The sequence below is a fragment of the Macrobrachium rosenbergii genome, chromosome 7 (assembly GCF_040412425.1).
Source record: "Macrobrachium rosenbergii isolate ZJJX-2024 chromosome 7, ASM4041242v1, whole genome shotgun sequence".
In the NCBI taxonomy this organism is placed as follows: Eukaryota; Metazoa; Arthropoda; class Malacostraca; order Decapoda; family Palaemonidae; genus Macrobrachium; species Macrobrachium rosenbergii.
Genome location: NC_089747.1, coordinates 8,325,340 through 8,397,428, shown reverse-complemented (window position 1 = coordinate 8,397,428; position 72,089 = coordinate 8,325,340). Strand labels below are relative to the sequence as shown.

General features: G+C 36.0%; 6 protein-coding genes and 2 long non-coding RNA genes across 8 annotated transcripts; 2 read left to right on the top strand and 6 right to left on the bottom strand.

The window, feature by feature from the left end:
* Positions 1 to 4,992: 4,992 nt before the first annotated feature.
* LOC136840080 (molt-inhibiting hormone-like) lies at positions 4,993 to 10,043 on the top strand. Its single transcript, XM_067106464.1, has 3 exons — positions 4,993 to 5,129; positions 7,236 to 7,546; positions 8,758 to 10,043. The coding sequence occupies exons 1-3, from the start codon at positions 5,112 to 5,114 to the stop codon at positions 8,861 to 8,863; spliced, it is 435 nt and encodes a 144-aa protein (XP_066962565.1). The 5' UTR covers positions 4,993 to 5,111; the 3' UTR covers positions 8,864 to 10,043.
* Positions 10,044 to 10,980: 937 nt separating this feature from the next.
* On the bottom strand, positions 10,981 to 15,675 carry LOC136840496 (crustacean hyperglycemic hormone B-like). The gene is made up of 3 exons (XM_067107157.1): positions 15,541 to 15,675; positions 12,470 to 12,759; positions 10,981 to 11,728 (listed from the first exon to the last, which is right to left on the bottom strand). The coding sequence occupies exons 1-3, from the start codon at positions 15,556 to 15,558 to the stop codon at positions 11,623 to 11,625; spliced, it is 414 nt and encodes a 137-aa protein (XP_066963258.1). The 5' UTR covers positions 15,559 to 15,675; the 3' UTR covers positions 10,981 to 11,622.
* Positions 15,676 to 19,096: 3,421 nt separating this feature from the next.
* On the bottom strand, positions 19,097 to 20,075 carry LOC136840495 (uncharacterized). The gene is made up of 3 exons (XR_010853621.1): positions 19,827 to 20,075; positions 19,560 to 19,682; positions 19,097 to 19,271 (listed from the first exon to the last, which is right to left on the bottom strand). It is a non-coding gene; the product is annotated as an uncharacterized lncRNA (long non-coding RNA).
* Positions 20,076 to 25,100: 5,025 nt separating this feature from the next.
* LOC136840494 (crustacean hyperglycemic hormone-like) lies at positions 25,101 to 26,543 on the bottom strand. Its single transcript, XM_067107156.1, has 3 exons — positions 26,475 to 26,543; positions 25,342 to 25,598; positions 25,101 to 25,224 (listed from the first exon to the last, which is right to left on the bottom strand). The coding sequence occupies exons 1-3, from the start codon at positions 26,490 to 26,492 to the stop codon at positions 25,122 to 25,124; spliced, it is 378 nt and encodes a 125-aa protein (XP_066963257.1). The 5' UTR covers positions 26,493 to 26,543; the 3' UTR covers positions 25,101 to 25,121.
* Positions 26,544 to 41,302: 14,759 nt separating this feature from the next.
* On the bottom strand, positions 41,303 to 43,207 carry LOC136840493 (crustacean hyperglycemic hormone-like). The gene is made up of 4 exons (XM_067107155.1): positions 43,128 to 43,207; positions 42,003 to 42,259; positions 41,763 to 41,885; positions 41,303 to 41,475 (listed from the first exon to the last, which is right to left on the bottom strand). Exons 1-3 carry the CDS (start codon positions 43,143 to 43,145, stop codon positions 41,783 to 41,785), a joined length of 378 nt encoding a protein of 125 aa, XP_066963256.1. The 5' UTR covers positions 43,146 to 43,207; the 3' UTR covers positions 41,303 to 41,475; positions 41,763 to 41,782.
* Positions 43,208 to 47,701: 4,494 nt separating this feature from the next.
* On the bottom strand, positions 47,702 to 48,821 carry LOC136839948 (molt-inhibiting hormone-like). The gene is made up of 2 exons (XM_067106221.1): positions 48,804 to 48,821; positions 47,702 to 47,947 (listed from the first exon to the last, which is right to left on the bottom strand). The coding sequence occupies exons 1-2, from the start codon at positions 48,819 to 48,821 to the stop codon at positions 47,702 to 47,704; spliced, it is 264 nt and encodes an 87-aa protein (XP_066962322.1).
* Positions 48,822 to 52,580: 3,759 nt separating this feature from the next.
* Positions 52,581 to 54,536, bottom strand: LOC136840492 (crustacean hyperglycemic hormone-like). The gene is made up of 4 exons (XM_067107154.1): positions 54,354 to 54,536; positions 53,306 to 53,550; positions 53,063 to 53,185; positions 52,581 to 52,774 (listed from the first exon to the last, which is right to left on the bottom strand). The coding sequence occupies exons 1-3, from the start codon at positions 54,369 to 54,371 to the stop codon at positions 53,083 to 53,085; spliced, it is 366 nt and encodes a 121-aa protein (XP_066963255.1). The 5' UTR covers positions 54,372 to 54,536; the 3' UTR covers positions 52,581 to 52,774; positions 53,063 to 53,082.
* Positions 54,537 to 66,206: 11,670 nt separating this feature from the next.
* On the top strand, positions 66,207 to 71,342 carry LOC136840079 (uncharacterized). Its single transcript, XR_010853527.1, has 2 exons — positions 66,207 to 66,446; positions 67,970 to 71,342. It is a non-coding gene; the product is annotated as an uncharacterized lncRNA (long non-coding RNA).
* Positions 71,343 to 72,089: the final 747 nt, after the last annotated feature.

The following is a 72,089-nucleotide window of genomic DNA, read 5'->3' as shown; positions in this document are numbered from 1 at the left end:
TTCATTCCATACGTTTCTGTTCGGAAACAACTGATAGAGTTGTGGAGGAAATTTCTGGAAGAGACCCAGAGTTAGTACTTTGTACTCAGGCCTAAACGTAACATGTTAACTGGGTGGGCGGCTACCCACCTACAGAAATATATTGCTCACCCGCAAAATTAATTTCGCCCAAAAGGTACCGTGAACCCTGTACTACCCACACACATATATTACACACACACACACACAAATATATATATATATATATATATATATATATATATATATATATATATATATATATATATATACATACATACATACATATCTTATTCATATAAAGCATTGAGAAGCATAATCTATCTGTGAGATACATCAAGCTGAAATAAGTGTACAGTATACACGTATGATATTTCATATGCGATGACAAACTCAGTAAAAAAAAAAAAAAAAAGTCGTGCCCACCCACTAAAAAATTCTTAGGGTTAGTTCTGTCTGATATTTTTGATGTAAGATATTAATGTCACACTTGTGTCATATGGGACTACCTAGTTCATAAGCCTAAATCTAAAGTATAACTTAAATTTTGGCGAACAAATTCAGGGGCCACCTGGAATCATCGAAGAAGTTTTTCTCTTTACTGTTTATTATACAAAGTTTTCCCAACCCCACCACAGAACTTATCCTACATACAACATACACGTACAGGCACTTGGTACACGCCTGTAAAAGTTACGTTTTTGTTGTTACCTCTTACATTCAAGTGGCGGGAAAATTCAGATTGGAGGATTAATTTCTTTTAAGTTTTTAAATTTTTTCTTAAAACGAAATAACACTATCGAATGCTCATCAAGATTTACAATTAATTTGCAAATTCTGAAATCATTGATAACTTAGAATTCTTACGATTTTTGTCAAAAGATTGTAACTTCATTTACTGGTCCCTCTAAGATAGAGTTCTCAGCTGAACCCTGAATACTGGAGACCATAAAAAATCAGCTAATTCAGTGCAGGCCTTCAAGGCATTATAAGATTAGAATACCGTGTAATAATGAATTACAGAACAGAAGAATATTTCAAATTAGCAGGACAGAATAAATAAATGGGAAGTAATTCTTTGCCTTTATTTACTTCTATATACGTAATTTGTTCTAATTATTTTTACAACAGCATGCCAGACCTATCAAGGAGTAATTTAAAAGTGAAATATCTAAGAAAGCTGCAAAAATATTTTAAATAACTTGGTGCGTTTCACTATTTTAACGTGAAGTCCATATTGTCTTGACATAGCTTTGATGACTTTGTGCGTGTTCGGTCACTGATAAAGATCATTGCTAATACCGGCCACTTTTATGGGGGAAGCTACTGGTCCAGACATGTCCCTTCCTTGTCCTTGAAGTAGGACTCCAGTGAGGCTTCTTAGGCTGATGTAATGAACTTAGGTAAGTTGCAAATTTTAATGGGAATCTGGCGTAACCTCTCACCAGTTTTTATATGCGCACGCAGGACAGGGCCTCAGGCCTCAGTACTGCTATCTTTGATTATGAAGCTACGCTTGTTTTTCGTTCACCTGAAACTTGTCTTGCCTGAGGCTGGGAATTTTATTCCCCTCTCCTGTGCCCTTTCTCCCGGCACCATCTTTTATGCTGGCGACATTTCAGCTAGTCTCAGCCCTTTTGGCATCATCCCATCTCTTAATGACCTAGAAGAGTTTCCTCTCACGCCCACCTCTGCCCTTTGCCATTGACTTCAATTTAAAGCCGAAATTGTATTGATAATGAGGCTTCCTATATATATTCATAATAATATTTGAACATTATTTCAGCACTGTCAAAACTGCGGGTTTCTAGATGCAAATGAGTTCTCTCGTCATTGTCGCCTCTCAAGTTTAATGAAACAGGTAGGTGTCGTAATTCCTGGTACTTTACCCGACACAAGGCCTAGGCCTGGACTTGAGCTTCAGGACTGGCCATGCTGTTCACCTGCTCTAGAAGACCACTGTTTGCTTCCCGAAAACTGTTCCTTGCCATTTTCTGTCTGACATTTTCGGTCAACTTTCAAAATTGATAATTTTCTAAGATTATTTTACAAAGGAAGACCATTTGCTGGTTCTACCTATTAAGTGCCAACCGGGTAGCCATGACATTAAGTGTGTAGGTGTGTATATATGAGTATTAATTCGTGTCCATTTATGATCATATTAGGGTGTGGCCACACTACAGTAAAACCTGTCATTAAAACACGTCGTCAGCCTGTCGCATCCATATCACAAACAGGTTGTAAACATGTCATTGATCGTAAGTGGAGAACGAACGTTAAATGAGTTTGACAAATACGGGCTAATTATATGAAGCACCGGTCGAAATACTATCAATAATTCGTTGACTTATATTCAGCCTGTTTATGACGTGTCGGCAACGTGTGTTTTTTACGTGTTTTACTAGTGTGGACGCACCCTTAGCTTATTCATACACTGAGCAAATACACCCAAAACAAAAGTATTTTGTAGACATCAATCGTAATTCCAACCAGACTTGAAACACCCATTGCAGTAGCCAGAAGAATATCACTAGCGGACCTAGGGGAGGGGGCCACCTGGGCACGTGCCTCCCCATGAATGATAATGACAAAATAATATGTATATATACATATACATACATATACATATATATACTGTATACATATATATATATATATATATATACTGTACATACTGTGTGTATATATATATATATATATATATATATATATATATATGTGTGTATATATATATATATATATATATATATATGTATAATATGAACATTTGTGTCCCACGCCCATGAACTTTTTCTGGATCCGCTAGTGCAGAAGATTGAACTTATAAATCACCTTTCCCTATGATGGGCAAGATGGTTTGCATGGCGACAAATCTACCTTGAGTCAATCGCCTAAAAAAAAAAAAAAAAAAGTATGGAGTGGTACTCTGAATAAATTTCATAACTGTCAGAAATATTCGAAAACCATAATACCACCTTTCTTCCGGAGTAAAGATATTCACAGATCTCTAGAGAAAATGAATATACTGAGTGAAGAGGTCATACATTCACGATGAAATGAAGATCTAATATCGATTAGCTTCATGAAGTTACAAATATTTCTCCCAGTAAAATGAGTGCTACTATAGTAGGCGGTCCACCTACTGTAGGGGATCAAATGTGTTTCGCCGTGTTTAGTACTAGCCGCTCGGAGATCAAAAGTGGTCAAGGGCACTTAGGAAACATTTGATCCCTGACGGGCTAGTACTAAACACGGCGAAACAGTGTAGAAACACGCGGGTAGACCGCCTACTATAGTAGCAATATGAAATGTTTATGATTATAAAGTAAATCATTTGAAATGTCCTCAAATCAATTTAGGGGTGCTGGAAACGCAGAACAATTGAAAAAAAATGAAAAATAAAAACTGCCTCAATATCAAAATATAATAATAATGTTATTATTATTATTATTATTATTATTATTATTATTATTATTATTATTATTATTATATATATGATCCCAGTAACCAGATATAAAGGGGTCCTGGACTGTGAAGCCTTATTACAGATAAGGTTAAGAAACACTGATATATACCTTAGGAAACGTGGAACACTAAAACAGCCAAATTAGGCCAATAGCTTGCACACGCGTGATAAGTGGCCTCTTAGGATGGAAATTTTATTTATCATTTCTTACAGCCAGAAATCATTTTCAGGTTTTTCTTTGGGCCCCAGCCACTTAACACTCAATCGGGACTGAAATGTGATCGCAAATATAGATACCGTATTTCTTATGTATTCACACGGAATTTCGTCTACCGGGAACATTCCCATTCCTGCGCTTTATTCATCCCTCTAAGCGTGTGATGATGCAGCTCTTTCTAATAAAAGACAGTTCCTTCAGAGTTACTGACGGTGATTAGATCATAAATTACTTTTTTTTTATTTTTCACTTTTGGGGGCATTTATTTGATTATAGATACCGAAGTACAGACTAGCAGTACCTTATTGAACATATAAATTTATTTTGTTGGTCATCTCTTCCTTCTTCCTACAGACATGACAACTGGCTAAAGGATCTAAAGATTCTAGTTATTATACTCTTTTCGGCAGAAGCCAAAATAGGCCTAGGACTAGTAAATGCAGAAGACTAGGCACTCGGCCGAACCTAAACCAAATAGGCCGAACCTAAACGAAAAAGGCCTAGTCTAGTAAATGCAGAAGACAGGACACTCCGCCGAACTTAAACCAAGAGTGATAAAACTGTTTCATTCATATCGCTACAAAACAGTTGACGTATTTCGCCTAAAAGGGCTTCAGCCTACATTTTGGTTCTCGGTAGGAGGCTAACACCATTAGTGTATCTTGCGCGTCATACTGAGGAGATTGTACAGTTGGTTCCTTGAAGCGACCCTTCTGAGGGCCCTGGAGGAATTTTAGCTCTCTGCCTCTGACTTTTCATCTTTCCCTCTGTTCTCTTCCTGCTAGCTATCCCGCTTCTTGAATTTCAACGTGATACGAATTTCACCCCTCATTCAAAAGAGAAAAACTCTTTCGAGCAAGCCCCGTGAGTCTAAAAATATGGTTCCTTAAACTAACCTTTATTATTAATTCTACAGGGAGGGAGGTTCACAATTGTTATCTATTAAATCAGATTGCATAAAAGACTCGGTTCATGTAATAAAAACGAAGCTTATTTCATCACAACCCAGCTAATTACAAATCGCTTATATAGCAATTTAGGCCAAAACTACCGAGCGACGTCAGCAAAGTCAGCGAAGCCAGCAAGCCAGCCCTTCATATCCAGGACACACACCCAAACAGCATCCACCTATTATTAGCGGGAGATCGTCATTATTATCACGGATCATTACACCTGTGACGTATCGCTTATGGCGATTTCTCAGACGAAGGGATCCTCGAATCTGAGACATACATCAAGAGGTATTTAAGCTCGGCTACTCGAGACGTCCATATCAAAACCTCGACTTCCTTTGAAGAAAGAGCATCGCCAGCGGCCATTGCCAGTCGGGCTTCTTCTTCTCTCGGCTTTGAAATCCTTGGACAAAGGGGATTTTTTCTTTTCGAGTACTACTTGATAAAAACATCTACCATGGTTTGCAGCAGCTTGGTAAGTAAAAGCATTATATTTGTCGTGTGTAAGGCGCCTGTTTTGAAATGCGCAATTGTCAGGTCTTGAGTTTTTAATCCATCGTGAAAGAAAAGTCGAAAACGGAGTCTTGTCAGAACATACGTCCAGATTAATTAAGAAAAATTTTGTATTGTTTCTTTGGCTCGCCAAGACGTTCATGAATTTGATACATTTCTACAGAAAAATATTTAGTATTGATAGTCTATCTAATTCAAAATGAGTGAACGTTCATTTGGAATATACCTAAAAATATAGTTTTTTTTGCAGACAAGCTAGAACGTTCTGAAAATGTTCGGATTTTCTTCCACTAACAATTTCGACCAGTGAAAATAATATCATTCACTCAAGGAATTCCGTCCACTTTGCCCCAGGAAATTTCCTATAGTGTTCACACGGAATTTCGTCCACTGGGAACATTCCATTCCTGCGCTTTATTCATCCCCCTAAGTGTGTGATGATGCAGCTCTTTCTAATGAATGATAGTCCCTTCAGAGTTACTGACGGTGATTAATTCATAAATTGTTGTTTTTATATTTTCACTTTTTGGGGCCATTTATTTGATAATACGTTTTGTTATATCTTATGATTGATAAATTGTAATAGCATTCATTTTTCACATTCATTTGAGATTTTTTGCATTCCTTAAATTCAAACACACGTTGTGAAAGCTTTTTTAAGATTTTTTTTTTCATTATACAAAGTAGGGCTAAGGAAAATGCATAAATTACCATAAGAAAAAGTTATTACTCTTCCTAAAACACAGATCAGAAAACATTCACGCAAACAGATACCAAAATTGTGCTCTTCCTTCTTACCTCGATGCCAATAATAGATTTGTTTAGATTTAAAAATCGTACTGTTCGGTGAAAAATGCACGCATTTGACCTTCGACCTCTGAGTGTGACCTCGACTTCGACCTCACTCTGAAAATTGGAGTAGTTACTGTAGTCCCCATGGCAAATATAAATTTTTCATCTCATATAGTTCAGTAATTATGATCAAGATTAAATTCACATTTGACCTTTGACCTCTGAATATGACCTTGATCACGACCTTCCTCTGAAAATTGGTTTCATTAGCGGAGTCTTCATGGTAAATATGAATTCTCTATCTCTTAAAATCGAAAGGTTTTTGCCTAAGTAAAACCGTCTAAACCTAAGTGTTCCCGTCAGGTATCTCAATCCCATAGCTACCGTGTGGGAATTGTCAAACCGAGTGTCAGTTCTTCAGGTCATTTATTTCCTAAATGTGGAACTCTCTGTCACCCTCCGTGTTTCCGGAGTCATTTAATCCACCTTTCTTTAAGAGGCGGCCAAGTTTCCGTTTAAGCGTTAAAGCGGCTGAGTTTTTTTGGGGGGGAGGGGGCGCAAAGGTTTAACTATCTGATAAAAAAGTAACAGTTAAAAGACATAGGAGTAAGAATATTTTCTTTCATATGATTTCCATTATTTTCAGGAAAGATTTTTTCTTTTTTATTCTTCATCTACAAAGAATTTTCTTTCTTTTTTCTTGCTCTTTACCAATCATTTTTACATCACTTAGACTTACCAGATGTACCGGAATTTTAGTGCCATTATATAACATCTTTTTTTATTTAAAAAACTTTTATCCTATTCTGTACATAATCTTAGTTTTTGTTTAACCTAACCGACCATGGTAGTGGCCGCCACACCTTTACAATAACAATTTTTAAAAGGTTCTTTTTCTTACTGGTTATTAAGAATGGAATCCTGTTTATAGGGACCACTATGTTATTGATCGTCATACTTTTTTACAAGAAAGCTCTCTTCTTCTTCTTTTTTATCTTACATTACTGATCATTTCTCTTTACTTAGAATAACCAAAAGTGGTCCACATTCTAGTGCCAATTCTTAAAAAATAAATCTTGCTCTTCATTTATTATTAGTGGTTATTCTCCTAACCTAACCAGGTGCATCCGACCACGGTAGTGACCTTTTTTTATTACTACTCAAACTGGCGTCACAACACCAAGGTTACTGACGCCATAGTGACCTTCATATCTTTAAAATATAAATTTTTTTCCTTACTTGTTATTAAGAATGGGTTCCTGTTTAAACTAATCAGGTATGGACCACTATGCTAGTGACCATCATCTCGGCCACCACCACCGTTAGCAACCAGGCCGAGGCCTTATCCGCCGACGGCGACCTCTCCGAACTGGAGATCTTCGCGTCGTCCGCCCTGGCCCTTCCATCGTCGGATCCCCAACCACCCGTGGCCCTCGTGCCCCTGGGAGACCACAACGCCGCCAAGAGAGGCATCTTCGACATGTCGTGCAAGGGCGTCTTCGACCGGAAGATCTTCGTCGAGCTGGAGAGGATTTGCGATGACTGCTACAACCTCTACAGGAAGCCCTACGTCTCCATCAACTGCAGGTATGGAGGCGGGTGATGGACAGCGCCGGCAGGAGAAAGGCGCCCCTCGCTGTTCTGTATTTACTTCTTTACTTTTCATTCAGTAGACGAAACCTATTCATATGGAACAAGCCCACGGGGCCATTGACTTGAAAGTCAAGCTCCCAAAGAATATGTTGGTTTCAACATCCCACCTACCCCACACTGCGGCAGTAACTGATCAGGATACAGAGCCAGTGATTTTTTCAACGCCCTTCGGGAGGCGCGAACTCATGACATCTCAGTGGCACGCCAGGACACTAACCACTATACCAGCGACCAGCATATCTCTATTTTCTTTTCTCCACCTTCATTCATCGTTACCAGTATTTGCCTTTATCATTTTCTCATTTGTTTTTTTTTTCCATCATTATTCCTCTTTCTTTTCAGCTTTATCATTTTCTTATCTGTTTTTCTCTATCATTATTTTTCTTCATTTTCATCCTTATCATTTTCTCATTTGTTTGTCTCCGTCATTATCCTTGTTTCTTTTCAGCTTTGTCATTTTACCATTTGTTTTTCGCCATCATTATTCTTCTTTCTTTTCAGCTTTGTAATTTTCTCAGTTTTTCTCGTCAAGTCGTCTTCTTTAGCATTTATCAATTCGTAACTTTTTTATTTATCAAATGCCAGATGATTTTTATCTCAAATTATCACTTTCACTGACTATTATTCCCTTGCCTTTTGTTACATTTTGATCTTTATATTAATGTCTGTGATACGGTGTTCGCCTCGACAGGTTTAATTTTAGGTTACTGAGAAGAAATAAATGTTTAGTCGCAAATTTTTCAAAGCTTTATATTGATATAATCATCATACTTTATACTTCCAGCTTAAAAGTAATATATATATGTGTGTGTGTATGTTATAGATATATATATATGTATATATATATGTGTGTGTGTCTATATAAATATATATATACAGTATATATACATATGTATACATGTATATATATATATATATATATATATATATATATATATATATATATATATACACGTACTTTAATGTTGAAATTTTTCATTTTCTTCCATTTTGCGCCCCTTAATCTTTCGTCAAGATATGATTTACTCTGATGAATCCATCCAGTCCCAGATGATAAATGCTTATACAATATTTGTTCCGGTGGACTAACCAAAGCATTGTTTAATCATCTTTATTTATTCTTTATCGAAACAAACAAACAACAGGAGGAAATGCTACAGGAACATGGTCTTCCGAAAATGCATCCTGGACCTTCAGATGGAGGAGAAACTCCCCTACATCGCCAGAATCGTCCAGATGTACGGGAAGTAGGTCTATGGAAGAATCGCGCTGCCGTTCATTCGTCATCTGTCATCACCTTGACCAGCGTATCGTCGTAGCTATTATAAACCTAAGGATGTCCCGGACAACTTCGAAAATTATCGAGTGCTTCAGTGGTCTTCGAAAACCTCGAAAATTATCGAGTGCTTCAGTGGTTTCCGGAAACTTCGAAAATTATCGAGTTCCTCGGTGGTTTCTGGAGACTCCTGTCTTCTTATTCTTCTTTCGGATTTTTGCAGAGCTGCGACTTCGGGACCTACTTAATTTCTGCTTCCACTTCAGTCTCGTTGTGACGACTTCTCAAATGACCCAAACAACCGAAGGACTAAAGATGCCTAAATCGCAACACGTTCCTGAATAAGAACATTTCTATAGAGTTTTAGAATTCTTTGTAACTCTGGAAGACTGTCAATTTAGAGAGAAGTTTCTTTTGACACTTTCTTTTACGTTACGTGGAATACTAAGTCTACTTTCAAGTTTAAGTTAGCATTAACTGCATTTGTTAAATACTTGGTTTTAGTTAAGTTTTTTTGTTTGCTTATTTTTTACCTAAAGGAGCTTTGCGACTGAAAGCGATGTATTACTGACACGGGAGAGCATCGATCCTTTCAAAAACAGTGATTTCCCTTATCAAGACATTTCAATCTATCTTTGTTATATTATGTCCCATGTTCTAAACAGTCTGTTTAGCAAACGGTCCACAGAGAATTACGAAAACCTTTCTTCTCTAGTCTTGACCAGATTCAAAGCAGCAATAGTTAAACCTCTTTTAGTTAAATGTAAGTTTTCCTTTCTGACAAATTTTGACTGCCCTGTTTCTCTGCTCAGAGGAAAGATGCCTCGTTGATCCTACAGTCGGTCTCCAATTGATCAGTCTTACATCTGCCAAGAGTCGCACAAAAGATGCTATCACTTGTTGCTATAGAGGTCCAAAATATACCTTCGCGTTCATCAGTCGTTTTATTATCTTAACGATTAAGAGATTAGGACAATTTCGTAGGTTCCTTGGTCGCTTTTTTGTTTGCCGCCGTTAGAAAAGGAGTCACAATTTTGCCACTACAATAACAGATGAGATGAAGAAAACAATTCTGCCAAAATATACTTGTACTAGATCTGAAGCCAAAGAATATTTATTGTGATATTTATAATACAGAGCAAAGCATAATTTTAACCTTTGTCATTATTTTCCTCAAAATAACACATGCTTATGATTTATTGGCTGGGGCATAAGTCGGTTGTGCCCTGGGTCTAACTGCTCTGTCTGCCAGACAGATAATGTCTGGGTACTTAGATGTGCGTTAGCTGCATATCTTGAGAATGGGTGAACGGAATTTAATGAAACTTGGCCTCTGAAAAATTACCTTTTTTTTTTTTCAAACGCAAAAGCCAATTGGAAAGGCAACCTGTTGCCCTGTTTCTAACCCAGAACAAAAAAAAAATGGAAAGGAAGAGAGAAGGTTAGGACTTAACCAAGAAAAATGTCAAAATAAATGAAGATCTGGAAATATACTTGACTATTCAATTTCAGTTCCGTTACTGTTTAGCAATCTTTGATGCAATGCAGAAAAGTTAAGTCGTCCTGAGACCTGCAACACGCCACAGATATCTGATCCAAGCGTCAGTGAGTCAGAATGAGAAGTAGCCAAGCAGTATTTTCTGCAACAAATATTACACAGAATAGAAACCTTTAGTATTTTTATACTTATTGTTTTTTTATGGGGAAGGAGAGAGAGTTTGAATAAATAAATGACTTTGAAATAAAGAAAAATTTATTAAAGCTCCGTCAGTATCATTTATCCAGTCTAAAATTACATACAGAAAGACCAAATGCAAATGACAACATCGCGGAAGACTAGAATACAGAATATTTCAACAGAAATATCTCAAGAAACTGTAAAAGTTTTATATCAAGATACCAACGAATTCTAAAAAAAACAGAGACCTCAAACCTCCGCCAAGGCTGAACAATCCGGGCCCCTTTCCCTAAGAGAAAACATCCCTTTCCCCGAAGATTTCCATTCCTATCTTTCCCAAATTCCAATCACTTACTGAGAGTTACCAGGCTCACATTTTGGTCAAATATTCGTAAAAGTTCACTCATTACAAACCGACATACAAATAAACACATACACTATAGATCCAGAACATAAACATGTTGGCAGAGATAATGAGACTATCAAAAGATCCGCTCTATTTACTGTGTTTCCAATAGATGCGGAAAATATACTCAAAATGCGAACAATTTAAGCGAATTCAACTATAGTATAAACACAAATCTGAGAAAACACAATAATGATAAAAAAAAAAGGCAATTCATTTTTTTATGAATTTATTTACATAGGCTTCCAAATGTAACTGCATGGTTATAGACATAAATAAGGAGATGACGACGAAATTCTTTTTATTAATGTTCTATACATTTTGATTATAACATTTAGCTGAAAATCATTTTAAAATGTTTACATTTCCTGAGTGCCTGACAAGATTGCCTATTTCACTTTGCTTAACAGCAGGACTTCGCGAGACCATGAAATGACCCTTTCAGCAGAATATGTAACTCATTTATTCATTCATCATTCATGAACGCTTGAAGAATCCTATCAAGAAACGCAACTATATTGCGCCCATTCAAGAATCCTTCACCCTAATGCTAGAAGTAACCGAGATAGAAAACGGGCGTTTTGCCATTGGTCTATAGAAAACGGGAAATAAATATATAAATAAATAATCGTGGCTTTCAATAAAAACGATCATTTTCCGACCACCTGCACCATGTTGACGTATTCATCGACCACGTCCATCATCAGGAGATCGTCCAAGCACTGGCGGAAGATCAGGTTACCGTAGCAGTTGCTCCTGCAATGAGGGGATTTATTAATTGATTTTATGAGATTCAGGCTGTCAAACCAAGCACTGGGGTCACCTTCGGCCATTCAGCGCTTAGGGCAGTGTAAAGGTGGAGCTGAGGTGTTTAACAGCTAGATAAAAAGATCCAGAGAATCATTGAGTTGAAGTACAGGGATCTGCAGGTGGAAGTGTGAGAAACCCTCACAGTTGCTCCAAGAAGTAATAGTCAGAGAGGCTGGACAGCAAGACTGAAGAAAGGAAGCAGAAATGGAGGTAAAGTAAAAGGCTAAAAAGTTGGTGCAGCTAGGGGCAGAAGGGACGCTGCAAACACACCCCTTTAGGAAGCCTACTGAGTTACAGTAAATAAGGAAAAATGCTCTCTTTCTTCTGACATCACAGGGTAATTGTCAGGGAATATTTACCCTTGAACATTCAGTTCACGTGGAGCTCCATTTATTAAAGCCTGTTTCTTAAATGTGAATTATTACTATTATTATTATTATTATTCAGAAGATAAACGCCTGTTCATATGGAACAAGCCTACAGGGGCCTTTAACTTGAAATTCAAGCTTCCAAAGAATAGGCATTCATTTGAAAGAAGTCATTATTCGAAGTTGGGAAACCTATCCTGTTGTGTAACACTGATATGCCTTTAATCTTGTCATCCAGGACTTCAATGTTTGTACAGACCGTGAAAACCAGACATTTTCTATTCATCTCAGAGAGAAAAAGCGCCATTATCTCATTTACCTGCATTCCACCCCAACGTAGGGTTTGCGATAGACGTTGTAGCAATCCTCGCACACTTTCTCCAGCTTCTTCAGGAGCCCCCTGTCGAAGATGCCCTTGCAAGTCGGGTCGAAGATGGCCCTCTTATTGACGGCGAGGTCATCGGTGGCCGCCAGGTCAGACGAGGTCAGGGAAGACGAAGAGGAAGCCAGAAGCTTCTCTATCCGGGCTAGACCGTCTGCTGACCGCGAAGCCACTAGGCCGATGCTGCCCAGTTGCAAGAGAGCGCCCAGGAAGATGGCTGTCCAGATCTAATAACAAAAAATGGCAAATAATTAAGAATGATTATATCAGGTTTTGTCAGTGGATTGATTGATAGATAATTTAGCAGGGTGGCATAAGGCGGAATTTGTTTACCAGATTTATGACAATGATGAAGATGATTACAAACATTGAAATTCGCCCCTTAAATTTTTCTAGATAACTACATGAATAAAAAATTAATATAACAAATAGATATTAGAAAGGACTTATTCGCCACCATTATAGCGAAGATGATAGTGATGTTGAAGCTGTGATGACTAAAGAAGTTAATTCATCATAATCGTCAATAATGATCAATGTTGATGGAGTTAATAAATACTTTATTATTCCATCTATAAATACTTTATTATATAATTCCATCTATATATATATATATATATATATATATATATATATATATATATATATATATATATATATATATATATATATATATATTTATATATTTATATATATATATATATATATGCTTATTTATACACACATATATATATACAGTATATATATATATATATATATATATATATATATATATATATATATATATATATATATATACAGTATATATATATATATATATATATATATATATATATATATATATATATATATATATATATATATATATATATATATATATATATATATATATATATATATATATAGTTTTCACAATGCCGCTCATCATAAAAGGCTGAGAGAATGTTATTCTTTCACAAAAAAAAAATTAATCATTATTGCATATGACTTTGAGGCATGTTTTGCTAACCAACTATCAAACAATACTAGCCTAAAATTATCAAGATTAAGCTTAAGAAAAAAATCTTACAAAATTTAGCAATATACCACTTGAGTATTACCCAATTTGTTTTATTATTATTATTATTATTATTATTATTATTATTATTATTATTATTATTATTATTATTATTACTGGTCCAACCATTCAGGCCTAACAGCGTCAAGATTTGTGAGAAATAAGAGTCTTGTTAAAACTAATGATATTCGTTTTTGACTGTCCAACCATTCAGGCCGTAACAGCGTCAAGATTTGTGAGAAATAAGAACCTTGTCAAAACTAATAATAATCGTTTTCGACAAGTGCAGTTTTTAATGATACTTTTACTAACTCACATCAACCACTGGTCTAGCAAAACAGCCACAAAGTAATCTAGATTCACAAGGTGTTTCATAGATTTTTTAATTTCATCTGCGCTTCAAGTCTGCGGTTCCGATCATCTATTGGATAACAACAGCTTAAGTTCGGTTAAATAAATAATGACAGAAATTAATAATAATTTACCGAAATGAATAATAATCTACCAGAGCAGAAAATAACTAACTGGTCCTAAAGTATTTATAAAGGTGACTTCGGCATCACTGCTTCAGACTGTATGGCCACAGGCTCGAAATCTACATCGCTTTTTTGTTTTTTGTGCTTTCCGTAACAATCCAATCAATTAATTTTTCCTAATGTTCTCATCGTCATTTTCTGTCTTAAAAGTTTATCATCGTCATTGTGAGAACGCCGATAATGAATACGAAGGTCTCCATCGAGCATCACTGCTCATGGTACGTTGCAAATTGGTTAACTGGGCAGGATCGAATGGTTGTTTTTGTCTCTCTTCCAAACAGCCGCTATCTGCCATTTACTGGTTTCTGTAGTTCCTCTGTTGGCTGTATTATTTTGTGTGGAGAAGAAACTTCATCTTTATTCTTATGACGTTAGACTTTTTTTTTGTGACTTTTCATGTTAAAAATGCATTTTTGTGACATTTTCTTTTTATCAACGGATATTTGTGACCTCTTGTTAACAACGCATTTTTGTGACCTTTCCTTGTTGACAACGCATTTTTGTGACCTTGCCTTTTTGACAATGCATTTTTGTGACCTTTCCTTTTTATCAACGGACTTTTGTGACCTCTTTCAACAAAGCATTTTTGGGACCTTTCCTTTTTTTCAACGGATTTTTGCGACTTTCCCTTGGTAACAACGCATTTTTGTGACCTTTCCTTTTTATCAACGGATTTTTGTGTCCTCTTTCAACAAAGGATTTTTGTAACCTTTCCTTTTTAGCAACGGATTTTTGTGATCTTCCCTTTTAACAACACATTTTTGTTACATTTCCTTGTTAACAACGCATTTAGTGACCTTCCCTTTTAACAACGCATTTTGGTGACCTTCCCTTTTAACTACGCATTTTTGTTACCTTTCTTGGTTTAACAACGCACTTCTGTGTTCACACTCACTACTCATACGACCATTATTTATTATTCATTTCTGTCAATATTTACTGAACTGAACGTAACCTGTTGTTATCCAATAGATGATTAAAACCGCAGACTCGACGCGCGGAGGAAGTTCAAGAATCTATGAAATTTCGTCCGGGGCCCGGAATAAGCGGCAGAAATTAACATTAATATCAGTTTATAATAGTAATTAATAACAGTAATTACTTAATGATATTATTCATTAATTTAATTAATAATAGTAATTTTTTAATTATATTATTCATTAATTTTTATTATCTAATCATAAAACTAACTTAGATCCTTAATCGGCATCTCTGTCAGTAAGTTGGTCTGAACATTAGGCTCATAACGATATTATTTCTATATTATATTCTTGAAAAAGTAGTAACCTAATATGTTAATAATCTGCTTTTGGTACTACAAGATAACAATTCGAACGTTTGCTTGCATACAAACACAGACGTAGAAACAGTCCAAGTGATGTCTGTAAACTCATAAAATCGACACCAACACTCACCAAGTTTTTGGAAAACATCGTCGTCGGAATCTCTCGAAGCAAATATGGCGGACGGGAGGATACGATTGCCAGCGGTTTATATTCCTAAAACTGTTGCTCTTCTTCCCTCGTTGATTCTTCGCCCTTATAACTTCCTCTTACCAAACCTGTGAGCTCTTTGCTAGCTCTAACCAGAGCTACCAACTTTTATAGCGGGAAATGCTGGTGGAACCAGACGGCGATGATTGCCAAATAGCGAATTCGTAATGAAGTGAAATCTGTTCATCTCCGTCAGTTGGTCTTCTTGCTCTCGAAGATCGAGAATCGAGTCCCTGCGAAAGAAAAATGTCCTGCGGAATAAGAAAACAAATGGCTAGGCCAAGCTCTCTATAGTACTAAAAGAAGAGGGATTAATTTAATTAATTATATTCATTTTGCTAACTGGTTTACGTATGTCACGGCTATCAGTAATTATTCTCTATAGGGGCTTTATTCATTTCGCAAATGCGGGAGACTTCCTTCCACCCACCCCCTATCCCCACCCACGGGGATGGGGTGAGGGTGAGGTTGTGTTGACATATGAAAAGTGGATGTTATTAATAGTCATCAGATCGATACTCATCAATGCTGTTTACGTGTCAAAGTCACGCAGAAGTTCCAGCTTCGCGAATAAATGGATAATATGAGAAGGTGATTTGATAATATTGTGAAAAACTTTCGAGATTTTGTACAGAGTTTTCATTTAATTAATACGTTATTACTGATCAAGGATTCCGTTATAATATTCTCGACATATAACTTCTTCCAGGAAATGTACCTTAACTAAATAATAATAATAATAATAATAATAATAATAATAATAATAATAATAATAATAATAATGTTTCTCAGGAAATTGTTGAGGGAAAGTGTCCTTCTCTTTCCCTCAACAATTTCCTGAGAAACATCATTTTCCTCAACACTTACCTTTTTAGGTGCATTATTTTCCTCAATGCCTGTCCCAGGAACATTGTTTTACTGACAAGTTCCTGAAGGATATTCATTATTCTCATCGACTCTTTCCTTAGGTACGTTAGTTCCCTCGTCCTTGTTTCGTCGTTATTATATATACATTATTTCTAACTCTTTCCATAGATGCATTATTTTTTTCCTTAACGCTTTCCTTTATGTGCATTATTTTCCTTAACTCTTTCCTTTATGTGCATTATTTTCCTTAACTCTTTCCTTTATGTGCATTATTTTCCTTAACTCTTTCCTTTATGTCCATTATTTTCCTTAACTCTTTCCTTTACGTGCATTATTTTCCTTAACTCTTTCCTTTTTTCCTTTAACTCTTTCCGTGCATTATTTTCATAACTCTTTCCTTTATGTCCATTATTTTCCTTAACTCTTTCCTTTACGTGCATTATTTTCCTTAACTCTTTCCTTTATGTACATTATTTTCCTTAACGCTTTCCTTTACGTGCATTATTTTCCTTAACTCTTTCCTTTATGTACATTATTTTCCTTAACGCTTTCGTTTATGTGCATTATTTTCCTTAACTCTTCCTTTTACGTGCATTATTTTCCTTAACGCTTTCCTTTACGTGCATTATTTTCCTTAACTCTTTCCTTTATGTACATTATTTTCCTTAACGCTTTCGTTTATGTGCATTATTTTCCTTAACTCTTTCCTTTACGTGCATTATTTTCCTTAACGCTTTCCTTTACGTGCATTATTTTCCTTAACTCTTTCTTTTACGTGCATTATTTTCCTTAACACTTTCCTTTACGTGCATTATTTTCCTTAACTCTTTCCTTTATGTGCATTATTTTCCTTAACACTTTCCTTTATGTGCATTATTTTCCTTAACTCTTTCCTTTATGTGCATTATTTTCCTTAACGCTTTCCTTTATGTACATTATTTTCCTTAACTCTTTCCTTTATGTACATTATTTTCCTTAACTCTTTCCTTTATGTGCATTATTTACCTCCTCTCTTTCCTTTAGGTGCGTCATTTTCTCCGCTCATCTATTAAGATGATTATTTTACTCAGATCTTACCCTTACGCACATTATTTTCATGTATTCGCTCCTTAGGTACAGTATGCAGCAAAAGTCGTGCGACTTTTTTATTTTTGTACTGGACGAGTGTTGTTCTCAAGTTGCCACTTAGTATTACTTTCCACAACCCTCTCTCCCCTTTCCTTTAAATACATTACTTTCTTCGACGCTTTCCTTTAAGTGCATCAGTGCATAGAGAAAGAATAACATTGTTGGGAATAGACTGACTCTGGGCTATTGTATGCTCATTGCTGCTCACATCTGATCTAAAGGTCTTGTGCAAGCTTCTGAGTCCTAAAATTGAGGATTTTATATTGCTTGGCAGACCCAGGCCCATGACTTGTTGGGGTTTCATCTATCTATCTATCTATCTACCTATCTATCTATATATACAGTATATATATATATATATAATATATATATATATATATATATATATATATATATATATATATATATGTGTGTGTGTGTGTGTGTGTATATTCATCTTCCAAAAAATACATTTGCAGTAATTTCATGTGCCAAGAGAATGGTGACAGATGTATAAATGTATGTATATACATACATATGTACATCGCTCACCATTCTCTTGGCAAACGAACTTAGCGCAAATTGCGTTTGGGGGATGTAAAGTGAGGCTAATTATAAATGATAATGTAAGGTTAAAAATAACACTGGAAAGATAGGATGTTGGTGATGGTAGCAACAACTAACAGAGAGAGAGAGAGAGAGAGAGAGAGAGAGAGAGAAATGTGACCGTAATTATGATAATGAGGTGCGGGAATTATTTGGAATACTGTGCTCCTTTCCCAAGGTCGTCTACATAACAAATTACGAACGTTCACATAATACTGATGAATATTTATGAAACACAAACTAGTTTATTAAGTATAATAATACGTTGTATGAAAATATTTGTAGAATATATATATATATATACGTATTGTATAACTTATATATAAATTATATATATGTATATAAAAATATATATGTGTGGTTATAAATACACGTATACGTATGTGTGTATGGGTGCATGTATATATATAGAATATACATAGATGGATAGATAGCTGTATAGATACTTACAGCTTTTTAAAATTACATGCGAGATGATATTGACCGCCAATATTGAATGAAATTCTTGTGTTGTCAAAGAATGGTCCTGTGTGCTTCGGAGGCATAATAATCAAATGAACTCCATTCCAAAAGATCTTATTTTGCCAAACGATTACCTTGAGTTTCTTAATAAAATGATAGAATGTGTAATCTTTCTTAATACCGATTTTATTTTGTCAAAGAATGGGCATATGCACTGTAATGGAATTATTATATTCTTAATAGGGAAAGTAATTAACCAAATAATAGAAAAACATTCGTCGATATACCAACCTTAAATGATCTCTTTTGTGCTTAGCAAAATGGATATATTTCACTGTTTTACACCATTTACAAACACAGCCGCGTTGGTTATTATTTCTCAAGGGTTCAAAGTAAAATTCTTTTGTTAGTGCAGTTTAATTTTATTTCGGAAAACAAGACATCGTTTAGTAACAAACAATCCTATGTCAACTGGCTTCACGATTTGAAAAAGCTCTCCACTGGCTATACAATCGTTCACATGGCTGCCAGATGTGCGATAATTAACAGGCGGTCTGTTGATTCTAAGGGAGTGTACAGTCGAGGGGAAGCCACAGTGTCACAAATCGGTCCTGCAAAGAAGAAAAACAGAAAACAAATCACATTGAAGTATGCTTATCTCTAAGTTAATTCCCTCACATCGAACTTCCCATTGCACATTAAGCCAAAGGAACACAATTCTCGTATGTAAAAGAAGTTTCATTTGTACATTTATCAAAATAACTCTTGAAACCCGTAGAGGATTTAAGGATTGAAAAGCATTTCTTATATTTCAAATATTGAATCATTCTTACGCTTACACAGATTGTTCAATTAAGATATACGACATAAGACAACTATGTAGATTTTACATCTCTTACCATAGAGCATACCAGAGTTATTAGTAGTCGGCAATAGCACTTCTGATGTACAGATACTCGTCCGCGTCAAACAGAAGAACGTCCAGACACTTTTCGAAGACATCGTTTACGAAGCAGTCAGTCCTGAAAACAGAGCCATTAAGACGTTTCATTAAGCTGTCTGAATCACATTATTGCAAAGTTAGCAAGAAGAAGACAACGCATTTACCCAACTATGTAGGTATTCACTGCCAACAGTTACTAGACAAGTGGAAACATCGCCCTTACCTGCATTCTCCCTTAATGTAAGGCTTACGGTAGAGGTTTGTGCACTCGTCGCACACTTTGTCCAGTTTATTATAAAGGACTTTGCTGAACTGGAAGCCCTGACAGGACTCGCCGTAGGATCTCTTGGCAACTGCCCTCCTATTGGCTATGTGTCCAAGAAGAGAAGGGGAGGAAGAGGAGGAGGAGGAAGAAGCGGGAGCACACGCTCCTAGGCCTACACACAAGACCAAAATGATCGCAGCCACAGCAGAATATATATCTGGAAAAAGACAAATTATGCTATCGATTGGACACCTGACTTTGCAAATTGATTTTCTAGATACAAATGATTGGATATTAACCGGGTGAGCATTTACAGGATAAAGGAGGAATTTAAAGCATTATTACCTTATACATGAACAGTGTATTTGTGAAGTTTTGGTCATTGTTTGATTAAATTGGAAAATAAAAAGTTAGGAGCATCTGGATTTTGGTAGGGGGAGGTAAGCAGTTTGTGTGCTCTCAGTGTCTCGTACGAAATGTTCAGTGAAGGCTTCTAATCAAAAGGAAAACTATGAATTGCTAAGTAAAGAAGCCATGTGACACTTTAGGAAATGCTTGGTATAAATATCAAAGGAACAAATCCAACGAGGAAAGTTCACCTTGTGTGTGTGTAAATTAAATTGTGAATGGTTTTAGGAATGAAGGGGCTATTTCTCTCATTTGCATTTTATTAAAACGAATTTATTCCACATGAACTTTACCATGAATGAATAAAATGACTCTGTGGGGTGTCTTTTCTTAGATTATGAGACATAACTACGCAAGAGTTCTTTTCTTTTGTAAATTCATTATTTATCTTCTCTGTAAATTGTACTAAGTTATGTACTAACTTTGCTTGAAAGCCACTGAATAATGTTCCAGATAAATGAAATAAATGACTCCAATTCCAGCCGTGTTAATGAAGTACTGAAAACCTCACAGGTCAATGTTTTACTCAAAAAAATCAAGCTTTCTATAAATTCTATGAATGAACAATGCGGCGACCCTTCAAATAATTATCAGAGCACGTCCCTGTAAATTTAAGCCTAGAGCTAAATAACTCGAAACCCAGTAAGATTCTTTCTTCTTTTCTTCCTCTTACCAAAGCCTTGCCAAACATGGTGGAGAGGCTGTCGAGACAGAGGAGTCCAGAAAGTGGGAAAGACGAGAGGCGGTTGTTTCCCTTCTTGAAGCCAAAGGCTCTCTGCTGGTCTGATGTGCCGCTTAGTGTCCTTATATTGGAGGTGACCTCTCTGGTGAAGGCAATTAAAAGTCGATATCAGTTGATTGGGGCAATTAAGGCTCGTGTTTGAGGAATAGTCTGGCAGTTAGGTTTCCTCCAAGTGTTTTATTCTATGTGCTTGGAGTCAAACACTCTGCGGTTTCTTCATTAAGAGGCCTTTTTCATGTTTCGTTTTCGTCCTTTTTTTTTTTTAAAGCTAACGTATTTAAAAGCACACAAACCATTCGAATAATTTACAGTAGCGACTGATCGCATTGAAAGTTTATACATTACACCGTTGGTTACCATAGAAAAAGTAGGCCTTGGTAACTTTCCCGTAGTACCTTAAGTTGCAAGCACTACTAACACAATCCTTCGTGTTTAATAAAATCGCAATTATAAAATAATGGAAAACATAACTCAAGAGTAAACTCTAATTTATTGCAAAACACCGAGATTCGTAACCCTAAGGCCAATTAGCTCCTTGTAGGAAAATAAAATTAGAAACAAAATCCTCTATAAATAACGGTCCTCGAACAGCAAAGCAAGAAGTCAAAACAATGCCTTTGTTCACCGAGCAATCATTCCTTTTTATTCCTTTCTTTCACCTCTTTATGTGGAGGCCGTCGGGACGAACAACTTAGCGCCCTCCTTTAGCGAATACGTGGAAGACAGCAAAAGGAGGAAAAAGTGGGGAGGAAACAGAAGGATATTTCTAAGAATGAGGAAAAAGCGAAATCGATTCAAGAATTTCCTTCAGTTTCCAGCAGACTTTTCCTTAAATGGCACAAGTTTCCCCTCTCATTGCCTTACATTGCGACGTTTGCTAATGTCATTCTCTCGACAGGAAGCTAATTTTTTATGAAAACCCGTAGACATGAAAATGTAATGTTTATTATCTACCATTTTAGGGGCAATAGCAAGGAATCACTCCTTAGATACAAGGGAAAGTGCATTTCCAGTTTCAATCTTTTCTTCAAAGAACTTCATCATACAGTCGAAAAGTTTTATACAGTTTCAAGGACCTAGGTCAGTGCCTTTATTCTTTCGATAACTTCACCATACAATGATAAACCACTTTCAGTTTCACAAATGTATATTTTTTTATTATTATTTTCTTTTACCTATAGTGAAAAGGCGCTTCAAGATTCAAAGACGTGTCAGTGAGTTAATTCTTTAGATAGCTCCGGTATTAGATAATGAAAATTTGACTTTAGTTTTAATGACATTGAGAGAATTGATACTTTTATATATATATAACTTCGGTTTAAGATAGGAAGGCTCCTTCATGCTCCAAGGACATTTGAAAATCATTTTATTCTTTAAGTAACTGTGAAAAAGTTCATCAGGAGATGATTTCAGAACTATTGTGTAAAGTAAATGATCCCCTTTAATTTCAGAGATATTTGGATATAATATATTTTTATTTTATAGCTTGAAGGAGGGTTAAAAGGCTTTTTCGTTCTTCAAGGATATTAAACAATTAATTTATTTTTTATAAGGAACTTCAGTATGCATGCAAAATCCCCTTAGCTTTAAGGAAATTACGTGATAAAATTATTTTTTCCTTTTTGATAACTTCATCAAGAAGCAGAGAGGCATATTTTAAAACACTTTATATGATGAATGTACTTTTCAATGAAATACAAATGCTTTATAATACCTTTTGTAGCCTAGCGGTAGGTAACCTCTTACCAAATTTCTCCTCCTAGGCCAATTTGAAGACCTGCCGAGGAAAATGTTCAATTCCTTTCCGGATTTTCAAAATATTTTCGTGGAAATCACTTAAAAAAATTTTTATAAAATTGAAAAACTAAACATTTACTGTGTGGCAGTTATACTTCCATAGATCTGCTAACAGTGACCGGCAAATTTCATAATTCTTTATATTTGCATAAAGACCTGGCAGGAACCAAAGCCTTTTGCAGGTTTATTGTGTGTAAATAAGTTCATTTTATGGGTACGATTTGACCAAATCTTTATGTTGGGAACCGATAACTCGTTACAACTTACGGAATCTTACCACTACACTAAAATGAGTCATGGGCTCTTAACCAACTTGCGCATTAGATAACGTCAAGTACTCTTCCCCAACAATCGTTAAACAACAGGAAAGGTGACTAGATAAATTAAAAAACAGTTGAATTACCTCCCTGAAGCAGTGCATCAAAGGTTCACATCCCCAAAGAAGGTTATTATTGTCAGCATCTAGTTTATGGCAATACTGCCTGTTGGTTTTGTGTATAAACATTTACAGTATACGAGTTTCTCAATATGTATCTAAGTTCTTGCCCAGAAAATTTCACACGAGAAAATTAAGATACCTTGATAAACTATGGTGGAAAATGTGTGTGTTTTCCATGAAAATTAAAAAAAAAAACAGTTCAAAGACTGAGAGGCATAAAGAATTTATCTAAAGCTTACTACAGATGCTAACAAACTATCAGAATTACTATGCAGTTATCCAAAGAAAAAACTTACTAAGGAACTTTTGCACTATTCACCATGAAGGTAATTCTGATTCTGCATTAAGTGTTTAAAAAATAGTTCCAGTCATGCAACTGCCACAGAGATACGCGAGAGGTCCTTGTTTGGTAACTTCATATGATAAATCTGTAGGAACAGATTAAGATATCAATACCACTTTATAGCTGCCAAATGCAAGACTCTTAGTCGTTTCGAAGAATATTCTCTACTTGACAGTAATGTCATACTTTGCATAGAGGAAAAAATACCAAATCAAATACGTTAAAAGGTTTTGTTTGCAATAATAAAAAACACTAACTCTGCTACACAGTTCAAGAGTCATTCTGTCAATCTTCTTTAGAGCTACCATTTTGCTAAGAGACACTACACTTCCTAAGCGAGATCACAGCAGCAACGTTAATAGCTTCACCTATTGTTTACCAGGAAGAATAAAGTGAGGTTTTGAATAAAATATATTGGAAAGCCAGCACAAATATCCTATTGCTTATCAAGAAGAGGTAGGGTCACCTTCACTAGCGGATCAGAAAAATTTCATTGGGGCAGGGCACCAATTTTCATACTATACATACATACAATATACATACGTGTGTTCATGTATGTATGTATATAGATATATAGATAGATAGCTATATAGATACAACTTTTTCAAATTAAATGCGAGATGATATTGAGCGCTTGTTTTGAATAAAATTCTCATGTTGTCAAAGAATGGTCCTGTGTGCTTCGGAGGCATAATAATCAAATGAACTCCATTGCAAAAGATCTTATTTTGCCAAAGAATTACCTTGAGTTCTTTAATAAAATAATAGAATGTGCAATCTTTCTCAATACCGATTTTATTTTGTCAAAGAATGGGCATATGCACTGTAATGGAATTATTACATTCTTAATAGGGAAAGTAATTAACCAAATAATAGAAAAACATTCGTCGACATACCAACCTTACATGATCTCTTTTGTGCTCAGCAAAATGGATATATTTCACTGTTTTACGCCATTTACAAACACAGCCACGTTGGTTATTATTTCTCAGGGGTTCAAAGTAAAATTCTTTTGTTAATGCAGTTTAATTTTATTACGGAAAACAAGACATCGTTTAGTAACAGAGAATCCTACGTCAACTGGCTTCATGATTTGAAAAAACTCTCCACTGGTAACACTCTCACATAGTTGGCTGATGTACGATAATTAACAGGCTTTCTCTTGATGCTAAGGGAGTGTACAGTCGAGGGAAGCTATAGCGTCACAAGTCGGTCCTGCAAAGAAGAAAAACAGAAAACAAATCACATTAAAATTGTGCTTATCTCTAAGTTAATTCCCTCACATCGAACTTCCCATTGCACATTAAGCCAAAGGAACACAATTCTCGGACGTAAAAGAAATTTCATTTGTACATTTATCAAAATAACTCTTGAAACCCGTAGAAGATTTAAGGACTGAAAAGCATTTCTTATATTTCAAATGTTGAATCATTCTTACGCTTACACAGATTGTTCAATTGAGATATACGACATAAGACAACTACGTACATTTTACATCTCTTACCATAGAGCATACCGGAGTTCTTAGTAGTCGGCAATAGCACTTCTGATGTACAGATACTCGTCCGCGTCAAACAGAAGAACGTCCAGACACTTTTCAAAGACATCGTTTACGAAGCAGTCAGTCCTGAAAACAGAGCCATTAAGACGTTTCATTAAGCTGCCTGAATCACATTATTGCAAAGTTAGCAAGATGGATATTCACTGTCAACAGTTACTAGACAAGTGGAAACATCGCCCTTACCTGCATTCTCCCTTAATGTAAGGCTTACGGTAGAGGTTTGTGCACTCGTCGCACACTTTGTCCAGTTTATTATAAAGGACTTTGCTGAACTGGAAGCCCTGACAGGACTCGCCGTACGATCTCTTGGCAACTACTTTCCTATTGGCCATGTGTCCAAGATGAGAAGGGGAAGAAGAGGAGGAGGAAGAGGAAGCGGGAGCACACGATCCTAGGCCTAAACACAACACCAAAATAATCCCAGCTACAGCTGAATATATCTGGAAAAAGACAAATTATGCTATCGATTGGACACCTGACTTGGAAATTGATTTTCTAGATACAAATGATTGGATATTAACCAGGTGAGCATCTAGAGGAGAAAGGAGGAATTTAAAGCATTATTACGTTATACATGAACAGTGTATTTGTGAAGTTTTGGTCATTGTTTGATTAATTTGGAAAATAAAAAGTTAGGAGCATCTGGATTTTGGTAGGGGAAGGTGAGCAGTTTGTGTGCTCAGTGTCTCGTACGAAATGTTCAGTGAAGGCTTGTAATCAAAAGGAAAACTATGAATTGCTAAAATAAAGAAGCCATGTGACACTTTCGGAAATGCTTGGTATAAATATCAAAGGAACAAATCCAACGACGAAAGCTCAGCTTGTGTGTGTAAATTAAATTATGAACGGTTTTAGGAATGGAGGGGCTATTTCTATAATTTGTATTTTATTAAAACGAATTTATTCCACATGAACTTTTCCATGAATGAATAAAATGACTCTGTGGGGTGTCTTTTCTTAGACTATAAGACATAACTAAGCAAGATTTTTTCTGTTTTATACATTCATTGTCTATCTTCCCTGTAAATAGCACTAAGTTATGTACTAACTTCGCTTAAAAGCCATTGAATAATGTTCCAGATAAATGAAATAAATGACTCCAATTCCAGCTGTGTTAATGAAGTACTGAAAACCTCGTAGGTCGATGTTTTACTCGTAAAAAATCAAGCTTTCTATAAATTCTATGAATGAACAATGCGACGACCCTTCAAAAAAAACAATAATTATCAGAGCACGTCCCTTTAAATTTAAGCCTAGAGCTAAATAACTCGAAACCCAGAAAAATTTCTTCTTCTTCTTCTTCTCTTTCTTCTTACCAAAGCCTTGCCAGACATGGTGGAGATGCTGTCGAGAAGAGACGAGAGGCGGTTGTTTCCCTTCTTGAAGCCAAAGGCTCTCTGCTGGTCAGATGTGTCGCCAAGTGTCCTTATATGGAGGCGACCTCACTTGTGACGCCAATTAAAAGTCCTTATCAGTTGATTGGGACAATTAAGGCTCGTGTTTGAGCAATAGTCTGGCAGTTAGTTTCCTCCAAGTGTTTTATTCTGTGTGCTTGGAGTCAAACTCTGCGGTTGCTTCATTAAAAGGTCTTTTTCATGTTTCGTTTTCGTCCTTTTTTTTTTTAAAGCTAACGTATTTAAAAGCAAACAAACCAGTCGAATAATTTACAGTAGCGACAGATCGCACTGAAAGTTGATACATTACACCGTTGGTTACCATAGAAAAAGTAGGCCTTGATAACTTTCCCGTAGTACCTTAAGCTGCAAGCTCTACTAACACAATCCGTGTTTTATAAATCGCAATTACAAAATAACGGAAAGCATAAATAAAGAGTAAACTCTAATTCATTGCAAAACACCGAGATTCGTAACCCTAAGACCAATTAGCTCCTTGTAGGGAAATAAAATTAGAAACAAAATCCTCTATAAATAACGGGCCTCGAACAGCAAAGCAAGAAGCCAAAACAATGCCTTTGCTCACCGAGCAATCATTCCTTTGCATTCCTTTCTTTCACCTCTTTAGCGCCCTCCTTTAGCGAATACGTGGAAGACAGCAAAAGGAGGAAAAAGTGGGGAGGAAACAAAAGGATGTTTCTAAGAATGAGGAAAAATGGAAATTGATTCAAGAATTTATTTCAATTTCCATCAGACTTTTCCTCAACTTAGGCAAAAGTTTCCCCTCTCATTGCCTTTCATTGCGACGTTTGGTAATGCCATTCTCTCGACAGGAAGATAATTTTTTATGAAAACCCGTAGACATGAAAATGTAATGTTTATATCTACCATTTTAGGGGCATTGGCAAGGAATCGCTCCTTAGATAACTTTAGCATACAAGGGAAAGTGCATTTCCAGTTTCAACCTTTTCTTCAAAGAACTTCATCATGCAGTCGAAAAGTTTTAGACAGTTTCAAGGACCTAAGTCAGTGCCTTTATTCTTTCCATAACTTCACCATACAATGATAAACCACTTTCAGTTTCACGAATGTATATTTTTTTATTATTATTTTCTTCTACCTAAAGTGAAAAGGTGCTTCAAGATTCAAAGACGTGTCACTGAGTTTATTCTTTAGATAGCTCCGGTAGTAGAAGAAAATTTGCCCTTAGTTTTAATGACACTGGGAATTAATACTATATATATATATATATATATATATATATGTATATATATATATACTATATATATATATTATATATATATCTTAGTTTAAGATAAGAAGGCTCCTTCATGCTCCAAGGACATTTGAAAATCATTTTATTCTTTAAGTAACTGTGAAAAGGTTCAAGTTCATCAAGTGATGAATTTAGAACTATCGTGTGAAGTAAATGGTCCCCTTTAATTTCAGAGACATTTGGATATGATTTATTTTATATTGAACATCTTGGAGGAAGATTAAAAAGGCTTCTTCGTTCTTCAAGGATATTAAGCAATGATTCTATTTTTCTATAAGTAACTTCAGTATGCATGCAAAATCCCCTTAGCTTTAAGGAAATTACGGAATAAAATCATTTTTTCCTTTTTGGTAACTTCGTCAGAAGAAGAGAGGCATATTTTAAAAGACGTTATATGATGAATGTAGTTTTTAATGAAATACAAATGCCGTATAATACCTTCTGTAGCCTAGTAGTAGGTAACCTCTTACCAAATTTCTCCTCCTAGGCCAATATGAAGACCTGCCGATGAAAATGTTCAATTCCTTTCCGGATTTTCAAAATATTTTCGTAGAAATCACTTAAAAAAATTGTTATAAAATTGAAAAATTAAACATTTATTGTGTGGCAGTTATACTTCCATAGAGCTGCTACCAGAGACCAGTAAATTTCATAATTCTTTATATTTGCATAAAGACCTGGCAGGAACCAAAGCCTTTTTCAAGTTCATTGTGTGTAAATAAGTTCATTTTATGGGTACGATTTGACCAAATCTTTACGTTGGGAACCGATAACTCGTTACAAATTACGAAATCTTACCACTACACTAAAATGAGTCATGGGCTCTTAACCAACTTGCGCATTAGATAACGTCACGTACTCTTTCCCAACAATTGTTAAACAAGAGGATAGGTGAATAGATAAATTGAAAAACAGTTGAATTACCTCCCTGCTATTCACCTTCGCCTTTGTTGCAATCAATGGTTCAATCATCACCCACTGAAGCAGTGCATCAATGGTTCACTTCCCCAAAAAAGGTTATTATTGTCAGCATCTAATTTAAGGCAATACTGCCTGTTGGTTTTGTTTATAAACATGTATAGTATACGAGTTTCTCAATATGTATCTAAGTTCTCGCCCAGAAAATTTCACACGAGAAATTTAAGATACTTTGATAAATTATGGTGTAAAAAGTGTGTGTTTTACATGAAATTTAAAAAAAAAACTGTGTTCAAAGGCTGAGAGGCATAAAGAATTTATCTAAATCTTACTACAGCTACTAACAAACTATCAGAATTACTATGCAGTTATCCAAAGAAAAAACTTACTAAGGAACTTTGCTCTGTTCACCATAAAGGTAATTCTGATTCTGCATTAAGTGTTTAAAAAATAGTTACAGTCATGCAGCTGCCACAGAGATACGCGAGAGGTTCTCGTTTGGTAACTTCATATGATAAATCTGTAGTAATAGATTAAGATATCAATGCCACTTTATAGCTGCCAAATGCAAGACTTTCAGTCATTTCGAAGAATATTCTTTTCTTGACAGTAATGTCATACTTTGCATAGAGGAAAAAATGCCAAATCAAATACGTTAAAAGGTTTTGTTTGCAATAATAAAAAACACTAACTCTGCTACACAGTTCAAGAATCATTCTGTCAATCTTCTTTAGAGCTACCATTATGCTAAGAGACACTACACTTCCTAAGCGAGATCACAACAGCAACGTCAATAGCTTCACCTATTGTTTACCAGGAAGAATAAAATGAGGCTTTGAATAAAATTTATTGGAAAGTCAGCACAAATATCCTATTGCTTATCAAGATGGCTAGGGTCACCTTCGCTAGCGGATCCAGAATAATTTCATTGGGGGAGGCCACCAATTTTCATATTATACATACATACAATATACATACGTGTGTTCATGTATGTATGTATATAATATATATATAATATATATATATATATATATATATATATATATATATATATATATATATAGCTATATAGATAGCTATATAGATACAGCTTTTTCAAATTAAATGCGAGATGATATTGAGCGCCTATTTTGATAAAATTCTTATGTTGTCAAAGAATGGTCCTGTGTGCTTCGGAGGCATAATAATCAAATGAACTCCATTCCAAAAGATCTTATTTTGCCAAAGAATTACCTTCAGTTCTTTAATAAAATGATAGAATGTGTAGTCTTTCTCAATACCGATTTTATTTTGTCAAAGAATGGGCATATGCACTGTAATGGAATTAATACATTCTTCATAGGGAAAGTAATTAACCAAATAATAGAAAAACATTCGTCGATATACCAACCTTAAATTATCTTTTTTGTGCTTAGCAAAATGGATATATTTCACTGTTCTACGCCATTTACAAACACAGCCGCGTTGGTTACTATTTCTCAGGGGTTCAAAGTAAAATTCTTTTATTAATGCAGTTTAGTTTTATTACGGAAAACAAGACATCGTTTTGTAACAGAGAATCCTATGTCAACTGGCTTCACGATTTGAAAAAGTTCTCCACTGGCGATGCGTTCACATGGCTGCCAGATGTGCGATAATTAACAGACGTTCTGTTGATGCTAAGGAAGTGTACAGTCGAGGGGAAGCCACAATGTCACAAATCGGTCCTGCAAAGAAGAAAATCAGAAAACAAATCACATTAAAGTGTGCTTATCTCTAAGTTAATTCCCTCACATCGAACTCCCATTGCACATTAAGCCAAAGGAACACAATTCTCAGTCATAAAAGAAGTTTCATTTGTACATTTATCAAAATAACTCTTGAAACCTGTAGAAGATTTAAGGATTGAAAAGCATTTCTTATATTTCAAGTGTTGAATCATTCTTACGCTTACACAGATTGTTCAATTAAGATATACGACATAAGACAACTACGTACATTTTACATCTCTTACCATAGAGCATACCAGAGTTATTAGTAGTCGGCAATAGCACTTCTGATGTACAGATACTCGTCCGCGTCAAACAGAAGAACGTCCAGACACTTTTCGAAGACATCGTTTGCAAGCAGTCAGTCCTGAAAACAGAGCCATCAAGACGTTTCATTAAGCTGTCTGAATCACATTATTGCAAAGTTAGCAAGATGGATATTCACTGTCAACAGTCACTAGACAGGTGGAAACATCGCCCTTACCTGCATTCTCCCTTAATGTAAGGCTTACGGTAGATGTTGGTGCACTCGTCGCACACTTTGTCCAGTTTATTATAAAGGACTTTGCTGAACTGGAAGCCCTGACAGGACTCGCCATAGGATCTCTTGGCAACTGCCCTCCTATTGGCCATGTGTCCAAGAAGAGAAGGGGAAGAAGAGGAGGAGGAGGAAGAAGCGGGAGCACACGATCCTAGGCCTAAACACAAGACCAATATGATCGCAGCCACAGCAGAATATATCTGGAAATAGACAAATTATGCTATTCATTGAACACCTGACTTTGGAAATTGATTTTCTGGATACAAATGATTGGATATTAAACGGGTGAGCATTTACAGGAGAAAGGAGGAATTTAAAGCATTATTACCTTAGACATGAACAGTGTATTTATGAAATTTTGGTCATTGTTTGATTAAATTGGAAAATAAAAAGTTAGGAGCATCTGGATTTTGGTAGGGGGAGGTGAGCAGTTTGTGTGCTCAGTGTCTCGTACGAAATGTTCAGTGAAGGCTTCTAATCAAAAGGAAAACTATGAATTGTTAAAGTAAAGAAGCCATGTGACACTTTAGGAAATGCTTGGTATAAATATCAAAGGAACAAATCCAACGAGGAAAGTTCACCTTGTGTGTGTGTAAATTAAATTGTGAATGGTTTTAGGAATGAAGGGGCTATTTCTCTCATTTGCATTTTATTAAAACGAATTTATTCCACATGAACTTTTCCATGAATGAAAAAAATGACTCACTGAGGGGTGGGGTCTTTTCTTGATTATAAGACATAACTACGCAGAGTTTTTCTGTTTTATGCATTCATTATTTATCTTCTCTGTAAGTAGTACTAAGTTATGTACTAACTTCGCTTGAAAGCCATTGAATAATGTTCCAGATAAATGAAATAAATGACTCCAATTCCAGCCGTGTTAATGAAGTACTGAAAACCTCATAGGTCGATGTTTTACTCCGAAAAAATTAAGCATTCTATAAATTCTATGAATGAACAATGCGACGACACTTCAAAAAACCAATAATTAAATTTAAGCCTAGAGCTAAATAACTCGAAACCCAAAATGATTTCTTCTTCTTCTTACCAAAGCCTTGCCAAACATGATGGAGATGCTGTCGAGACAGAAAGTCCGAGAGGCGGTTGTTTCCCTTCTTGAAGCCAAAGGCTCTCTGCTGGTCTGATGGGCCGCTAGGTGTCATATATTGAGGTGACCTCTCTGGTGAAGGCAATTAAAAGTCGATATCAGTTGATTGGGGCAATTAAAGGCTCGTGTTTGAGCAATAGTCTGGCAGTTAGGTTTCCTCAAGTGTTTTATTCTATGTGTTTACAGTCAAACACTCTGCGGTTTCTTCATTAAAAGGTCTTTTTCATGTTTCGTTTTCGTCCTTTTTTTTTTAAAGCCAACATATTTAAAAGCACACAAACCATTCGAATAATTTACAGTACCAACTGATCTCATTGAAAGTTTATACATTACACCGTTGATTACCATAGAAAAAGTAGGCCTTAATAACTTTCTAGTAGTACCTTAAGTTGCAAACACTACTAACACAATCCTTCGTGTTTTATAAATCGCAATTATAAAATAATGGAAAACATAACTCAAGAGTAAATCTAATTCATTGCAAAACACCGAGATTCGTAATCCTAAGGCCAATTAGCTCCTTTTAGGGAAATAAAATTAGAAACAAAATCCTCTATAAATAACGGGCCTCGAACAGCAAAGCAAGAAGTCAAAAAATGCCTCTGTTCACCGAGCAATCATTTCTTTTTGTTCCTTTCTTTCACCTCTTTATGTGGAGGCCGTCGGGACGAACAACTTGGCACCCTCGTTCAGCGAATACGTGGAAGACAGCAAAAGGAGGAAAAAGTGGGGAGGAAACAAAGGATGTTTCTAAGAATGAGGAAAAAGCGAAATCGATTCAAGAATTTCCTTCAGTTTCCATCAGACTTTTCCCTAAATGGCAAGAGTTTCCGCTCTCATTGCCTTTCATTGCGACGTTTGCTAATGTCATTCTCTCGACAGAAGATAATTTTTTATGAAAACCCGTAGATATGAAAATGTAATGTTTATATCTACAATTTTAGGGGCATCAGCAAGGTATCGCTCCTTAGATAACTTTAGCATACAAGGGAAAGTTCATTTCCAGTTTCAATCTTTTCTTCAAAGAACTTCATCATGCAGTCGAAAAGTTTTATACAGTTTCAAGGACCTAAGTCAGTGCCATTATTCTTTCCATAACTTCACCATACAGTGATAAACCACTTTCAATTTCACGAATGTATATTTTTTTATTATTATTTTCTTCTACCTAAAGTGAAAAGGTGCTTCAAGATTTAAAGACGTGTCACTGAGTTTATTCTTTAGATAGCTCCGGTATTAGAAGAAAATTTGCCCTTAGTTTTAATGACATTGGGGGAATCAATACTTCTTTTATATATGTAACTTCGAATTCAGATAGGAAGTCTCCTTCATGCTCCAAGGGCATTTGAAAATCATTTTATTCTTCAAGCAACTGTGAAAAAGTTCAAGTTCCTCACGTGATGAATTTAGAACTATCGTGTGAAGTAAATGGTCCCCTTTAATTTCAGAGATATTTGGATATGAATTTTTTTATTGTATAGCTTGAAGGAGGATTAAAAAGGCTTTTCCGTTCTTCAAGGATATTAAGCAATGATTCTATTTTTCTATAAGTGACTTCAGTATGCATGCAAAATCCCCTTAGCTTTAAGGAAATTACGTAATAAAATTATTTTTTTCCTTTTTGGTAACTCCATCAGAAGCAGAGAGGCATAATTTAAAAGACGATATATAATGAATGTACTTTTTAATGAAATACGAATGCCGTATAATACCTTCTGTAGCCTAGTAGTAGGTAAGCTCTTACCAAATTTCTCATCCTAGGCCAATATGAAGACCTGCCGAGGAAAATGTTCAATTCCTTTCCGGATTTTCAAAATATCTCCGTGGAAATCACATAAAAAAATTATTATAAAATTGAAAAATTAAACATTTATTGTGTGGCAGTTATACTTCCATAGATCTGCTAACAGTGACCAGTAAATTTCATAATTCTTTATATTTGCATAAAGACCTGGCAGGAACCAAAGCCTTTTTCAAGTTTGTGTGTAAATTAGTTCATTTTATGGGTACGATTTGACCAAATCTTGATGTTGGGAACCGATAACTCGTTACAACTTACGAAATCTTACCACTACACTAAAATGAGTCGGGCTCTTAACAAACTTGCGCATTAGATAACGTCGCGTACTCTTTCCCAACAACTGTTAAACAAGAGGATAGGTGAATAGATAAATTGAAAAACAGTTGAATTACCTCCCTGAAGCAGTGCATCAATGGTTCACATTATTGTCAGCATCTATTTTAAGGCAATACTGCCTGTTGGTTTTGTGTATAAACATGTGCAATATACGAGTTTCTCAATATGTATCTAAGTTCTCGCCCAGAAAATTTCACACGAAAAAATTAAGATACCTTGATAAACTATGGTGTAAAATGTGTGTGTTTTCCATGAAAATTAACTAAAAAAAACTGTTCAAAGGCTGAGAGGCATAAAGAATTTATCTAAAGTTTACTACAGCTACTAACAAACTATCAGAATTACTATACAGTTATCCAAAGAAAAAACTTACTAAGGAACTTTGCTCTATTCACTATGAAGGTAATTCTGATTCTGCATTAAGTACTTAAAAAATAGTTCCAGTCATGCAGCTGACACAGAGATACGCGAGAGGTCCTTGTTTGGTAACTTCATATGATAAATCTGTAGTAATATAGTAAGAATATTCTTTTCTTGACAGTAATGTTATACTTTGCATAGAGGAAAAAATGCCAAATTAAATACGTTAAAAGGTTTTTTTTGCAATAGTAAAAAACACTAACTCTGCTACACAGTGAAAGAATCATTCTATCAATCTTCTTTAGAGCTACCATTTTGCTAAGAGAAACTGCACTTCGTAAACGAGATCACAACAGCAACGTCAATAACTTTCCTATTGTTTACTACGAAGAATAAAGTGAGGTTTTGAATAAAATATATTGGAAAGCCAGCACAAATATCCTAATGCTTATCAAGAAGGCTAGGATCACCTTCGCTAGCGGATCCAGAATAATTTCATTGGGGGGGGGGCGCCACTAATTTTCATCTTATACATACATACAATATACATACGTGTGTTCATGTATGTATATAGATATACAGATAGCTATTTAGATACAACTTTTTAAAATTAAATGCGAGATGATATTAAACGCCTGTTTTGAATAAAATTCTTATGTTGTCACAGAATGGTCCTGTGTGCTTCGGAGGCATAATAATCAAATGAACTCCATTCCAAAAGATCTTATTTTGCCAAAGAATTACCTTGAGTTCTTTAATAAAATGACAAAATGTGTAGTCTTTCTCAATACCGATTTTATTTTGTCAACGAATGGACATATGCACTGTAATGGAATTACTACATTCTTAATAGGGAAAGTAATTAACCAAATAATAGAAAAACATTCGTCGATATACCAACCTTAAATGATCTCTTTTGTGCTTAGCAAAATGGATATATTTCACTGTTTTACGCCATTTACAAACACAGCCGCTTTGGTTATTATTTCTCAGGGGTTCAAAGTAAAATTCTTTTACTAATGCAGTTTAGTTTTATTACGGAAAACAAAACATCGTTTAGTAACAGAGAATCCTATGTCAACTGGCTTCACGATCCGAAAAAACTCTCCACTGGCGATACTATCGTTCACATGGCTGCCAGATGTGCGATAATTAACAGGCGTTATGTTGATGCTAAGGGAGTGTACAGTCGAGGGGAAGCCACAGTGTCACAAATCGGTCCTGCAAAGAAGAAAAACAGAAAACAAATCACATTAAATTGTGCTTATCTCTCACTTAATTCCCTCACATCGAAGTTCCCATTACACATTAAGCCAAAGGAACACAATTCTCGTATGTAAAAGAAGTTTCACTTGTACATTTATCAAAATAACTCTTGAAACCCGTAGATGATTCAAGGATTCAAAAGCATTTCCTATATTTCAAATGCTGAATCATTCTTACGCTTACACAAATTGTTCAGTTAAGATACACGACATAAGACAAGTATGTAGATTCTACATCTCTTACCATAGAGCATACCGGAGTTATTAGTAGTCGGCAATAGCACTTCTGATGTACAGATACTCGTCCGCGTCAAACAGAAGAACGTCCAGACACTTTTCGAAGACATCGTTTACGAAGCAGTCAGTCCTGAAAACAGAGCCATTTAGACGTTTCATTAAGCTGTCTGAATCACATTATTGCAAAGTTAGCAAGACGAAGACAACGCATTTACACAGCTGGATATTCACTGTCAACAGTTACTAGACAAGTGGAAACATCGCCCTTACCTGCATTCTCCCTTAATGTAAGGCTTGCGGTAGAGGTTTGTGCACTCGTCGCACACTTTGTCCAGTTTATTATAAAGGACTTTGCTGAACTGGAAGCCCTGACAGGACTCGCCGTAGGATCTCTTGGCAACTGCCCTCCTATTTTCCGTGTGTCCAAGAAGAGAAGGGGAGGAAGAGGAGGAGGAGGAAGAAGAAGCGGGAGCACACGATCCTAGGCCTAAACACAACACCAAAATAATCGCAGCCACAGCGGAATATATCTGGAAAAAGACAAATTATGCTATCGATTGGACACCTGACTTTGGAAATTGATTTTCTAGATACAAAAGATTGGATATTAACCAGGTGAGCATCTAGAGGAAAAAGGAGGAATTTAAAGCATTATTACGTTATGCATGAACAGTGTGTTTGTGAAGTTTTGGTCATTGTTTGTTTAATTGGAAAATAAAAAGTTAGGAGCATCTGGATTTTGGTAGGGGGAGGTAAGCAGTTTGTGTGCTCAGTGTCTCGTACAAAATGTTCAGTGAAGGCTTCTAATCAAAAGGAAAACTATGAATTGCTAAAATAAAGAAGCCATGTGATACTAGGATATGCTTGGTATAAATATCATAGGAACAAATCCAACGAGGAAAGTTCAGCTTGTGTGTGTAAATTAAATTATGAATGGTTTTAGGAATGAAGGGGCTATTTCTCTCATTTGTATTTTATTAAAACGAATTTATTCCACATGAACTTTTCCATGAATGAATAAAATGACTCTGTGGGGTGTCTTTTCTTAGACTATAAGACATAACTAGGCAAGAGTTTTTCTGTTTTATACATTCATTATCTATCTTCCCTGTAAATAGTACTAAGTTATGTACTAACTTTGCTTGAAAGCCATTGAATAATGTTCCAGTAAATGAAATAAATGACTCCAATTCCAGCCGTGTTAATGAACTACTGAAAACCTCATAGGTCGATGTTTTACTCCTAAAAAATCAAGTTTTCTATAAATTCTATGAATGAACAATGCGACGACACTTCAAAAAACCAATAATTATCAGAGCACGTCCCTTTAAATTTAAGCCTAGAGCTAAATAACTCGAAACCCAAAATGATTTCTTCTTCTTCTTACCAAAGCCTTGCCAAACATGATGGAGATGCTGTCGAGACAGAAAGTGGGAAAGACGAGAGGCGGTTGTTTCCCTTCTTGAAGCCAAAGGCTCTCTGCTGGTCTGATGGGCCGCTAAGTGTCCTTATATTGGAGGTGACCTCTCTTGTGAAGGCAATGAAAAGTCGATATCAGATGATTGGGGCAATTAAGAGTCGTGTTTGAGGAATAGTCTGGCAGTTAGGTTTCCTCCAAGTGCTTTATTCTGTGTGCTTGGAGTCAAACACTCTGCGGTTTCTTCATTAAAAGGTCTTTTTCATGTTTTGTTTTCGTCATTTTTTTTAAAGCTAACGTATTTAAATCCACACAAACCAGTCGAATAATTTACAGTAGCGACTGATCGCATTGAAAGTTTATACATTACACCGTTGGTTACCATAGAAAAAGTAGGCCTTGGTAACTTTCCCGTAGTACCTTAAGTTGCAAGCACTACTAACACAATCCTTCGTGTTTTATAAAATCGCAATTATAAAATAATGGAAAACATAACTCAAGAGTAAACTCTAATTCATTGCAAAACACCGAGATTCGTAACCCTAAGGCCAATTAGCTCCTTGTAGGAAAATAAAATTAGAAACAAAATCCTCTAGAAATAACGGGCCTCGAACAGCAAAGCAAGAAGCCAAAACAATGCCTTTGTTCACCGAGCAATCATTCCTTTTTACTCCTTTCTTTCACCTCTTTAGCGCCCTCCTTTAGCGAATACGTGGAAGACAGCAAAAGGAGGAAAAAGTGGGGAGAAAACAGAAGGATGTTTCTGAGAATGAGGAAAAAGCGAAATCGATTCAAGAATTTCCTTCGGTGTCCATCAGACTTTTTTTAAATGGCAAAAGTTTCCCCTCTCATTGCCTTTCATTGTGACGTGTGCTAATGTCATTCTCTCGACAGGAAGATAACTTTTTATGAAAACTCATAGAGAGGAAAATGTAATGTTTACAACCACCATTTTAGGGGCGTTAGCAAGGAATCGCTCCTTAGATAACTTTAGCATAGAAGGGAAAGTGTATTTCCAGTTTCAATCATTTCTTCAAAGAATTTCATCATACAGTCGAAAAGTTTCATACAGTTTCAAGGACCTAAGTCAGTGCCCTTGTTCTTTTGATAACTTCACCATACAATGATAAACCACTTTCAGTTTCACGAATATATATTTTTATTATTATTTTCTTCTACCTAAAGTGGAAAGGTGCTTCAAGATTCAAAGACGTGTCAATGAGTTAATTCTTTAGATAGCTCCGGTATTAAATAATGAAAATTTGCCTTAGTTTTTAGTTTTAATGGGGGAATTAATACTATATATATATATATATATATATATATATATATATATATATATATATATAAAACTTTGATTTAAGAAAGGAAGGCTCCTTCATGCTCCAAGGACATTTGAAAATCATTTTATTCTTAAGTAACTGTGAAAAAGGTTCAAGTTCAACAGGTGAAGATTTAGAACTGTCGTGTGAAGTAAATGATCCTTTAATTTCAGAGACGTTTGGATATGATTTATTCTATTGTATAGCTTGGAGGAGGATTAAAAGGTTTTTTCGTTCTTCAAGGATGTTAAGCAATGATTCTATTTTTCTATAAGTAAATTCAGTATGCATGCAAAATCCCTTAGCTTTAAGGAAATTACGTGATAAAATTATTTTTTTCCTTTTTGGTAACTTCATCAGGAGCAGAAAGGCATATTTTAAAAGACGTTATATAATGAATGTACTTTTTAATGAAATACAAATGCCGTATAATACCTTCTGTAGCCTAGTAGTAGGTAACCTCTTACCAAATTTCTCCTCCTAGGCCAATATGAAGACCTGCCGAGGTAAATGTTCAATTCCTTTCCGGATTTTCAAAATATTTCTGTGGAAATCACTTAAAAAAAATTATTATAAAATTGAAAAATTAAACATTTATTGTGTGGCAATTATACTTCCATAGATATGCTAACAATGACCAGTAAATTTCATAATTCTTTATATTTGCATAAAGACCTGACAGGAACCAAAGCCTTTTTCAAGTTTATTGTATGTAAATAAGTTCATTTTATGAGTACGATTTGACCAAATCTTTATGTTGGGAACCGATAACTCGTTACAACTTACGAAATCTTACCCCTACACTAAAATGAGTCATGAGGTCTTAACGAACTTGCCCATTAGATAACGTCACGTACTCTTTCCCAACAATTGTTCAACAAGAGGATAGGTGAATAGATAAATTGGAAAACAGTTGAATTGCCTCCCTGCTATTCAGCTTCGCCTTTGTTCACCAATCAAAGGACCTTCTTCCTTAGGGATTCAACCCATCACCCACTGAAGCAGTGCATCAATGGTTCAGTTCCCCAAAAAAGGTTATTATTGTCAGCATCTAATTTAAGGCAATACTGCCTGTTGGTTTTGTTTATAAACATGTACAGTATACGAGTTTCTCAATATGTATCTAAGTTCTTGCCCAGAAAATTTCAGACGAGAAATTTAAGATACTTTGATAAATTATGTGTAAAAAGTGTGTTTTACATGAAATTAAAAAAGAAAAAAACTGTGTTCAAAGGCTGAGAGGCATAAAGAATTTATCTAAAGCTTACTACAGCTACTAACAAACTATCAGAATTACTATGCAGTTATCCAAAGAAAAAACTTACTAAGGAACTTTGCTCTATTCACCATAAAGGTAATTCTGATTCTGCATCAAGTGTTTAAAAAATTGTTCCAATCATGCACCTGCCACAGAGATACGCGAGAGGTCCTTGTTTGGTAACTTCATATGATAAATCTGTAGTCATAGATTAAGATATCAATGCCACTTTATAGCTGCCAAATGCAAGACTTTCAGTCATTTCGAAGAATATTCTCTACTTGACAGTAATGTCATACTTTGCATAGAGGAAAAAATGCCAAATCAAATACATTAAAAGATTTTGTTTGCAATAATAAAAAACACTAACTCTGCTACACAGTTCAAGAATCATTCTATCAATCTTCTTTAGAGCTAACATTGTGCTAAGAGAAACTACTCTTCGTAAACGAGATCACAACAGCAACGTCAATAGCTTCACCTATTGTTTACCAGGAAGAACAAAATGAGACCTTGAATAAAATTTATTGGAAAGCCAGCACAAATATCCTATTGCTTATCAAGAAGGCTAGGGTCACCTTCGCTAGCGGATCCACAAAAATTTCATTGGGGGAGGCCACCAATTTTCATATTATACATACATACAATATACATACGTGTGTTCATGTATGTATGTATATAGATATATATATATAGATAGATAGCTATATAGATACAGCTTTTTCAAATTAAATGCGAGATGATATTGAGCGCCAATATTGAATGAAATTCTTGTGTTGTCAAAGAATGGTCCTGTGTGCTTCGGAGGCATAATAATCAAATGAATTCCATTCCAAAAGATCTTATTTTGCCAAAGAATTACCTTGAGTTTTTTTAATAAAATGATAGAATGTGTAGTCTTTCTCAATACTGATTTTATTTTGTCAAAGAATGGGCATATGCACTGTAATGGGATTATTACGTTCTTAATAGGGAAAGTAATTAACCAAATAATAGAAAAACATTCGTCGATATACCATCCTTAAATGATCTCTTTTGTGCTTAGCAAAATGGATATATTTCACTGTTCTACGCCATTTACAAACAAAGCCGCGTTGGTTATTATTTCTCAGGGGTTCAAAGTAAAATTCTTTTATTAATGCAGTTTAGTTTTATTACGGAAAACAAGACATCGTTTTGTAACAGAGAATCCTATGTCAACTGGCTTCACGATTTGAAAAAGTTCTCCACTGGCGATGCGTTCACATGGCTGCCAGATGTGCGATAATTAACAGACGTTCTCTTGATGCTAAGGAAGTGTACAGTCGAGGGGAAGCCACAATGTCACAAATCGGTCCTGCAAAGAAGAAAATCAGAAAACAAATCACATTAAAGTGTGCTTATCTCTAAGTTAATTCCCTCACATCGAACTCCCATTGCACATTAAGCCAAAGGAACACAATTCTCAGTCATAAAAGAAGTTTCATTTGTACATTTATCAAAATAACTCTTGAAACCTGTAGAAGATTTAAGGATTGAAAAGCATTTCTTATATTTCAAGTATTGAATCATTCTTACGCTTACACAGATTGTTCAATTAAGATATACGACATAAGACAACTACGTACATTTTACATCTCTTACCATAGAGCATACCAGAGTTATTAGTAGTCGGCAATAGCACTTCTGATGTACAGATACTCGTCCGCGTCAAACAGAAGAACGTCCAGACACTTTTCAAAGACATCGTTTACGAAGCAGTCAGTCCTGAAAACAGAGCCATCAAGACGTTTCATTAAGCTTTCTGAATCACATTATTGCAAAGTTAGCAAGATGGATATTCACTGTCAACAGTAACTAGACAAGTGGAAACATCGCCCTTACCTGCATTCTCCCTTAATGTAAGGCTTACGGTAGAGGTTTGTGCACTCGTCGCACACTTTGTCCAGTTTATTATAAAGGACTTTGCTGAACTGGAAGCCCTGACAGGACTCGCCATAGGATCTCTTGGCAACTGCCCTCCTATTGGCCATGTGTCCAAGAAGAGAAGGGGAAGAAGAGGAGGAGGAAGAAGAAGCGGGAGCACATGATCCTAGGCCTAAACACAAGACCAAAATGATGGCAGCCACAGCAGAATATATCTGGAAATAGACAAATTATGTTATCGATTGGACACCTGACTTTGGAAATTGATTTTCTAGATACAAATGATTGGATATTAACCAGGTGAGCATCTAGAGGGAAAAGGAGGAATTTACAGCATTATATATGAACACTGTGTTTGTGAAGTTTTGGTCATTGTTTGTTTAATTGGAAAATAAAAAGTTAGGAGCATCTGGATTTTGGTAGGGGCAGGTGAGCAGTTTGTGTGCTCAGTGTCTAGTACGAAATGTTCAGTGAAGGCTTGTAATCAAAGGGAAAACCATGAATTGCTAAAATAAAGAACCCATGTGACACTTTAGGAAATGCTTGGTGTAAAAATCAGTTCAATCAAAGGAACAATTCCAACGAGGAAAGTTCAACTTGTGTGTGTAAATTAAACTGTGAATGGTTTTAGGAATGAAGGGGCTATTTCTCTCATTTGTATTTTATTAAAACGAATTTATTCCACATGAACTTTTCCATGAATGAAAAAAATGACTCACTGAGGGGGGGTCTTTTCTTAGATTATAAGACATAACTACGCAAGAGTTTTTCTGTTTTATGCATTCATTATTTATCTTCTCTGTAAATGGTACTAAGTTATGTACTAACTTCGCTTGAAAGCCATTGAATAATGTTCCAGATAAATGAAATAAATGACTCCAATTCCAGCCGTGTTAACGAAGTACTGAAAACCTCGTAGGTCGATGTTTTACTCTTAAAAAATCAAGCTTTCTATAAATTTTATGAATGAACAATGCGGCGACCCTTCAAAACCAATAATTATCGGAGCACGTCCCTTTAAACTTAAGCCTAGAGCTAAATAACTCGAAACCCAGAAAAATTTCTTCTTTTTCTTCTTCTTACCAAAGCCTTGCCAAACATGGTGGAGAGGCTGTCGAGACAGAAAGTGGGAAAGACGAGAGGCGGTTGTTTCCCTTCTTGAAGCCAAAGGCTCACTGCTGGTCTGATGTGCCGCCAAGTGTCCTTATATTGGAGGTGACCTCTCTTGTGAAGGCAATTAAAAGTCGATATCAGTTGATTGGGGCAATTAAGGCTCGTGTTTGAGCAATAGTCTGGCAGTTAGGTTTCCTCCAAGTGCTTTATTCTGTGTGCTTGGAGTCAAACACTCTGCGGTTTCTTCATTAAAGGTCTTTTTCATGTTTTGTTTCGTCATTTTTTTAAAGCTAACGTATTTAAATCCACACAAACCACTCGAATAATTTACAGTAGCGACTGATCGCATTGAAAGTTTATACATTACACCGTTGGTTACCATAGAAAAAAAAAGTAGGCCTTGCAAGCTACTAACAATCCTTCGTGTAGTCAATTATAAAATAAGTTGCAAAGCTACTACTAACACAATCCTTCGTGTTTTATAAAATCTCAATTATAAAATAATGTAAAATAATGGAAAACATAACTCAAGAGTAAACTCTAATTCATTGCAAAACACCGAGATTCGTAACCCTAAGGCCAATTAGCTCCTTGTAGGAAAATAAAATTAGAAACAAAATTCCTACATAAATAACGGGCCTCGAACAGCAAAGCAAGAAGCCAAAACAATGCCTTTGTTCACCGAGCAATCATTCCTTTTTACTCCTTTCTTTCACCTCTTTAGCGCCCTCCTTTAGCGAATACGTGGAAGACAGCAAAAGGAGGAAAAAGTGGGGAGGAAACAGAAGGATGTTTCTGAGAATGAAGAAAAGGCGAAATCGATTCAAGAATTTCCTTCGGTGTCCATCAGACTTTTCCTTAAATGGCAAAGTTTCCCCTCTCATTGCCTTTCATTGTGACGTGTGCTAATGTCATTCTCTCGACAGGAAGATAACTTTTATGAAAACTCATAGAGAGGAAAATGTAATGTTTACAACCACCATTTAGGGGCGTTAGCAAGGAATCGCTCCTTAGATAACTTTAGCATAGAAGGGAAAATGTATTTCCAGTTTCAATCATTTCTTCAAGAATTTCATCATACAGTCGAAAAGTTTCATACAGTTTCAAGGACCTAAGTCAGTGCCCTTGTTCTTTTGATAACTTCACCATACAATGATAAACCACTTTCAGTTTCACGAATATATATTTTTTATTATTATTTTCTTCTACCTAAAGTGGAAAGGTGCTTCAAGATTCAAAGACGTGTCAATGAGTTAATTCTTTAGATAGCTCCGGTATTAAATAATGAAAATTTGCCTTTAGTTTTAATGGCAGCGGGGAATTAATATATATATATATATATATATATATATATATATATATATATATATATATATATATATATATATATATATATATATATATATATATATTTCGATTTAAGAAAAAAAGGCTCCTTCATGCTCCAAGGACATTTGAAAATCATTTTATTCCTTAAGTAACTGTGAAAAGGTTCAAGTTCAACAGGTGAAGATTTAGAACTGTCGTGTGAGGTCAATGATCCCCTTTAATTTCAGAGACATTTGGATATGATTTATTCTATTGTATAGCTTGGAGGAGGATTAAAAGGTTTTTTCGTTCTTCAAGGATGTTAAGCAATGATTCTATTTTTCTATAAGTAAATTCAGTATGCATGCAAAATCCCCTTAGCTTTAAGGAAATTACGTGATAAAATTATTTTTTTCCTTTTTGGTAACTTCATCAGGAGCAGAAAGGCATATTTTAAAAGACGTTATATAATGAATGTACTTTTTAATGAAATACAAATGCCGTATAATACCTTCTGTAGCCTAGTAGTAGGTAACCTCTTACCAAATTTCTCCTCCTAGGCCAATATGAAGACCTGCCGAGGTAAATGTTCAATTCCTCTCCGGATTTTCAAAATATTTCCGTGGATATCACATAAAAAAAATTATTATAACTGAAAAACTAAACATTTATTGTGTGGCAGTTATACTTCCATAGATATGCTAACAGTGACCAGTGAATTTCATAATTCTTTATGTTTGCATAAAGACCTGGCAGGAACCAAAGCCTGTTTCAAGTTTGTGTGTAAATTAGTTCATTTTATGGGTACGATTTGACCAAATCTTTATGTTGGGAACCGATAACTCGTTACAACTTACGAAATCTTACCACTACACTAAAATGAGTCATGGGCTCTTAACAAACTTGCGCATTAGATAACGTCACGTACTCTTTCCCAGCAATTGTTAAACAAGAGGATAGGTGAATAGATAAATTGAAAAACAGTTGAATTACCTCCCTGCTATTCAGCTTTGCCTTTGTTCACCAATCAAAGAACCTTCTTCCTTCAGGATTCAACCCATCACCCACTTAACCAGTGCATCGATGGTTCACATCCCCAAAGAAGGTTATTATTGTCAGCATCTAATTTAAGGCAATACTGCCTGTTGGTTTTGTGTATAAACATTTACAGTATACGAGTTTCTCAATATGTATCTAAGTTCTTGCCCAGAAAATTTCACACGAGAAATTTAAGATACCTTGATAAACTATGGTGGAAAATGTGTGTGTTTTCCATGAAAATTAAAAAAAACAGTTCAAAGGCTGAGAGGCATAAGAATTTATCTAAAGCTTACTACAGATGCTAACAAACTATCAGAATTACTATGCAGTTATCCAAAGAAAAACTTACTAAGGAACTTTTGCAATATTCACCATGAAGGTAATTCTGATTCTGCATTAAGTGTTTAAAAAATAGTTCCAGTCATGCAACTGCCACAGAGATACGTGAGAGGTCCTTGTTTGGTAACTTCATATGATAAATCTGTAGTAATAGATTAAGATATCAATACCACTTTATAGCTGCCAAATGCAAGACTCTTAGTCGTTTCGAAGAATATTCTCTACTTGACAGTAATGTCATACTTTGCATAGAGGAAAAAATGCCAAATCAAATACGTTAAAAGGTTTTGTTTGCAATAATAAAAAAACACTAACTCTGCTACACAGTTCAAGAATCATTCTGTTAATCTTCTTTAGAGCTACCATTTTGCTAAGAGACACTGCACTTCCTAAGCGAGATCACAGCAGCAACGTTAATAGCTTCACCTATTGTTTACCAGGAAGAATAAAGTGAGGTTTTGAATAAAATATATTGGAAAGCCAGCACAAATATCCTATTGCTTATCAAGAAGGGTAGGGTCACCTTCACTAGCGGATCCAGAAAAATTTCATGGGGGCAGGCACCAATTTTCATACTATACATACATACAATATACATACGTGTGTTCATGTATGTATGTATATAGATATATAGATAGATAGCTATATAAATACAACTTTTTCAAATTAAATGCGAGATGACATTGAGCGCCTGTTTTGAATAAAATTCTTATGTTGTCAAAGAATGGTCCTGTGTGCCTCGGAGGCATAATAATCAAATGAACTCCATTCCAGAAGATCTTATTTTGCCAAAGAATTACCTTGAGTTTTTTAATAAAATAATAGAATGTGTAATCTTTCTCAATACCGATTTTATTTTGTTAAAGAATGGGCATATGCACTGTAATGGAATTATTACATTCTTAATAGGGAAAATAATTAACCAAATAATAGAAAAACATTCGTCGATATACCAAACTTAAATGATCTCTTTTGTGCTGAGCAAAATGAATATATTTCACTGTTTTACGCCATTTACAAACACAGCCACGTTGGTTATTATTTCTCAGGGGTTCAAAGTAAAATTATTTTGTTAATGCAGTTTAATTTTATTACGGAAAACAAGACATCGTTTAGTAACAGACAATCCTACGTCAACTGGCTTCATGATTTGAAAAAACTCTCCACTGGTGACACTCTCACATAGTTAGCAGATGTGCGATAATTAACAGGCGTTCTCTTGATGCTAAAGAGTGTACAGTCGAGGGGAAGTGTCACAAAGTCCTGCAAAAAGAAGGAAAACAAATCACTATAGCTTATCTCTAACTTAATTCCCTCACATCGGTTCCCTGCAAAAAAGAAGAAAAACAGAAAACAAATCACATTAAAGTGTAAGGACTTTCTCAAAGTTAATCATCGACGTTCCCATTGCACATTGAACATAATTCTCGGACGTAAAATAAATTTCATTTGTACATTTATCAAAATAACTCTTGAAACCCGTAGAAGATTTAAGGACTGAAAAGCATTTCTTATATTTCAAATGTTGAATCATTCTTACGCTTACAGATTGTTCAATTGAGATATACGACATAAGACAACTACGTACATTTTACATCTCTTACCATAGAGCATACCGGAGTTCTTAGTAGTCGGCAATAGCACTTCTGATGTACAGATACTCGTCCGCGTCAAACAGAAGAACGTCCAGACACTTTTCAAAGACATCGTTTACGAAGCAGTCAGTCCTGAAAACAGAGCCATTAAGACGTTTCATTAAGCTGTCTGAATCATATTATTGCAAAGTTAGCAAGATGGATATTCACTGACAACAGTCACTAGACAAGTGGAAACATCGCCCCTTACCTGCATTCTCCTTAATGTAAGGCTTGGTAGAGGTTTGTGCACTCGTCGCACACTTTGTCCAGTTTATTATAAAGGACTTTGCTGAACTGGAAGCCCTGACAGGACTCGCCATAGGATCTCTTGGCAACTGCCCTCCTATTGGCCATGTGTCCAAGAAGAGAAGGGGAAGAAGAGGAGGAGGAGGAAGAAGAAGCGGGAGCACATGATCCTAGGCCTAAACACAAGACCAAAATGATCGCACCCACAGCGGAATATATCTGCAAATAGACAAATTATGTTATCGATTGGACACCTGACTTTGGAAATTGATTTTCTAGAAACAAATGATTGGATATTAACCAGGTGAGCATCTAGAGGGAAAAGGAGGAATTTACAGCATTATATATGAACAGTGTGTTTGTGAAGTTTTGGTCATTGTTTGTTTAATTGGAAAATAAAAAGTTAGGAGCATCTGGATTTTGGTAGGGGTAGGTGAGCAGTTTGTGTGCTCAGTGTCTCGTACGAAATGTTCAGTGAAGGCTTGTAATCAAAGGGAAAACCATGAATTGCTAAAGTAAAGAACCCATGTGACACTTTTGGAAATGCTTGTAAAATCAGTTCAATCAAAGGAACAATTCCAACGAGGAAAGTTCAACTTGTGTGTGTAAATTAAACTGTGAATGGTTTTAGGAATGAAGGGGCTATTTCTCTCATTTGTATTTTATTAAAACGAATTTATTCCACATGAACTTTCCATGAATGAATAAAATTACTCTGTTGGGGTCTTTTCTTAGATTATAAGACATAACTACGCAAGAGTTCTTCTGTTTTATGCATTCATTATTTATCTTCTCTGTAAGTAGTACTAAGTTATGTACTAACTTCGCTTGAAAGCCATTGAATAATGTTCCAGATAAATGAAATAAATTACTCCAATTCCAGCCGTGTTAATGAAATACTGAAAACCTCATAGGTCGATGTTTTACTCCGAAAAAATTAAGCTTTCTATAAATTCTATGAATGAACAATGCGGCGACCCTTCAAAACCAATAATTATCAGAGAACGTCCCTTTAAATTTAAGCCTAGAGCTAAATAACTCGAAACCCAGAAAAATTTCTTCTTCTTCTTCTTACCAAAGCCTTGCCAAACATGGTGGAGATGCTGTCGAGACAGAGTGGGAAAGACGAGAGGCGGGTTATTTCCCTTCTTGAAGCCAAAGGCTCTCTGCTGGTCTGATGTGCCGCTATGCGTCCTTATATTGGAGGTGACCTCTCTGGTGAAGGCAATTAAAAGTCGATATCAGTTGATTGGGGCAATTAAGAGTCGTGTTTGAGCAATAGTCTGGCAGTTAGGTTTCCTCCAAGTGTTTTATTCTATGTGTTTACAGTCAAACACTCTGCGGTTTCTTCATTAAAAGGTCTTTTTCATGTTTCGTTTTCGTCCTTTTTTTTTAAAGCCAATATATTTAAAAGCACACAAACCATTCGAATAATTTACAGTACCAACTGATCTCATTGAAAGTTTATACACTACACCGTTGATTACCATAGAAAAAGTAGGCCTTAATAACTTTCCCGTAGTACCTTAAGTTGCAAACACTACTAACACAATCCTTCGTGTTTTATAAATCGCAATTATAAAATAATGGAAAACATAACTCAAGAGTAAATCTAATTCATTGCAAAACACCGAGATTCGTAACCCTAAGGCCAATTAGCTCCTTTTAGGGAAATAAAATTAGAAACAAAATCCTCTATAAATAACGGGCCTCGAACAGCAAAGCAAGAAGTCAAAAAATGCCTCTGTTCACCGAGCAATCATTTCTTTTTGTTCCTTTCTTTCACCTCTTTATGTTCGGGAGAACAACTTGGCCCTCGTTCAGCGAATACGTGGAAGACAGCAAAAAGGAAAAAGTGGGAAGGAAACAAAGGATGTTTCTAAGAATGAGCAAAAAGCAAAATCGATTCAAGAATTTCCTTCAGTTTCCATCAGACTTTTCTCAACTTAGGCAAAAGTTTCCCCTCTCATTGCCTTTCATTGCGACGTTTGCTAATGTCATTCTCTCAACAGGAAGATAATTTTTTATGAAAACCCGTAGATATGAAAATGTAATGTTTACATCTACCATTTTAGGGGTAATAGCAAGGTTCGCTCCTTAGATAACTTTAGCATACAAGGGAAAGTTCATTTCCAGTTTCAATCTTTTCTTCAAAGAACTCATACAGTCGAAAAGTTTTATACAGTTTCAAGGACCTAAGTCAGTGCCCATATTCTTTACATAACTTCACCATACAGTGATAAACCACTTTCAATTTCACGAATGTATATTTTTTTATTATTATTTTCTTCTACCTAAAGTGAAAAGGTGCTTCAAGATTTAAAGACGTGTCACTGAGTTTATTCTTTAGATAGCTCCGGTATTAGAAGAAAATTTGCCTTTAGTTTTAATGACACTGGGGGAATTAATCTATATATATATATATATATATATATATATATATATATTGGGGGAATCAATACTTGTTTTATATATGTAATATTCGAATTCAGATAACTTCGGGAAGTCTCCTTCATGCTCCAAGGGCATTTGAAAATCATTTTATTCTTCAAGCAACTGTGAAAAAGTTCAAGTTCATCACGTGATGAATTTAGAACTATCGTGTGAAGTAAATGGTCCCCTTTAATTTCAGAGATATTTGGATATGATTTATTTTTTATTGTACATCTTGAAGGAGGATTAAAAAGGCTTTTCCGTTCTTCAAGGATATTAAGCAATGATTCTATTTTTCTATAAGTAACTTCAGTATGCATGCAAAATCCCCTTAGCTTTAAGGAAATTACGTAATAAAATTATTTTTTCCTTTTTGGTAACTCCATCAGAAGCAGAGAGGCATATTTTAAAAGACGATATATAATGAATGTACTTTTTAATGAAATACGAATGCCGTATAATACCTTCTGTAGCCTAGTAGTAGGTAACCTCTTACCAAATTTCTCCTCCTAGGCCAATTTGAAGACCTGCCGAGGAAAATGTTCAATTCCTTTCTGGATTTTCAAAATATTTCCGTGGATATCACATAAAAAAAATTATTATAATTGAAAAACTAAACATTTATTGTATGGCAGTTATACTTCCATAGATCTGCTAACAGTGACCAGTAAATTTCATAATTCTTTATATTTGCATAAAGACCTGGCAGGAACCACAACCTTTTTCAAGTTTGTGTGTAAATAAGTTCATTTTATGGGTACGATTTGACCAAATCTTTATGTTGGGAACCGATAACTCGTTACAACGTACGAAATCTTACCACTACACTAAAATGAGTCATGGGCTCTTAACAAACTTGCGCATTAGATAACGTCACGTACTCTTTCCCAACAATTGTTAAACAAGAGGATAGGTGAATAGATAAATTGAAAAACAGTTGAATTACCTCTTTGCTATTCAACTTCGCCTTTGTTCACCAATCAAAGGACCTTCTTCCTTCAGGATTCAACCCATCACTCACTGAAGCAGTGCATCAATGGTTCACATACCCTAAAAAGGTTATTATTGTCAGTATCTATTTTAAGGCAATACTGCCTGTTGGTTTTGTGTATAAACATGTACAATATACGAGTTTCTCAATATGTATCTAAGTTCTTGCCCAGAAAATTTCACATGAGAAAATTATGATACTTTGATAAATTATGATGTAAAAAGTATGTTTTACATGAAAATTAACAAAAAAAAACTGTGTTCAAAGGTTTAGAGGCATACAGAATTTATCTAAAGCTTACTACAGCTACTAAAAAACTATCAGAATTACTATGCAGTTATCCAAAGAAAAAACTTACTAATAACTTTGCACTATTCACTATGAAGGCAATTCTGATTCTGCATCAAGTGTTTAAAAAATAGTTCCAGTCATGCAGCTGCCACAGAGATACGCGAGAGGTCCTTGTTTGGTAACTTCATACGATAAATCTGTAGTAATAGATTCAGATATCAGTGCCACTTTATAGCTGCCAAATGCAAGACTTTCAGTCATTTCGAAGAATATTCTCTACTTGACAGTAATGTCATACTTTGCATAGAAGAAAAAATGCCAAATCAAATACGATAAAAGGTTTTGTTTGCAATAATAAAAAAACCCTAGCTCTGCTACACAGTTCAAGAATCATTCTATCAATCTTCTTTAGAGCTACCATTTTGTTAAGAGAAACTACACTTCGTAAACGAGATCACAACAGCAACGTCAATACCTTCACCTATTGTTTACCAGGAAGAATAAAATGAGGCTTTGAATAAAATTTATTGGAAAGCCAGCACAAATATCTTATTGCTTATCAAGAAGGCTAGGGTCACCTTCGCTAGCGGATCCACAAAAATTTCATTGGGGGAGGCCACCAATTTTCATATTATACATACATACAATATACATACGTGTGTTCATGTATGTATGTATATAGATATATAGATAGATAGATAGCTATATAGATACAGCTCTTTAAAATTAAATGCGAGATGATATTGAGCGCCAATATTGAATTAAATTCTTGTGTTGTCAAAGAATGGTCCTGTGTGCTTCGGAGGCATAATAATCAAATGAACTCCATTCCAAAAGATCTTATTTTGCCAAAGAATTACCTTCAGTTTTTTTAATAAAATGATAGAATGTGTAATCTTTTTCAATACCGATTTTATTTTGTCAAAGAATGGGCATATGCATTGTAATGGAATTATTACGTTCTTAATAGGGAAAGTAATTAACCAAATAATAGAAAAACATTCGTCGATATACCAACCTTAAATTATCTCTTTTGTGCTTACCAATATGGATATATTTCACTGTTTTACGCCATTTACAAACAGTCGCGTTGGTTATTATTTCTCAGGGGTTGAAATTAAAATTCTTTTGTTAATGCAGTTTAATTTTATTACGAAAAACAAGACATCGTTTTGTAACAGAGAATCCAATCCTGTCAACTGGCTTCATGATTTGAAAAAGCTCTCCACTGGTGACACTTTCACATAGTTGCCAGATGTGCGATAATTAACAGGCGTTCTCTTGATGCTAAGTGTACAGTCGAGGGGAAGCCACAGTGTCACAAATCGGTCCTGCAAAGAAGAAAAACAGAAAACAAATCACATTAAATTGTGCTTATCTCTAAGTTAATTCCCTCAGATCGAACTTCCCATTGCAAATTAAGCCAAAAGAACATAATTGGCGGACGTAAAACAAGTTTCATTTGTACATTTATCAATATAACTCTTGAAACCCGTAGAAGATTTAAGGATTGAAAAGTATTTCTTATATTTCAAATGTTGACTCATTCTTACGCTTACACAGATTGTTCAGTTAAGATATACGACATAAGACAACTATGCAGATTTTACATCTCTTACCATAGAGCATACCAGAGTTATTAGTAGTCGGCAATAGCACTTCTGATGTACAGATACTCGTCCGCGTCAAACATAAGAACTTCCAGACACTTTTCAAAGACATCGTTTACGAAGCAGTCAGTCCTGAAAACAGAGCCATTAAGACGTTTCATTAAGCTGTCTGAATCACATTATTACAAAGTTAGCAAGAAGACAACGCATCACTGTCAACAGTTACTAGACAAGTGGAAACATCGCCCTTACCTGCATTCTCCCTTAATGTAAGGCTTGCGGTAGAGGTTTGTGCACTCGTCGCACACTTTGTCCAGTTTATTATAAAGGACTTTGCTGAACTGGAAGCCCTGACAGGATTCGCCGTACGATCTCTTGGCAACTGCCCTCCTATTGGCCATGTGTCCAAGAAAAGAAGGGGAGGAAGAAGAAGCGGGAGCACACGATCCTAGGCCTAAACACAACACGAAAATGATCGCAGCCACAGCAGAATATGTCTGGAAAAAGACAGATTATGCTATTGATTGGACACCTGACTTTGGAAATTGATTTTCTAGATACAAATGATTGGATATTAACCAGGTGAGCATCTAGAGGAGGAAGGAGGAAATTAAAGCATTATACATGGACAGTGTATTTGTGAAGTTTGGGTCATTGCTTGATTAAAATGGAAAATAAAAAGTTAGGAACATCTGGATTTTGGTAGGGGGAGGTGAGCAGTTTGTGTGCTCAGTGTCTCATACGAAATGTTCAGTGAAGGCTTCTAATCAAAAGAAAAACCATGAATTGCTAAAATAAAGAAGCCATGTGACACTTTAGGAAATGCTTGGTGTAAAAATCAATTTAATCAAAGGAACAAATCCAGCGAGGAAAGTTCAGCTTGTGTGTGTAAATTAAATTGCGAATGGTTTTAGTAATGAAGGGGCTATTTCTGTAATTTGTATTTTATTAAAATGAATTTATTCCACATGAACTTTTCCATGAATGAATAAAATGACTCTGTGGGGTGTCTTCTCTTAGATTATTAGACATAACTACGCAAGAGTTTTTCTGTTTTATGCATTCATTATTTATCTTCTCCATAAATAGTACCAAGTTACGTACTAACTTCGCTTGAAAGCCACTGAATAATGTTCCAGATAAATGAAATAAATGACTCCAATTCCAGCCGTGTTAATAAAGTACTGAAAACCTCATAGGTCGATGTTTTACTCCCAAAAAAATCAAGCTTTCCATAAATTCTATGAATGAACAATGCGGCGACATAATTCGAAACCCAAAAGATTTTTCTTCTTCTTACCAAAGCCTTGCCAAACATGGTGGAGATGCTGTAGAGACAGAAAGTCCGAGAGGCGGTTGTTTCCCTTCTTGAAGCCAAAGGCTCACTGCTGGTCAGATGTGCCGCTAAGTGTCCTTATATTGGAGGTGACCTCTCTTGTGAAGGCAATGAAAAGTCGATATCATTTGATTGGGTCAATTTAAGGCTCGTGTTTGAGGAATAGTCTGGCAGTTAGGTTTCCTCCAAGTGTTTTATTCTATGTGCTTGGAGTCAAACTCTATGCAGTTGCTTGATTAAAAGGCCTTTTTCATGTTTCGTATTCGTCTTTTTTTTTTAAAGCTAAGGTATTTAAAAGCACGCAAACCAGTCGAATAATTTACATTAGCTACTGATCGCATTGAAAGTTTATCTATTACACCGCTGGTTAGCATAGGAAAAAAGTAGGCCTTGATAATTTTCCCGTAGTCCCAAAAGTTGTAAGCACTACTAACACAATGCTTCGCATTTTATAAACCGCAATTACAAAGTAACGGAAAACATAACTGAAAAGTAAACTCTAATTCATTGCAAAAACACCGAGATTCGTAATCCTAAGGCCAATTAGCACCTTTTGAGGAAATAAAATTAAAAACAAAATTTTTCCATAAATGTCGAGCTTCAAACAGCATAAGACAAACAGTGCCTCTGTGTATCTAGCAATCATTATTCTTATTCCTTTCTTTCGCTTCTTTATGTGGAGGCCGTCGGGACGAGCAACTTGGCGCCCTCCTTCAGCGAATACATGGAAGACAACAAATGAAGTAAAATGGGGAGGAAACAGAAGGATGTTTCTAAGAACGAGGAAAAAGCGAAATCGATTCAAGAATTTCCTTCAGTTTCCATCAGACTTTTAGTTAACTTGGGCAAAAGTTTTCCCTCTCATTGCCTTTCATTGCGACGTGTGCTAATGTCATTCTCTCGACAGGAAAATGATTTTCGATGAAAAGCCATTGAGATGAAGATGTAATGTTGGTACCTACAATTTTATGGGCATTGGCAAGGCATCAATTCCTTAGATAACTTTATCATAGAAGGGAAAGTGCATTTCCAGTTTCAATCTTTTCTTCAAAGGAGTTATTCTTTAGATAACTTCACCATACAATGATAAACCACTTTCAGTTTCACGAATATATATATATATATTTTCTTCTACCTAAAGTGAAAAGGCGCTTCAAGATTCAAAGATGTGTCACTGAGTTTATTTTTTAGATAGCTCCGGTATTAAACAATGAAAATGCGCCTTTAGTTTTAATGGCATTAAGGGAATTAATTTTTTTTTCGGATAACTTCGCTTTAAAAGAGGAAGGTTCCTTCAAATTCCAAGGACATTTGAAAATCATTTTATACTTTAAGTAACTGTGAAAAAGGTTCATCAGGAGATGAATTCAGAACTATTGTGTAAAAGTAAATGGTACCCTTTAATTTCAGAGACATTTGTGTATCATTTATATTATATATATATATATATATATATATATATATATATATATATATATATATATATATATATATATATATATAGTACATCTTGGAAGGAGATTAAAAGGCTTCTTCGTTCTTCAAGGATGTAAAGCAATGATTCTATTTTTCTATAAGTAACTTCAGTATGCATGCAAAATCCCCTTAGGTTTAAGGACATTACAGTATGTTGTAAATTCATTTTTCAAGAAGTAGAGAGGCATATTTTTCCGTTTAAACGACGTGAGATAATGAATGTAGTTTTTAATGAAATACAACTACCGTACAATAACTTCTGTAGCATAGTAGGTGAGCGCTTACCAAATTTCTCATCCTAGGCCAATATGAAGACCTGCCGAGGAAAATATTCAGTCCCTTTCCGGGTTTTCAAAATATTTCCGTGGAAATCACATAAAAAAATTATTATAAAATTGAAAAACTAAACATTTATTGTGTGGCAGTTATACTTCCATAGATCTGCTAACAGTGACCAGTAAATTTCATAATTCTTTATATTTGCATAAAGATCTGGCAGGAACCAAAGCCTTTTTTAAGTTTATTGTGTGTAAATAAGTTCATTGTATGGGTACGATATGACTGAATCTTTATGTTGAGAACCGATAACTCGTTACAAGTTACGAAATCTTACCACTACACTAAAACGAGTCATGGCCTCTTAACGAACTTGCGCATTAGATAACGTCACGTACGCTTTCCCAGCAATTGTTAAACAAGAGGATAGGTGAATAGATGAATTGAAAAACAATTGAGTTACCCTGCTATTCAGCTTCGCCTTTGTTCACCAATCAAAGAACCGAAACAGATTTTTGAATTCAGCGTGGAAAGGTTTGGAAACAAGGGTGTGTTTTTCTTATTCGGCAGATACGTAAATGATAGATATGCCTAAATGAATGTCAAAAGAAACGGAATATAAGTACAATGAGATATGAATAAGAAAAGGTCGTTCCTTGCACAGCCTATTGTTCTCCAAACAAAACTGTAGAGAGAGAGACAGAGATCTCAATTAGCAAAACGCGCCAAGACCGGATTTAAACAAGGAAACACTGACTCCAACCAGACTCGGAGCAGCTTTTTACCTTCGGGATGAATGTCCATCTCTCTCTCTCTCTCTCTCTCTCTCTCTCTCTCTCTCTCTCTCTCTCTCTCTCTCTGTAAGTTTTAGTATGCATCTTTCGTCATAATGTCCCTATCATTGCGCAAGAAGCCTGTATTGTACGGCGTGTTATGCTCGTATGACATCGAAACTTCTTAGTATGTGGAAATGCAAAGATTTCTCGTCATTGTTCTGATTTATAAAAGACGTGTTGAACGGCGTTTGTTAAATCCAACCGCAATAGCTCAAGATAAACAAAAGTGAAGCGAAAACAAATATTCCAAAGTCAACTAGAGAACGAAAAAAAAATAGAGTATCATCTTACTGGTGTAGACATTTATCAAGATTATTAGGCAAAACTGATTACTACCGCGTCTCTCTGGTTCGGTAACCACCACCTTACGTGCAAAACTGGGGCTGTGCTTACTACCAGCCCCTTGGATATGAACATAAAAACATAAACCAAAGCCTGTAAATATCATAAACATAAACAGAAGACATTAACACAAAGACGTAAACAAAAGGAAGTAAATGTTCTGGTCGGCGACTGGCGGGAACCAGGCCGCAGTAGTTGTCTCCAGCTTTACCGATTGCTATGCCTAACAATGACAGTATTCAGATGATTCAACAAGAAAAGGTGAGTTCTGGAACTTCTGCGCCGCAACTTTGCAAAAAATTACATTATGTGAGAAAAGGAAATATGCATTATTATTAGCCTAGTTACCCACGCTATAATTTACGTTTTCTTTATATTGCAGTTGCAGTTTTCTTTTATTAAATATTGTAAACGATAATAAAATGCGTTGTTATTCGCTAATGCAGGGCAGTTTAACTAGATTTAAATTTATTATGGAACGTACTAAAGCTAATTGCGTTAGATATCCGAGTGAGAAGAAATCAAAGGGAGAGAGGAAATTAGCCAACACAGCAAAAGTCATTGCGGTTGTGTATACTGGTATTTTCGGCTTTGGAACCGATCGGCACTGCTGAAGGGTCCAGTACTCTGGTCGGTATGGCGTTGTAAATCAGTCGTTTTGGTACCCAAAGGAAGTCGTTTCAACAGTAGTCTATATATCAAAGTACGTTTCACTATATACATACTACAAAGACAGGTTATAAAGGTTGATTTAAAAAGAATAATCCAAAATGAAGATCACAAGTTTCAAAGTTCAGAAAAACTAGGATTAACAAATTTCATCGGCCTAGAGCCCAACCCTCACCACAGAGAAGGTTCCACCTCCATAAAAAGTCCCAGAAGTCTTCAGCCATGAGCATCCAGCACAATGTGCATCAAGAGGCTTCCTACTCTGAATTTAAAGTTTGCCAACCACGCTGATCCCAGATTCTCAGGATCCTCCGAGGGCTGCCATCAGAGAATCACGCAATTCTTATTGAGAAGCTTTCTGGGATATCAGTTTGGTGGGGCTGAAAACTTTTGGCAGTACTCTCTGGTAGCTGTGGTTTTCCTCTCTCTACAAAGGCGCTCTCCACATCCATCCAGGGTCTCTGTACCTTTCCATCTTTTATTTATGCTCTTCTAGATTGTGAAAATTGCATACTTTGTGGAATTTTAAACATTTTTTTTTTTCAATTTTTCAGTCATTTTTCGGCTGTACTCACCTATATATTAGAGTGTAGTACCATTGTGAATCTAGCATCGCCTGTCCAATACTGAAGCTCTTCAAGGATCAAAGAACTATCGGATGAAGAATGCATAAACAGAGTAAGAAAGCAGCAGGTCTTGTTAATCCCTTCAAAACGTCAGCCATGGAGACGGGAAGAAGTGCTGGAAATACTGGAACTGTTGCCAGAAAACCATAGATTCCATATTTGCATGAGAATTTAACGAAAATAGAAGAAAACCTGTGCCAAGGAAGTATAATTAGCATGTAAGAGACCCATCGCACCGATCGCGGTCTCTTTTAGCACACGTGTGTGTTCGTCATCCATCGGAGGGGACAGGACGGAAACAAAGAGCATCCCGTTTTCTCTCTCTCTCGAGGAACGCAACTTCTACCATACAATGTTTCCGTCTGTTTCTCCCTAACCATTGTTGTCTCGATTTGTGTACAATCACCACTACTTGCATTGCCATGCAAGCATTCTAATCATGTACTCATGGTGTTCCACCGAATCTTCTGTATCAAACTGTATGTGTGTTTCTGTTTGTGAAGACGCCAAACGTCTCGCCATTTCACATATATTGTGCTGCTGCATTGTATTCATTCATCTGTCTCGGATCTCATTCAACTGTCCATATGTGGAATTTCCTGGCCTTTCCATTGGTATATGTCTTATCATTGTACGTTTATTATGTCTCACACAATCGCCATCTGTTTGTCTGTGTGTAGATACTACTTTGCGGCTCGCACCAGCCAATAACAACTTCAAAGATTCTGTACATTCAGTCAGTAAGGAACCACTAATAAACCAGTCAACACCCAGCCAGTATGTCACTCAATCCCGTCCATACAAGTACATGGAAAAGCATGAACCATACTAGTTGGACGTGAGAGACCTGCTTATATGCCGGTAGAAGGAAACCACAGCTTCAGGAGTGTTACTGAAAATCTTCAGCTGCCCCAACTTGAGATCCATCCTTGCGATGAGCAAATTCATCACCTCTGGAAAATCCAAGGAACCTGGAAGCAGCGTAGTTTGCAAGTTCGAATTCGGAGGTGTAAAAGCTTTTCAAATCTTACACTTGAATTACTTCTCAATAACAAGAAGAATTACATTGTGACTGAAGGTTATCGTAAAAGACCTGTTGAAACTCTTCCATTCTTCTTTTTGTATTGGCTTCTAGGGTATCATCGTGACCTGCAGTCGCTAAAGCATCAGGTCATCTGCCCATCTTTGCTTCAGTCAACCAAGAATATATATATATATATATATATATATATATATATATATATATATATATATATATATATATATATATATATATATATATATATATATTATGTGTGTGAGTGTGTAGAAGAAAGAGGGCAGAAGAGAAATCAGAAGGAAATGGAAGCGGGAGCGACGAAAAGGTAGGAGGAATAGGGAAAAAGTGAGAAAGTAAAAAGACAATAGAGAAGGAAAAAGTAAAAAAAAATGAGGAAAGAACAGAAGGGAAGGGAATGAGAAAGGAACAAGAGAAAGACAAAATCTGAAGGAAACGGAAAAGAGGACGAAAAAAGAAGGAAAATGAAAAAGGGACTCGGAAGAAAGGAAAAAACCAGATACGGAAAGAAAAGAGAAGTAAAACAAAAGCAGACAGGAAAAGAAAGAAGGAAGGAATAAGAAAGAAACGATGCAATAGAAAAGAGAGACAAAGAAGATAGAGAAAATGAAATGGAAAGTCACAACAAAAGGAAGAATATGGAGAGAAAGGAAAATAGAAATCGGGAGGAAAGTCAGAGGTAGGAAGAAGAAGAAGAAGCAAGAAAGTGACAAAAGGAGAAGAAAAAGATGGAGGAAGAGATGAGAGAAAATATCACAGAGGAAAATAAAAGAGAGAGAGAGAGAGAAGAAACAGATAAAATAAAGTATTAAAGAGAGAAAGAGTATAAAATTATAAAAAAGGAAAAAAGAGAGAGTGAAGAGGGAAGGAGGAAACAAGAACCAGATAGAAAATTAAAATAAAGAGGAATAAGAAAGAAAATACCAAAAGGAAAATAATCACCCTTACGGCTGGCCAGTCAGTAACCCCTTTCTTATATCTGGTATATATTTATCGCATTCATAGCAGACATGTAAATAGTTGCAACGCCAGCTTACACAGTCAATCAATCACCTGGGACATCGAAACGTCTCTAGTGTGTAACATACATACTCGAAATTACATCTTCCTTCTCATATTCTAAATTATTATTATTATTATTATTATTATTATTATTATTATTATTATTATTATTATTTTAAATACGCAAAATTCATATTTTAATAAAATGCCCATTAGAAAAAAAAATTTAATTTTGCATATTCTTGAAGTAACCTGAAACATGTACGATGTACGCATTCTGAGACAATCAACATTGGCGCTGAAATTGCTCTTGACACTTGGGGAAATTCAATTAATTTTTAATTCTCAGTTCTTAAGTCATTTTCTTCGGAATAGCAAGGTAATGATTTCTTCTGTTAAGCCGTATGAATTAAATATTTCTTAATTAAATTCCCCTCTTTAATTATTTACAAGGCACAAGAAAAAAAAATTTTACATAAAAAACGCTCCCTCTTTGACGTAAACACAAGCGTCACCGAGGCTCAGAATAGAACCTTTATTGATAAACCCAGTTACAGCCAATTTACTTCTGACGCCTACTCGTTTCTGTACGAAAGAATATACTTTTTTTAGTAACCTAAACATCTTTTTCCGATAATAAAAGGATTTTTTTCTGTGATCGTGAGAAAGAGCTTCAGGAAAATTATTACGATTTGACAGTACCCGCATCGACGAAACGGTTAGCGATTAATAGTCCGCAGTGGCGGCAAAAACTCACCAATGTAATAAAGTACAGACGGGCTGAAGCATCCCACCCACACTTTGAAGTCGTTGCTTGCATTCCAGTATAAAGGAGAGTCGATAGCTGGAAGGAGACAAAGCTTTTCCAGGCTCGGCAGCGGAAAGGTCAGTTCGCTTGGTCTCATCTTAATGGCTCCGATGGCGTCTCCCAGGAGGAACTACAACGTTTTGGTGAGCAAAGTATTTCCTTCTTGTCCTTGAAAGATACTAAAGGATAAGATACTATTGTATAGTATCTTAGTGTGCTAGTTTCTTGGAGAGTGAGATAATATATTATGTAGGTGATGCAATTCTTGCTGCAGTGGGACTATTGCCATGCTCATTACCATATTGCACAGGCAATGCTGTACTCTTCGATTCTGAATACTTGCTTGGCAGTACCTTTGACGCTAATCTTTCTTTTTCACGCCACATTAAAATGGTGCCAAATGTTTGAATTATTCTGAAGGTTTCTTGTTTAAATGTCAACACAGATTTTTTGACACTGTGATCTCTTTTCAGTCAACTTCGATTACCTTGATTTAGATCAAGGTAAAAAGTTACTCTCTCTCTCTCTCTCTCTCTCTCTCTCTCTCTCTCTCTCTTTCTCTCTCTCTCTCTCTCTCTCGGAGTCGCAAATTCACTTTCTTTGGGTCTGTGCCCAAATTAACACAATCCTAGTACATCTTAGTCTATTTTTATCTTACACTAAAATTATACGGATTCTTAAAACACTCATTCAGAATTTATTGCAGACATCTCATTTCAGCAACGGGGAAAGAGTGCATGAATACACATTATGGAAAATGAAAAACAAATAATCTTTTGTGGAACTTCAAGAAATATCCCTCAGTTGATTATGAAAATTTTTTTCTTTCGCCTTTCGTTTACCTTATTTAGTTCTGTAGGGTTTCTCAAAAGTGCACGTGAAAACATTGCTAAATTGTCGTGGCACTGAATTATATAAATGTCACTTTTCGAATTTAATTTCTTGTCATTGATAAATCATGAGGTTTTTTAAGGATTTTATGGACATTCTTGGACGGTGATGCAGGTGGGGGTACCTGAAGGTCATTGATGTTTTTACATTGCTTTTTTTTTTAGGGATTTGTTGGTATAGTTGAAACAAGACTTCAAGTAAAATTTTCGCCGTTAATGTGCCTGCACCATAGTATAAACTCTTCCAAAAATGGTCCTTATCCGCACATAAACTTTAGACAACGTAAAGATCTAGGATAAGTTAGTTTAGGTTGAAATTTAGCATAAGTCATTGATGCAAAATGCATAGATTTATAGCTCATATCTAGACCAAGTGAAAAAGAGGCCTGCTCACTTCCTCCCAAATCTCTCATGTGGGCGGAGCTTTGTCTACCTCCTTATTACGTCAGCAGGTGAATTGCCGTAAAAAGCAGGTACCTCAGAGATACGTCATCGCCTACGTAGTTACCCCAGGTGGGAGGCGACTCCGCCCATTTCGGTAGACCTTGTCTCTCTTGGCCTTGGCTCATATCTAAGAGCCAAGCAGCCGCCAACTACGGATTCTGGGCGTAGACGCCAAAATCGTTCGAAAAATTAGGAAAATATCTATTTAATCACTTCGTCTTATATTCTCGGTGCCTTCACTTTACATTACATTACATTAAAAACTTGCCCCTAATCCCACATATTTCTCTCTTTCTGGGAAAAGAAAATACTATTGATTATTCCCTGCGTTAAGATGATTTGTAAATTAATAAACCAGAACATGTAATGTTATTAGTGTAATGATGGAAATCCTTCTTTTTAATTAATGACAATACCCTTCATAATTGGTTGGAAAAAGATTGGTTTTCATCTTATCAATTTGTGAAATTAATAAACCGTAACATGGCGACTTCAGAGGGAAAGGGATAGTTCCCCTTATTTTATTTTAATTTTGTGTGCACATATCTTAGTTTATGTTGTACATTTGCCATAACACTTAATAGTGTTCTTGTGTATCTTTGCCTTAATGTAACACAAATTACGAGAGTTGTTATGGTAAAAAGTTGCAACATGATAGCTTGCATGTGGTTTTTAAGATGTGATATTCTTCCATGGAATATATATCAACTTCAATTACACCTCTTGTGCATGAAAAAAGGCTAAAATGTAACAGTTAAGTTAGGCATTGCCTAGCCTAACTGCATGCTGTTGGACACAAAATAAATGAACTTTTTGTATTACAGTCTAGGGAATCCAGTCAAACCAGTCATGTAATACATGAACCAGTAGATACCTGTACAAGAACCAGTATAGCACTATTAAGAACCAGTTTAAAAATTAGATTTGTTTACACCATGTAACCTACTAAGAAGCATTAAACAACCCGCGGAAGTCGGCGTTTCTCAACCCTAACTACAAAAATCGAAAATTGCATAATCCGGGGTTTATTAACCTAGGCCATTGTGTTATTAATTTGTTTAGTCGTTATATATAGGCTCGTCTGAGTTATTGTCCTAAAATGAATAGCCTTCTGACAATTGACATGTAGCCACGAGTAGCAGTAAGAATGACATATCGAGAGTAAACAGAGTTTTGAGGATATTTTCCAAATTGTCCTACACAGTCGTATTTTTGTGTGTTTCGGACACGCAGAAAAAAATTATGTAGCCTTAAAATAGATTGTTTAAAACAGCAGAGCGTCAAAAGACAGGTAATCGAAAATTGCATAACCTTAAAATAAAATACTCAGCAATCATGTCAGACTCACTTTCAGTTCTTCTTTAAATCGTAATGAGCGAACGAGCTAAGAATAGCTCACATAACCTCAACATGCACTACTGAAATTAAAGCCAAGAGTTGGCGAAATCTGGGACTAACACAGATACACATTACAACAAAGTATTTCTTGCAGATGTTGGGGTTCATTCTCCTGACGGTCTTGTTGTCGACTTCCGACATCACATGTTCTTCAGTTACCACCACGTCACCCTTAAGCTTCGAGAACAGAGGATATCCTTTTTCATCTCTGAATCTCGGGAGTATCTCGTTCCCCGCGAAGAGACAGCTGGGCGCCAAAAGAATTCGAGAAGTGTCTTGCAGCGGTCCACTTTACAGTCGCTCCAATTACCTTGAGCTTCGCGCCGTCTGCAGCGACTGTTACAACTTATATCGTAGACCTTACGTTTATGTGGAATGCAAGTACGTATCAGTCCCCAAACCATCAGCTGTTTATTTTTAACGATAGGCCTATTTCAAGATCCAGAGTTGACGTCTGTTTTGTTGATGTACAAAAGAAACTTTGAAAACAATTAATATCAGTTCCAAAGTAGCCGTAATAGTAATGGTAGTAGCAAAACAGCAATAATAATAATAACAATTTTTGTTTATATACAGAAGAGACTGCTTCATGAACGACTACTTCCATCAGTGCATTGAAGTCCTACATCTAGATTCAAGAAGAATTTTAGGTCTCAGAAATGTCACGGCGTTCTTCTGAAAACTGAAAAACACTTTTACGTTGGAGGAAGAGATTCTTCAGAAAATAACCTAAATATAGTCCAGTGTGCTATCCTTTGTACTCCTGCCGTAGAACTCAGTGAACTCTGTAATAAATGAGAGGAAAATAAATCAATTTGGCAGTTAGTCGAATAAGTCGATCTTTGTGGACCTTTAAATAAATCGGTCACTCTCCGCCTTTCCTGTTGAATTTCTTGGCTATTCCGGTAAAGATACGGTTGGTCAAATTATGATGAATATTATTAGCATTTAAAAATGAAAAATAGCACTTGTAAGATTGTTTGCACATCTCCCATTTCTCTTAAACAGTACAATTGGCCTAGCACAGCTTTCCCTGTGGGTTTGATTTATTCTAAAAAAAATTATTATACTTTGTTAAAAAAAAAAGACCATTTTTGTCATTCAAACGTAGTTATAAATACTTTGGCTTATAAGAAGTTGGGGGATCCTGCCTGGCGGGTCACGGTGAAGCCCAAGAGCAATTGAAGACTGATTATCCAGACTACTTTTGAACGCTGAGGGTATATCCCTCAAAACCGTATGATCTGAGCTTGAATATGAGCTAAGTCTTCTGCTGTACTGAATTGTATATCTTAAGTAAGTCATCAGGAAGAGGACTTAGGAGCGTGAATTTACTGGACAGTATCTCGTGACTCATTTTATATATATATATATATATATATATATATATATATATATGTGTGTGTGTGTGTGTGTGTGTGTGTGTGTGTGTGTGTGTGTGTGTGTGTGTGTTTGATAAGGCTATCAGTGAAAGTCACTGTAGGAGGACAAGCTAGAGTCTATATGAGATTCTCTGCGCATTGTTCGGGCAACACAAAGACAGAATGGCAGTAGTGTTTCTCATGATGCACTGATAAAATGAGAGAGAAGAAGTGGTTAGAGGCATTTAACAATTTTGCAGTTTTTTCAAGACTTGCACTAAATTCATTATTTACATATGTAATTTTGTTATAAAGTAAAATTTGATGTCTAATTGACCTTTTTTCGTTATTTGAAGCAGTTTTTTTCCCAGTCAGATTCAGTGGATTGGCTTTAAAATTCGAATATTACCGGTTTAACGAAAGGGTAGACATTCGCTAGACCTAAACTAAGTTTTATTACTCCAACTGGTGTACCCGATATTTTCTTGAAGAAAGCCCTTAAGCCAGCTGAATTTTGGAGGGATACGTCCAGAGCCTTATGATTATATACCGATCTAAAAAAAAATGCCCTCGACTAACCTGACTGGTAAGGTCAGTGCCATCTGTTGGTGACGGAATAAATCGGAAATTGCGTTACAGCCTGTGCTTCAGTTCATTGTTTCCCTTGTTTCCTTCGTATGTTTACTCTCCCAAATTGTTTTCCTTGTTATTGTATGAATTATTTTGATTTGCCAAAGTGTATTGCATTCATGTCACGGAGAAATTCACAACGTGTGACTACATGGCTGCTTATCTCCGAAATCATCACTGAATAATAGGCATAATGAAGGACAGACATTTATTGGATGTGTAAATCGTCTGGTAGCACTCTGGTAAGTAGCAATGATGGAAATTTTTATTCCACTGTAGGCTAGGACTAAATCCAAATAGTATCTAATGTGATTTAAAAGTGCACTAGACCTGTGGCGAAATCTTGCAGGATTATTCTAAGCGTAGCTTGTGTGGAAATGTTGGGGTAAAACATACAAAGCGGTCTTTTGCATTTTATTTCTCACTATCCTTGTATTGCTTTTTTTTTCATCATAGGCCTAGGACAACAGATTCTAGATGATTAGGCTATAGGCCTTGTATTGGTTGGTAGCCTAACCAGCCAATACAACGCTTTTGCAACGTAATCAATAATAATCAGTTGTCATAGGCCTGTCAAGAAAAAGAGGCAATACAAGGATAGAGAGAAGTTAAATGCAAAAGACAACTCTGTATGCTTTACCGCAAATATTTCCAGACAAGCTACCCTTTGAGTAACCTTGCATGATTTTGCCTATTTTATTGACATAGAACTCACTTGATTTTAGCTTTCTAATAATGAGAGGAAACAGGTATTTAGTGTTCTGGTGCTTTGGAATAATTAAAATTTTGAGTACCCAGGTCCAGTAAGTGGTGTAGCTAAACTCTTACTGTATGAAAGCCCACTTCAGAAAATAACTATGAAGAGGATGACATGCAGGTAAATGTATATATATATAAATTGGGTAGAACTATAGGATAGCTCCGCGTCGCCGACGGCACTATAACTTGACTTTTTCTACAGTTTTCTGGTTGCTAATTATGAATTTACCTTTCATTTTTGGCGCTCGAGTCCAATTAACCTGTAATTAACCCTCGAAGTCCATCCAACAAGGGGTTTCCATACGCGATCTTCACAAGACAGAGCACGGGTACGTCTGTTTCGAATGGTTCGTATCTCGTCCAGCAAGTGCAATAACTTGTTAACGTATGGGTACCCCCCCCCCGGGCCAGTACTAAACACGGCGAAGGGACATTCCATTTGGCCGATAATAAACAGATGCACCACCAGTATCAGAACCCCTAAAAGTGTAGAAAAAAACAGTTGAAAAGGGAAAAACAGGCACGGAGCTAATATATATTAAATTATTGTAAATGGTAGAAATATAGCTCTTGGGGGTCATTCACTTTTGCATGTTCCAACCAAATCGATATTGATTTTGCATAGAAATTCATAGTTTTGGTGTTGGAAGGACACCTGTGTAACTCGAGAAACTATAGTTTTCTAGGAGGAAATTAGAAGACAAGAATAAACCAGTAAAACCATATTTCAACTGAAATATATCCTAACCAAACATAGGGCACACAGAGCAGTGTTACACAGTACACAGATGTACAGGGATGTATTTTAGTATAGCCTACCTAACCTAGAGAGTTTCAAAAGAAGTGTAAGGTCCTTAGATTAAAGAATAAATTTCCTTTAAAGTTGTTTGTATTGTCCAAATGCTTGTATGTATCATAGTTTTTGTTTCTTACATATTGTTTTAGGCCACATTGAAACCGGGTGTGCTCAGAAATTTTGTTGATACACTGTACTTTCCTGTTGCAGAATCCATGGAAGAGTACTTTGCTAAGTACACTGAAGGGTAGCTGATTCCTTGTCGCATACAGTATTTAGTTGACTAAGAACCTTCTGCTGCATGTTGATTTTTACCATGGTCCTCCACTATCTGCCTAGGATTGAAGCTCAATAAACAAAGTACTCAGAGCCCATCCCTGTCCATCAATTTGCTGCCAATTGTTTCTGGTGCACTACAAGAGTTATAAGACCCAAGCCTACTTGGATGAGAACTATGAGATGGGAGGCTAGAAGTGAAAGCACAGGAAAGACTTGAGTTGTAGAATTTCACATTAGTCCTTTGCTCAAAAAAATCTGCATAGAATTTTAGCATGGTGGCCATTTATCAAGACACCATTCATTTCAGAATGGTGTTTTTATAATTGTTCAGAGGATGACAAGCATGGAAGTTGCCACAGAAATTCACGGTAAAAGAAAAACTTTTTGCCATTTGAAATCCCAACATAACTTCCATTCTCCAGGATAGCCATGTGGCTGGTGAAATTCAATGTTTGATAATTTAGATTGGTTAAATTGCTTGGCTTTCCAGATTTTTATCTGGTTGTGCTCAGAAACTTGCTAAAACCAGTTGTACTCAGAAAATCTGCTTAGATTTTCAATTGTGGCACCATTTTCCAAGATGCCCACTATCTTGATTAAAGTATGTTGTTCCATCATCCAGTTACTAGTTCCCCATTAAAGAAGTAGGATATATTATTGCTAACTTTTGAATTCTGGAAGTATATCATATCTTTGGAAATATCAATCATTGTCACTCAAACTACAGTATATGGAATGTAAGGTGCACACCAGGAGCAACATCTTAGTAAACCATTATTGGCTCATAATAAAACTGAGCGGGTACCAGTATTTATGTCATTAATCTTGGAAATGTGGTCTCAATGGCAAAAATAAAACTATGGTTTGAGATTGAGGTGAATCAGTGTATATCTGCATTACCGAGGAGCACTGGGGATCTTTCTCTGCTATTAAATTTAGAATAGGGTTCTTTGTTGGCTAACTGAGACCTAATATTCCAAACTCTTCAGTTTATTTTTCTGAAAGTTCAGGTAGCTCTGCCTGAATTGACAGGGTGTGCCAGCATGTGGGAACCATTCCAAGAATAACTCTAGTGTATTTGGATGGTGTATAGTTCATTTTGGATTTAAATGGTATTAGATTGCTCATTAGTACTGAACCCTTGGGCTGCAATGGAAGACACCTTCTGACACCCCTGGTACAACCTATACATTTACTTTTTTCTGTCATTCATCTGATCAACCGAGTGTTGTCACTCTTGGTCTTATAATGACTTTGGTGGCTCCGAGCTGCTGCAAGCTGAGTGGTATCTGAATCTGCTGCCCTCCATGTTGAGGCCCCAAGAGAATTACCCCTATGACCCCTTCTGCATTGGGAGCCAAACATGCTTCAGCACCACTGGTCTGTGCATTTATTCACACTTCATGGCTGGGGATTTGACTGTCTAATATATCCTGCTATAGATAGGCATTTCTTAATTTGTGAGAGAGATGTATGGTACCCTCAAAGGATCTATGGCAGGTTTTACTAGGCAAATTGAGCCATCTTCTGTGTTTGATTTCTTGGAAGGGGTTGCCCGTAGGTAGAGTCATTATTCAGGTCAGAGTTTCTAGTCTAACTCCACCATGATTAGCTCCTCAGTGTGTCAGCAGTTATGAATAACACTCAGCCCTTCCCCAAGTTTTCTGGTTTTAATGCATGGACCTCTGCCTCATTGGGGGTCTCCATGCTGTTGAGGAACTTTGAACAGTCTTGCCCACCCTGTAAACTCAGGCCCCAGAAGTAAGATGTAACAGTCGACCTATGTAGCCTTACCCAGGGTACCTTACAAGAGAGACAACTGACAAGAGATGTTACACTTGAGACTGTTTTCTTACTAGCATTAGCTTCAGCGAAGAAAGTAGGCAAATTGCAGTCTCTCCTATTTAGTGCGGCACTCTTAGGGACGGAATCACTGTCATTTTCATTCATTCCTGAGGTCATGGAAAAAAAAAACCAGAATCTGTCAGTTTCTGGCAGGAGACGCATGTCCTTCATGAGCCCTTCCCTGCAGAACTGTATATGATGGTCGAGATGAGATGCTGTTGTGTCCAGCACGCAGTAGTAAGTGCACAGAACTACACATCAGACCAGAGTGTCAACGACTATTTGTTAGCATGGCTATCTAAGAACTATGTCTTATTTTGGCTTCAGAAGTTGTCAACCAGGCATACAAGTCATCTGGGTATGGTGCCAACTCTATAACCCAGGCAAGGGCTCACAAAAGTCCAGGGTATTGCCCCTTCCCTGGCAAAGAGGATGAGCTTTGTGATGTCACAGATACTTAAGCAGGTGGGTGGTGTTGCCTGACCACCTTCATCTCATTCTACCTGAGGGATGTTTTGCGCAAATTTTTCAATATGTTCTTCCCTGATGAGGGTCCAGCACTGACAAGCAATCCAGTACCATTCAAATCCCATGCTAACTATACCCCACCCAAATAAAGGTATTCTTGGCTGGGCTCCCCTATTCTCAAACACGCTATCAATTCAGGTAGAGCCATCTCAACAAAAGTACGAATTATAAAATTGACTTTAGAAAATTCAGCTTCTATCTCAATGTTTTGCATATGAGTGAATATCCTTGCCCATTAAATAGTTGCTATAGCTAAATTCAAAGATTTCCAAGACTTTTACCCATTTTTTTCCCTTCTTACGCTGTCACAATTGACTTTTGGGTGACAACATTTGCTTGGCAGTGATTGCAATTTTCATTGCTCGTAGAATTTGAATGAGGATAAGGTAGGATGGTATGCTCGTCACCCATTTAATTCAAATAGCTGACAGGGTCCACCAGCTGAAAGCCTTGACAAGCTCTGCATCTGCTGCAGAATCCAATTTCAACAAACGGATGACCCACAAATACACTGGGAACATCACATATTTCAGTGTAGACAGTGGATATTTGACCAGCAGATAATAACTGAAGTATGTATTTGCAAAGTGCATCATTTTATAACTGTATTTATACAGTATTCCTATTTCTTTACTTTTCGTTCAAAGACTCATAGCTGATAGGCGAGAGTTTTTTTTTTTTTTTTTTTTTTTTTTTTTTTTTCTCAATGTTTTTAAAACTTTCATTTATGATTACTGTATTTTTTTTTTACTGATGTTATACTTCCAGAATGGTAGCCTAGCCTCAGCTTCAGCTAGTATGTGACTTGAAAACCACAAAAAGGAAATTTAACTCCACAGTACATTAAGATTTATTTAGGTTAGTTGCAGTGCTGTAAATGATAGCTCAATTTTCCACATAAATACTTATATAATAAAAATTTAACACACCAGCTTAATAGTATTTAAGTATGTAGTTTGACTAGTCAGATATCATTAATGCTGTCAACCATCATCAGTTTGTCTCTTAAAAACTAGCCTTAGGAAGAAAGATACAGATCGTTGAATGTGTTGTACATCCTTGCAGGGTTTACCAATTGTCACGTTAAGTGATGGTTTTGTGGGAACTGCTGGTTCCCCGCTCGTTCCCTTTTGTGGATTGCTGCCTCCTTACCTTCAAGTTTTTTTTGTTTTGATGTTTTCGTTATGAGCTGCCGTTTTTCTGTCTTCAGTCGGGTCTGGTAGGGCAGCGAGAGTAGCGGCAGTGGCAGCAGCAGCAGGCAGTTTTGGAGTCGACGTTGGTCGAGTTTTTGAGCAGCAAATTGGAGCACGCCACGAAGTGGAGCGACGTAGGGGGTGGAGTGTGACCATGAGTAGTCGTGTGACCACGAGCTGCTCATCTTTGATGACAGCGTGAGGCTGTCCTGACGTCTCCATCGGGGTTTTCTGGTTGGTGGGTTCTTGTCCCTGTTGTGCAGCTGAGGGCTGTCTTGGTGCTCCGATGGAGGACGTATGTTTGGTATTTTTTTTCTGCCTGCTGTTGTTTATTTTTGCCTTTTTTTTTTAAGAGCTACTTTTTGTTTATGAAGTTAATTGTTTGTTTAACTTGATTTTGTTTAGTGCTGCCTTTTGGCCTTTTTTTTGTATTTATGGTTTTTATCTTTTTACCAGACCTGACTCACTTGTAAATACTTTCCTTA

Coding starts and splice junctions, on each gene's coding strand:
- LOC136840080 (XM_067106464.1), top strand. Junction 7,547..8,757: donor TACGTCTCCATCAACTGCAG/GTATGGAGGCGG, acceptor AACAAACAACAG/GAGGAAATGCTACAGGAACA.
- LOC136840496 (XM_067107157.1), bottom strand. Junction 11,729..12,469: donor TACGTTGGGGTGGAATGCAG/GTAAATGAGATA, acceptor CCCTCATTGCAG/GAGCAACTGCTACGGTAACC.
- LOC136840494 (XM_067107156.1), bottom strand. Junction 25,225..25,341: donor TACATTAAGGGAGAATGCAG/GTAAGGGCGATG, acceptor CTCTGTTTTCAG/GACTGACTGCTTCGTAAACG.
- LOC136840493 (XM_067107155.1), bottom strand. Junction 41,886..42,002: donor TACATTAAGGGAGAATGCAG/GTAAGGGCGATG, acceptor CTCTGTTTTCAG/GACTGACTGCTTCGTAAACG.
- LOC136840492 (XM_067107154.1), bottom strand. Junction 53,186..53,305: donor TACATTAAGGGAGAATGCAG/GTAAGGGCGATG, acceptor CTCTGTTTTCAG/GACTGACTGCTTCGTAAACG.